The sequence below is a fragment of the Salvia miltiorrhiza genome, chromosome 7 (assembly GCF_028751815.1).
Source record: "Salvia miltiorrhiza cultivar Shanhuang (shh) chromosome 7, IMPLAD_Smil_shh, whole genome shotgun sequence".
NCBI lineage: Eukaryota > Viridiplantae > Streptophyta > Magnoliopsida > Lamiales > Lamiaceae > Salvia > Salvia miltiorrhiza.
In genome coordinates, this window is record NC_080393.1 from 46,127,152 (window position 1) to 46,199,240 (window position 72,089).

General features: G+C 35.3%; 2 protein-coding genes and 1 long non-coding RNA gene across 4 annotated transcripts; 2 read left to right on the forward strand and 1 right to left on the reverse strand.

Moving 5' to 3' along the window:
• The first annotated feature begins 9,120 nt into the window (after positions 1-9,120).
• On the forward strand, positions 9,121-21,609 carry LOC130992782 (regulator of nonsense transcripts 1 homolog). The gene is made up of 29 exons (XM_057917536.1): positions 9,121-9,825; positions 10,024-10,275; positions 10,354-10,524; positions 10,639-10,689; positions 11,538-11,630; positions 11,715-11,810; positions 12,016-12,066; positions 12,149-12,267; positions 13,043-13,151; positions 13,624-13,746; positions 13,843-13,914; positions 14,312-14,383; positions 14,515-14,581; positions 15,491-15,633; positions 15,788-15,859; positions 15,926-16,054; positions 16,503-16,658; positions 17,022-17,135; positions 17,221-17,319; positions 17,392-17,469; positions 17,688-17,822; positions 18,051-18,125; positions 18,240-18,354; positions 18,470-18,843; positions 18,937-18,999; positions 19,084-19,155; positions 19,290-19,421; positions 20,618-20,737; positions 20,925-21,609. Exons 1-29 carry the CDS (start codon positions 9,298-9,300, stop codon positions 21,054-21,056), a joined length of 3,813 nt encoding a protein of 1,270 aa, XP_057773519.1. The 5' UTR covers positions 9,121-9,297; the 3' UTR covers positions 21,057-21,609.
• A 578-nt stretch (positions 21,610-22,187) lies between these two features.
• LOC130992783 (lon protease homolog 2, peroxisomal) lies at positions 22,188-34,518 on the reverse strand. Of its 2 annotated transcripts, XM_057917537.1 has the most exons (17): positions 34,091-34,518; positions 33,868-33,983; positions 33,464-33,572; positions 33,205-33,374; positions 32,090-32,181; positions 31,768-31,947; positions 31,600-31,683; positions 30,411-30,538; positions 28,893-29,094; positions 28,608-28,814; positions 27,746-27,876; positions 26,789-27,002; positions 26,175-26,477; positions 25,814-26,008; positions 25,070-25,315; positions 22,748-22,849; positions 22,188-22,536 (listed from the first exon to the last, which is right to left on the reverse strand). In XM_057917537.1, the coding sequence occupies exons 1-17, from the start codon at positions 34,195-34,197 to the stop codon at positions 22,453-22,455; spliced, it is 2,670 nt and encodes an 889-aa protein (XP_057773520.1). In that variant the 5' UTR covers positions 34,198-34,518; the 3' UTR covers positions 22,188-22,452. The 2 variants fall into 2 exon arrangements, with proteins under 2 accessions (XP_057773520.1, XP_057773521.1); XM_057917538.1 differs by lacking the exons at positions 33,868-33,983; positions 34,091-34,518 and having other exon boundaries at positions 33,205-33,399; positions 33,464-33,575.
• Positions 34,519-37,625: 3,107 nt separating this feature from the next.
• LOC130992785 (uncharacterized) lies at positions 37,626-41,122 on the forward strand. The gene is made up of 3 exons (XR_009091395.1): positions 37,626-38,142; positions 40,242-40,301; positions 40,813-41,122. It is a non-coding gene; the product is annotated as an uncharacterized LOC130992785 (long non-coding RNA).
• The last annotated feature ends 30,967 nt before the right edge of the window (positions 41,123-72,089 follow it).

The window sequence follows — 72,089 nt, forward strand, 5'->3', positions numbered from 1 at the left end:
TGAGAAGTAGGCCTCCCTCTCAAGTACCGTGACTGGCCGACCCGAAGACGGCTCACAGTCACCTCCGTGCACAAAATCCCGCTTGTGGCAGGACCGAATTCGTCTCATCAGTAGAGGGTAACATACAAGCTCAACATCAGAAATTGGCAAGTCAAACAGTTCTTAAACATCATTTATCTCAAATCATTTGATAAACTCATAAATATCATCATCAATCATTTTAGAAAGCTCATACGATAAACGTATACTCAAAATATTGCCCACCTGTAGTCCTTCGCTTAAGCTCGGATAGGAATAGGTGACTTACTTCTTCGTCTCGCTCGGATCTTCATAAATCATCAACATCATCACGAAGGTTCATGTGATAAAACAACCTTAGTTAGTACTCAATACTGAAATCCAAACTCGTCTCATCAATAACTTCTCACTCAACGTCTATTTACCCAGTAAAACTAAATCCCTAGGTATACTTGACTTCTAAGGATTCCCACGTCTTACTCTCGATTTAACTCTCAACTCGGACCATACTCATAGCAGTCAAGCACATAGGTATGCATAATCACATAAGCATACAACTTCACATAACATATCACAACAAACAAACATAAGTTTGACTCGGAGACCAGAGCAGAGAAATGCTCGGTGGTCAAGGTGGAAAAACTCAGCAGAGCGGAGCGGAGCAGCTCGGCAGAACTGCGGAAAATACTTGCCAGGGCAGAGGAATCAACTTGCCAAGGCAACGAAATCATGAACTCTCTGGCATAGCAGCAGAGAAATGCCAGAGGAATGGCGAACTCTCTGTCGCCAGAGGAATCAAATCATCAGAGGACTCGGACATCAGATGAATCAAACCTCAGAGGAATCAGACATCAGAGGAATCGATCGTCAGAGGAATCGATCGTCAGAAGAATCGAACTCAGAGGAATCGAATTCAGAGGAATCGAATTCAGAGGAATCGAACTCAGAGGAATCGAATTCAGAGGAATCGAATTCAGAGGAATCGAACTCACTGGCAGGGCAGCGGGGAAATGAATTCTCTGGCATGCCAGCGGGGAAACGATTTCTCTGGCATACCCGGGGAAACGATTTCTCTGGCATACCCGGGGAAACGATTTCTCGGTTCCGAGAAATCAAACGTCAGAAAAATTCAAACATCAGAGGAAACAAAATGCCAGAGCGGAGGAATGACTTCTCGGCTGAGTAGAGCAAGACTCAAGACAGAACGATGCAGTCAAGAGCAACTCGAAAACTCATCAACTTTTTTATTCTCAAAAAAAAAATCAACAAACACTCTCAACATCAAAACTTATCATGCATCATCATAACTCACTCACGAACTCTTCAACTCTAAAATCATAAAAAACACGTAACTCTTTTCATACGTTCTTACTCCACATCAAAACATCATTCAAGACATAACTACAGATTTTTCCCAAATTCATAAATCAAACTAAGTTTTTCAAAAACTCATATTTCAAGACTCAGTTTTGTAAAGCGCATCTTAATCACTTCAAATCATCACGTATAACGCACAAATCATCACATATAACACATTTCTCATCTCAGTTTAAGAAAAGAAAGATTTTTAAAGGGTATGAGCCCAAGTTTTCGAAAATGAAGAAAATGGGGGAGGGGAAGTTTCTCATGCTTAAAACATCTTTTTACACACATATATCACCACATACATCTCATAACTAGTCTAGATCCAAAAGATCAGAACACTTACTCAAAAGTTTCAAGAAAAAGGACGTCTTTTCTCGATTTCTTCAGGTTATAACTCCACTAAACTTCTGGAAACAAGCGTAGAAAGTGTTTTAGGCTAGTTTTAGCGGAGTATCATCTCATAGTTAGAACTGTAACAGCTTGAGCTTCGTCTCCAATGGAGGAGAGAGAGAATGTAGTGAGGGAGAGAGAAGAAGTTGAAAGGCCGAAAAAAAAATGAGAATGACTGAAAGAGAGAGAAACTCTTCGGTTTTAACAAGATTCTTATTCCTAAAGATAAGAAGCATTAAATGCTCAAATAGTACCTTGTCTCCTCCTTAGCAGCAAGTCTAAAACGCCTATTTCCACATGTGGGAAAAGGATTTTAAAAAATGGTGGTGAGTGTAGGAGTGTGCGGTGGCAATTCAAAACATTAATGCTAATTTTCGAAAATCACCATGACTCAAATAATATAAGTGCGCACGTATCATATAAATCACATAACGTCAAACAAATAACTCACAGAGTTATCACATTAAAAACAGATCATCACTCGTTATTACTCTAATCGTCACTCTAGATTAATCCTCTCTATAGAAATTCTCAAATACTACCTCGACTCTATCTCTAGCACTTCATCTCACTCAAATAACATCTTCGTCTTAGTCTAACATCATTCTCAATTCTCTTAACATCTCTATTTCACTCATCTTACCCTCCATCGATATCTTCCTCTCGACTATAGAAAGCTAGTCCTTAACTCTCAAAGTTCTCAATAGTATTGATGCTACTTCAAGGTATTATCATCAAGGGTTCTCTCTTTCTCTTCCTCGACTCTATGTCAAACTCAATGTTCCTATTTTTCTTAAAAGGACAGTCAAACTCTGATAACTCGGTATCCGGTAATTCTATTCCCGGTAGTCGGAAGTAAAATAAAATCTCGACTCGTTCCTCAAGTCTCATCACTCCAACTTCATCCTTGGTTCGTCTACTCATAACTCTATTTAATAGAAAATCTGTTTTATCAATCATGAAAGAAATTAATCTCGCATCTTAACATCGCAGTATTCTCAATCGTGTTAAAACTCTATCTCTCAACATAAGGAAAAGTATGGGGTGTTACAAATACAGATAATCAAATATCATATATTGACCGCTATCACCCAAGATACAGAGTACTCAAGTTACTATATAACTCTCACCCATAGTAAATCAAAGTGATACATGAATCAACATATATATTTGAAATCTTATTAGTATTAAGATTCTATTAAGTCACCGAGATCTTGATTCTTCACTTGTGTCAGATAGAAGAATACATCTCACTGTGATCTTATCAATACGTTATGATGTACCAGTATAGACAAGTAGTCAAGACAAACTCCTTCCATCTATACTGCAGCCTAAACCAACGACTCGTCCTAGAGTTATCTCGGCTGTGATCAGTTTATATCTCTTAAGGTTATTCCAATTATATGGTCTTCTGTGATCTACAACACACCATATAATCTACTTATATAGAGACAAATGACATACATATGCAATCATGAACACAATCAGATAGGAGATTAAAATAGTGAACTTAGGAAACATTGTATACAAGCATAAAACGTTCTTGCTTTCAGTATACAAATCCAACAAGGAGGAAGATTCAGGCCCCCCTTTTCCCGAGAATCGGACGGCGAGGCCATCGTCCGACGACAAGAAGCAGTAGGTGGCGGCTAGGGTTGAGTCGCTAGGTTTTTCGTCTGCATCTCTCCATTAACCTCCAAAATGTTAAATGTAAGTATTTACATATACTAATCACTTCGTCCATGAAAAATGTAGAATTTGCTTTTTTGGAAACTATAATGTATATTTTATACATCATGTAACACTCAACATTTACAAAAAAATCCAATCATTTAACACATCAATTTTGACGGGTCTTGTGTTCTCTCAATGATCAATTATTAAAACTCATGCTTTCAAACCACACTATAATTTTCATGGATACAGAGAGTATATTATATTTATTTTTTTACATATGTTTATATTTTTTTAGCGAAACATATATTTATATATTGATTATTCGTGTATACAAAATTTTATATATTTATAGATCGTGCATTGCACAAGTATAATAAAATATCGAGAGGAACCAGAGCAAAAAACGAAGGTGTCAGGAATCAATTTTAGCCCCTTACATTGCTACTTAAAAAAATAATTTATTATTGTATTGTAAGTGGAGAAAAATACCCATTTAATCAAATATATGTGGTAGAATAAGTAGAAAATGAATTGATACATTAAGCATAATATGTATTGATTTGTTGTTAGGTGATGTATATAAATGAGAAGGCACTATTTTTTGTGGGCGTACCAAAATGATAAAGGTGGATCATTTTTATGGGACAAACGAAGTATATAACAAGCAAATCAAGTTTTGTGAAACAATTTTTTTAAAAATAGATATAATATATTTATTTAAAAAAAAAACTCAAAATTTGGGAGAAGCTTCAGCCCCCTAGCTCCATGGCTCCGCCCCTGATACTAAGAATGCTTTTCATAGGGAATTTTTTCAGAATGCTAGATGTAAGTATATTAAATATATTGTCCCTAAGGGGACACCAAGCGGCGCGACCTCCTGTGTTTGAACAGTGAGGTCCCGAGTTCAAACCCCACTGCTCCCCAACCCCCCCAAGTAAAAAAACAATAAAAAAAAAGTATATTAAATATATTACTCAATAATATGTCCACGAAAATTGTTGCATTTTTTTAATCTATTGGGTATATTTTATACCTCATTAACACTCCACACTTACAAAAAATCCAACCATTTACATTTAAATATTTTATGTTAAGTATTGAATTAAAAATACAGAGAAGTAAGTAACATTGAATTCTAATATTGAATCAAAGTACATTTTACAAACTTTTGAAAAAAATATATTTTATTATACTAATTTTTATAAGTAAAGTAATGAAAATGAAAATTAAATACAAAGAAAATTTTCATATAATCAAACGAATATATTATGTTCGGGTCAGCCCTATGAGTTTTGGGTTAATTTTAGGTTGATCTATTCAAATTGTAATTTTTATCGGGGGTTGAAATTTTTCAGCTCTAAACTTCTCGGATTGGGGGGTTAATTGGGCCCGGGAATGGCAATGGGTCGGATCGGGATCTGATCCTATAAGTACCAGATCCATATCCGTTTTATTTTCAAAAATCTAGATCGGCCCCAGATCTCACGGGTCTGAATTTTTTTGATTCAGATTCATATCTGTCAGATCCGCGAGTCTACGGTTCTAGATCCGCGGGTCTACTACTATATTGATTTTTAATATTTTTTTATGTTTTACATTGTGTAAAGTATTAGTATCGTGTATTGATTTTTAAAGTATTAGTATTGTGTATTGATTTTTAATATTTATATTACTATTAGATAAGTAAATATAAAATATAAATAATGGAGTATATATTAAGAAAACGGGTCCACGTGCTTGGATCTGGAGCGGATTTGGATCTAAAAATTCATGATGCAAATCTGTTTTATAAATTTAGATCCAGATCCAACCCAGATTCGTCGGGTCCAAAATTTAAAATTTAGACCCTAAAAATCGAATCTGGAATCCAAGGATTTGGGCCGGGTCCAATATCTATTTTTATCCCAATCAGGCCAACTCACGAGTTTCTTGCTGGATTGACATCCCTAAATATAAATATGCATAATGTTACACACAAATATGCATAGTAATATTCAGCTATATGCATAACTATGGCAACGACGAGCAGCAGCGAGAGGTACTAGAGAAGTCGCAAAGCAATACTTTCCCAAGCATATTTCTATCCAACGTTATATATATTTGTGTTTCAATTATATGCATAATTTTTTATGAATATTGTGGGGAAAATGATTTTGGTAAAAAAGATAAATAGATAAAAAAATTAGGGTTAATAGTGTTTTATGTCCCGAACTTTCAGCGTTTTCCACAAAATGTCCCGAACTTTCATTTTCTCCTAAAAAATCCTAAACTTTCAAATTTTTCCATAAAATGTCCCACTATACAAAATCCGGCGGCAAAAAGATGAATTATAAGAAATATTTATTGTTGCAAAACCATACTGAGAACCACCATTGTTGAAAAACAGTGAAAGTTTGGGATTCTTTATCATCTTTCTGTCATTGAATTTTGTGTAGCGAGACATTTTATGGAAAAAAACTGAAAGTTTAGGATTTTTTAGGAGAAAATGAAAGTTCGAGACATTTTGTGGAAAACGCTGAAACTTCGGGACATAAAACGCTATTAACCCAAAAAATTATTACTATTATTTTTTTTGAAATTTTTATGTTTATTTTAACCCTGCGTGTTTTTTTTCCTTGAAAGTCCTTATAAGGCATCTGCAACGTGTCAGAGTCCTAGCGCCACATACACATATTGCGCGATCCATATTTTGGATCTATTTTGAATTTTGAACAAAAAAATTTGAGAGATCGAGATAATGTTATCAACCATCAATTTGTTATAGAAATAAAATCTCAATTCTTTTTGTTACTAGGAGTCGGCATATCAAACATATTACTAACTGAATCCAAAACATCGAAATCATACAACCACAATATGACAACACTAACTTTATTGAAGCAGGTTACGTAAACTTTTTGACGATTGAAAATATTTGTAACTGTTAAGTTTTCAATTACTTAAAAAACGATGACATAATTGCAATATTTCAAGAACAATACTGAAACTGTAAACTAAAATGAATACTCTAAGATAATTCGATAATTATGTACACTTATAGGTGGACTTAAATTGTTTTATTATTAATTCAATTTTAGAAAATAAACCATTATATATATATATAAATAAATATATACATGTATTGTCTTATTATTAATTCTCTTTTTTGAAAAATATATATATCAATTTTAGGGTGCACTCCAGTGAGATTGTTATTTTTCGCGAGACCATGAGTACAATGAAATGAATAAGATAGTATATCTTTCGTGTAGAATTGTTAATATAATGAAATGGTTTTGAAGGTGGAATAAGGGGGGTATTTATAAATAAAATTGGGTGGGATAAATTTGAATTTGAATTTAAAAAAAAAAAAATCGGCCGAAACCGTCGATTAACCGCCCAAAACCGGCAGTTTCTACCTCGGAGCCCACAAAAGGTGCTGGCTAGCCCTGCCACTCTGCCACCTCGCCTGCCGCGCCAAGCCCTCCGATTTTCGGGCCGAACCGCCGGACCGCGGGCCAAGAATTTTGAACCGTAACTGACCCGAGGCTATTGGCGGTTCCAGTTCCAGAACCAGCCCGTGGTCAACGGTTCAGGCCGAAACCGTTGACCTCGAGGCGGTTCTGGGCAGAAACCGCCGGTTCCGATTAGGCCATGGCAACACTATAAGTCAGTACATAGCGTTACATAAGCTGTAAAATAATGCTGCATAAATTTTTTACCTGGATAGCGAAAATTTTATATAATTAATTGAATTTCGTTATGCAGTCATTACAAGCATCTTATGCAACATATATATTGGTGTATACAATTATTCTCCATTCTCACCACATTTGTCCAATCTCATTTGATCTTTTCTCTCTCTCTCTCTCTCTCTCTCTATATATATATATATATATATATATATATATATATATCATGTCCGCGTACAGTACGTACACGAAATTAAATATTTTCACTTAATATTTGTGTTTAATTTTTTGATATATTAGATTTATTAATTATTATATTATCGATGTTCGTTTATATTATATATTTCATTAAATTTTTAATTTGATTTTATTACTCTGTATTTTTTTGTATCACTTAAATACATTTATAAATTTTTATAATATTCCTATTATGTATTATAGATACATGTGAATAATCGGACCGTGCATCGGACGGGTAAAACCATTTCATACATCAATAAATTTTGTAATCTTGAAATAACAAATGGTAGATTCACCATTGTTCATGTCGTACTATGTTATTATATAATTGTATGATATAAATATGTGAGTGTGAGTGTGTGTGTGTGTGTGTGTTTTTTTTTTCTTCGGTTTTCATATTTTGTATTATGTATTGTAAATTTGTATTATACTATGTTCATATTTTGTATTTCACAAAAAAGAAAAATCCTAAACATAAAAAAAATGCAAATGCTGATACAGACGTTGAGGGTCGGGCTGTCTTTGAGTTGTTTCGTAGCGAAGATGAGTCGCTGCAACTTTAGCGTTCACGTTATGTTGTAGGAGGGTGGGAGAGAAATTTTGAGAAAAAGAAGTTGAAAATTTCTTAGAGAGAGAATGAAGATAGATAATATGATATTTATAGGCATGAGTGTGCTACAAATTGGATTCAAAATGGCACAGATTTTAAATTTCAAATGTTGTCTTGGACACCACTTCTTGGAGCCTAAATTAATAGTTCCAGCTGTCAACAGCAAAAAAGAGCAATTTTATTGCATTAGCACATGCAAATTCGACAACTTTTGTATTATACAGTAGATAATTTTTTTTCAAGATATCCAGTGGATTATAAAATGCTGCTCTTGGCGGAATTAGCTGCTACTGAAAGTGTGCATTCATAGTCTTTAAAGAGAGGGAATAAAGTGGTGTCAACAGCTATAAACAATTTTCTCCCTTTAGATTCACTACGTTTTTTTGGCCAAAACTCTTTTGGCTTTGGATAATAAAATATATATAGATTATTCAATAGATAAAATATGGTTGTTGTTGGTGGAAAAAAATGTTGCTAAAAGTGTGTGTTAATAAATATTTCTTTAAATTATATACTACTTAATAAAATTCTATACTATTATTATTATTATTATTATTATTATTAACTACTTATAAATAATTGGACGGTGCATCGGGTAAAATACTATAGTTTATTACTAAAGCCGAAGAGTAGTAGTAATCCACCTTCTTCCTAGCATGTTATATCTAAATTCTGAAATACTAAGAGGGTGTTTGGCTGAGCTTATAAGCTCCTCAAAACAACTTATAAGCTGTTTAAGAGCTTATAAGCTCCTTCAAAGTGTTTGGCAAAATAAGCTCCTCAACAGCTTATAAGCTCTCAAAATAAGCTCTAAGAGCTTATAAGCTCCCCAAAAAATAAGTTCCTCTACCCCAACTTATTTTTTTATAATCTCATATGCAACAATCTTTTTACAAATATTTTTCAACTATAATTTATTATTTTCATCATATATCATTTAAGTTCATTTTTCTTCAATTCTCTCTCTCTAAAAAAATATTTTCTCTCTTTAGCAAAAAAATTCTCTCTCTAGCTTATAAGCTCAATTATCCAAACACTTTGACAACTTATAAGCTCTTAAAAATGACATCTTATAAGCTCTTGAAACATCTTATAAGCTACAAGAGCTTATAAGCTCTTTAAAATAAGCTTAGCCAAACACCCTCTAATTTTCAGCAGAAACACAGCATCATCAAAATTCCCCAATCGCTCCCCACTCGCCGCGCTTAACCCCTTTCTCCCTCCCTGCGACCAAACCCTAACCCTAATCCCCCCTCAGATTTTTCCCCAATCCACCACAATTTCGTGATCTCCGCTCCCACCTCGTCGATTTCTCGGGCAAGAGGCATGGATTCGCAGCCCAGCAATCTGTACGAGACGGCGTCGCAGCCGGACACCGGCAACGACGCCTACACATTCCTCGAGTTCAACACTCAAGGCGAGGAGGACTTCGATTACCCCGAATTCCAAGAGCTATCGCAGCCTATTCGATCATCCACCGCCGTCTGGCCCACGCCGTCCGATTCTATCTCCGCCGCGGAGCTTCCCTCCTCTTCTGAAGCCTCCCACTCCACAGTCAAGCCCCGCGCTGCAAGTGCTGGCGCTCCCAACAATAATAGCACTAGTAACAGTAACAGCAAGGAGACCGGCGTGGTGGAGGCGTTGGCCGCGGGGATGAGCGGTCTAAATTTTGAAGACACTGGTGGTGACGACGAGTTGTTTGAGTATGGAAAGGGAGACTTTACTGAGCATGCTTGCAGGTATTGCGGGGTCACCAATCCGGCTTGCGTTGTGCGCTGCAATGTTCCGTCCTGTAGGAAATGGTTTTGTAATTCGCGAGGGAATACTTCTGGTTCGCACATTGTCAATCATTTGGTGAGTCATTCTGAAGATAAGTTGTCTGCTTGCGGATTCTGCATAAGTAAAATAATGGGCTTTTGCTTAGTGTTTTTTCCTAGTTGGCGGATGAGTTGGAAGTGCCTGTTAAACTCTTCTTCAATCTAATTTTTTTGAATCATGCTGTTTGAGAAGTAAATTGGACCAAGCTAATCGCTACTCTCTGATCCATTATAGGTCAGAGCAAAACATAAAGAAGTGTGTCTTCACAAAGACAGCCCGCTGGGGGAAACAATCCTAGAATGTTATAACTGTGGTTGTCGAAATGTGTTTCTTCTTGGATTCATATCTGCAAAGACAGAAAGTGTTGTTGTTCTGCTTTGTAGGGAGCCCTGTCTTAGTGTTAATGCGTTAAAGGACATGAACTGGGACTTGAGTCAATGGTGCCCACTTATTGATGATAGATGTTTCTTGCAATGGTTACTAAAGGTTAGGCATCCTCACATTCATTGTTCTTTACAGACTTTTTGTTCATATGGTTGGCTCCTTAAATTTGCTCCAAAATAGGTACCATCTGAACAAGAACAACTGAGGGCTCGACAAATTAGTGCCCAGCAGATAAATAAGATAGAAGAGCTTTGGAAGACAAATCCTGATGCTTCCTTGGAAGATCTTGAGAAGCCTGGTGTAGATGATGAGCCTCAACCTGTGGTTCCGAAGTATGAAGATGCTTATCAGGTTCTTGTTGTGAAATTTGGCGTTGTCTTAGTTAAATCGATTTGTGCGTCAGTGAAGTGAAATTTGTTTTCAGTAACCTTATCTAATTATATTGCTATAATATTTTCTCTCCAGTATCAAAATGTTTTCGCACCACTCATTAAGCTAGAAGCAGATTATGATAAGGTATGACTACCCTCTACTTTATGCTTTTACACTGCATCCAGAAACTCCATTAAAATAGTTACCCCTTAACGAATATATTTGAATTTTTTGTTCTTTTTGTGATCACACTTATCTATTACATTTGTATTGTTTTGGGTATTTAACATTTCTTAACTGACGGAGAGTTACTTGTTGGTATGTATCATCATTGCATTATGGGCGGGTTAGTAAGATTATCATTTTAGTAATTAAATCATTGTTTCTGAATTGTCCTAGATAGGAAGTATGGGCATTTAGATGTGGACTGGAAAAGTAATATCTAGAAAAACATGAGTCGGTGTGGGTGGCACGGGTTTTAAGAAATGTTAGATGAGTGTATTGTGAGTGGAGAAGGGGTTCCACTTTATATTGTTTTATGTCACTTTAACAAAAAGTAATGGTGGATCATTATGGTTTTTTTGTGAATAAGTGTGAAAAGTAGGGATAAAAAATAAAGGGATTGGGGTGGGTAGTGTTCAAAAATGGAAAGTGCATTTTTTTGGGAGACGGCCAAAAATGGCAAGATGTGCATGTTTTTCGGAGACAGGGGGAGTATTAGCTAATTGGTTTATGAGATTTTTGGTCACTTCACTATGTAGTTTGTTTTTTTTTTCTTTCTACAAAACTTGTTGCACTAGAGAATTTTAGCTAGAGTTCCTGCTAAATAGAAACAAAATAAACAAAACCATTGAGTTTTGAATGAATAATCAAACAAGCTTTGAACACGAAATAGAGGAAAACTTTATATTTAGGTTTGCCCTAGTTGGAATTCTAGATTAGCTGGTGCATACATGTTAAGAAGAGTTCTAACTGCCTCTCATGTTTGGCAGATGATGAAGGAGTCTCAAAGCAAAGACAATATAACAATTCGTTGGGATATTGGTCTTAATAAGAAGCGCATTGCTTATTTTGTGTTTCCTAAGGTAGCCTCTCATGCTGTTTATTGTGTACAATTTTCATGATAATTTTTGTAAGATGAAAAATGCATCTTTTTTTTTTTTTTGCAGGAAGATAATGAAATACGCCTTGTACCTGGTGATGAACTTCGACTCCGTTATTCAGGTGATGCAGCTCACCCCTCATGGCAATCTGTGGGTCATGTGGTATGGCATCTCATTCTGAACTACTCTAGCTTTCACATCTAGCAACGAGCTTTTGTGTTTGAGCTCACTAGTGTGTTTCCAAATTGTCATAGCCTGACATGAGGCACACTGAGTTCTAATTTTCGTTTGCTTTTGTTTAGTCTTTGATTTTATTGGAAGATTTGCCTATCCTTTGAATGAAAGTTGAAGTTTGTTTGTATCTCAGATAAAATTGACTGCACAAGAGGAAGTTGCTCTTGAACTTGGTGCTAGTCAGGTACGTTATAGCTCAATTGCTTTAGTTTATATATTATTATTATAACTATAAAATATGGAGATCTGAATCCATGTTCTAGCAGGGTGTTCCTGTTGATGTCAACCATGGTTTTAGTGTTGACTTTGTTTGGAAAAGCACAAGTTTTGATCGGATGCAGGGAGCTATGAAAACTTTTGCTGTTGATGAAACCAGTGTCAGTGGGTAAGTGGTAGCTTTCTTCTTGTGAGTGTATTTCAGTTGGTAGGAAACTGCATTCAATTGTCTATACCTTTCTAAGCACTACTCTAGGCAAAACTGTTATTATCATGCTAGAGGAAAGAAATACACCAGGTCCTCTTTTCTTGGAGATGGATGATTCATGTATACTGGAGATTGTTTTCCTACACCTTGGAAAATAAGCAGAGGTCTATAAATCAAATTAAGAGGGCTCTAACTTAATCTTATTCACCTTCTTTTATGTGTCTGGCACTGGGAAAATAAATTTTGATGCCCCCTGGATTTGATGCTTTCTGATATAAGGGGTTACCCAGAAAGCTCTCATAATGTGGCTGTCTTCACCAAATCATTTGTTGGATTTTTGGGTGTCAGATGATGCTATTTATTATGCCTCTGGTGTCTAATACAAGAATATCTCTGATAATTTGAAATCCACAGAAAAGAATTACTCACAAGTATGCAACCTTGACAGTGTAAAGAGCTAGGCCTAAAGTTCAGGCCCCATTATCTCCCTTCGGTTCCTAAGATAGAAAAATTTCCTTCAGGTCTTTCCTTACAGCACCCCTTAAGAATCTGTCCATGAGAAGCTAACAAATTCCACTGGATACATGCATTTACAAATTAGAATGGTAGTTCTGTAACAATGTCATACCTTACGGGAGTCATCTTAGTTTACTCTCTTAGGCATACAGTGAACGCACTTTCTTGATCTTTGGTTATACTTTTTTCATCTTTAACCGATATTGCTGCATGCATGCAGATATATCTATCATCATCTGCTTGGCCATGAAGTTGAAATGCAGATGGTTCGTAATACGTTGCCTCGAAGATTTGGTGCGCCTGGACTTCCAGAACTTAATGCATCTCAAGTATGGTCTTGTGCTCTTCCATGTTATTTTTAATCAGGATTGGCTCTTGTTTTAGATATTTTTCCTCATGCTTATTGAAGGTCTGAAACTGCAGTACCTATTAAGTTTCTGCTTTAAATAAAGGGATACCTGAATCACAATGTTGAGCGATTGAAGGTCTCCAAGTTATTATAATAATAATAATAATAATAATAATAATAATAATAATAATATGGTTCCTCTTATAAGCTATGTTAGGTAAATAGTGTTTGCTATCTTTACAAATTTAACTATCTCACATAAGCAATGTTATAGCTATACATGGAAAAGTTGGCACCATAAAAATTGAATGTCATTGTGTTTGAAGTGGTGGCATGATCAAACTATGTGGAGGTTTTCCTAAATTGATGTTTTAGTGGTGCAGATTGAGCTGTGCTTATTTTCCCTCTTTTTTTTTTTCCAGTAAATGTAATACACTTGCCAATTGTTGTAGGTTTTCGCTGTCAAAAGTGTCCTACAGAAGCCTATAAGTCTCATCCAAGGTCCACCTGGAACGGGTAAAACTGTGACATCTGCTGCAATTGTGTATCATATGGCCAAACAAGGCCAGGGACAGGTTATGCTACTTTGCAGCTTGTGCTTTTTGGAGAAGATACATCTGCTTTCTTTATAGTGTTTTTTCATGTTTGCTATTGTTTTGTTTCCCATGTAGGTTTTGGTCTGTGCTCCTAGTAACGTTGCTGTTGATCAGCTAGCTGAAAAGATAAGCGCAACTGGTTTAAAGGTTTGAATTGCTAGTCTAAATTGTTATTTCAGTCAAATGTCTGTGTGTGGGTATGATGTATCACCTTAAATTACTTATTTACTCCTCAAATTCTGATCCCAAGAAACGTAATGTGGAGGTTAGGTGAAATCTGATTGATGCATGGTACTCATGGTACCTCGTATCGTTCTTGTTAACTGGTTAGCATGTTTGCTGGCTGATGTATCCTTGTTGCAGTGTCCCCCTGCCTTCGCATGATCCTCGGACATGCTAAAAGAGGGCAAAAAGGGAATAAAGAGAGAGATTGGGAGTGTTAAAATAGATCTAATGGCTTCCTTTACCTTGCAATTTTGAGATTTATGTCCTTCTCTTGGCACATTATTTAGTAATCTGGCTTTATTTTTCTTTTAATGATAAGGTTGTCAGACTTTGTGCAAAGTCAAGGGAAGCTGTTAGTTCTCCTGTTGAGCATTTGACCTTGCACTATCAGGTTTGTTTCATTTTGGAATTGTATTTTATATTTTTGCTGTTTTCAAGATGAAGTTTTTATTATGTTTTTGCCAATGCCATGTCCTGCGCATATGAAGGTGTTTGGGCTTATCCATTTCTTTCGACACACAGGTTAGACATCTGGATACATCTGAAAAAAGTGAACTTCACAAGTTACAACAACTGAAAGATGAACAAGGTGTGTTACTTTTGTTGTCCTTATTTGTCCCTTTCCATTTTTCTTTGTTTTGAGTGTGTTTGGGTGATGGAAATTGGATTCTATAAGGTATGTTTCTGTGTTCAGTTAGGCATTAGCCTTCTTGATTGGTTTTTATATTAAGTACAAATGAGGGAATGTCTGATATGTTTGAGATCAATTGGATTAAGTTTGGTTACTGATGCAGTTAGTGAGGTTTCTGTCACAAGGTTCCGGATGGAAAAAATTGCTAATACATTCTCCTTTCACGATCAACTAAAGGTGTAGGCTGGCTCATATTTGTGCATGCTTAGCTATTACATCCATAGATTTTGACTCTGAATTATTTTGCAATTTTTTCTTTGTGTTTTATATGCTCTTTCTTTGGGAGGAAGATGGAATGGATGGAGGTTCTGAATTTTCAAGTGACTGCTGCATTATTCTTAATGTGTTCCCTGATATAGTTGCCTAACACACTTAGCAAATTTTCCAAGTTTTTGGCTGGAAGTGGTTAATAAATATGGATGAAACTGTGAGGCGAATATGGTACCGTGCTCACCATCTGTGCTGTATGGAACCATCAAAGGAAATTGTTTTTAATTTGGACGAACATATTCACATATTCTTATATTTGTCTTTTTTAAAGAACAAATAATTATAGTGGGCATGACAAAATGAGATCAAGCCAAATAGATTACTCAGTTCAAAGATGCCTCCTTAGTTCCTTTTCCCTGCACTCTTTTAGAAGATAACTATGTTTCCTCTGAAACGGCCACTGCATGGATCATTGGTTTACTGAACTCTTTGTTTCCATAATCAGTTTTGTACAAAAATGCTTGCTTTAAAGTTCTCCCTTTTATCATTATGAATGTTTTAAATTAGTTTTGTTCATGTAAATTTCATACTTTGCAGGAGAATTATCCAGCAGTGATGAGAAAAAATATAAAGCCCTCAAACGATCAACTGAGAGGGAGATATCTCAGAGTGCTGATGTTATCTGCTGTACATGTGTGGGGGCTGGGGATCCTCGCTTAGCAAATTTTAGATTCCGCCAGGTACTGCACTGTTACAAAGTCGAATGTTTCTCTTGATATCTATTGGTGGAGTTTTTTCTTTTCCTTTTCTTAATTTGGGGGGGGGGGTATCTGTTATTCAGTTTATTATCTTCACGTTGGGTTTTGCAATGCTAATTTTGAAAACCCCTTTTAGGTTCTTATTGATGAATCCACTCAAGCAACAGAACCTGAGTGTCTTATTCCGTTGGTTCTTGGAGCAAAACAGGTAAATGGAGTTCACTTTACTTTATACTTGGCTATATGGCTTTATTTTGTAACAAGATTGTTGCAGGTTGTTCTTGTGGGAGATCACTGCCAGCTTGGTCCTGTTATTATGTGCAAGAAAGCTGCACGGGCTGGTCTGGCCCAATCTCTGTTTGAACGGCTTGTGATGCTTGGTGTGAAACCAATTAGATTGCAGGTGATTTTATGATCCTGATTTTCTTTGCAACTGTCAAGAAGCATGTTTCTGCTTGATTACCAAGTTTCTCCTGTTAATTGGGGGAAGACATTAGCTTGTCTGCTCGCTGTAATTTTAATCTTCTTTATCCATATTCCTTCTCTGTTCCTTCCTTATGCACTCCTCACTCAGTATATTGGATGTGGATGTACCTGCTCTGTGTTTATGTTGATGTTGTTTTCTTTGCTGTATAAACTTTGGTACATACTCATGTTCTGAATTGAGGAGGTGGGTTGTGGGGTGCACACATCAAGTAGCGGCTATGTCTGCATTTGCATTGTTGATGCTTGATAAGCATTGGATGAAGTATTTCCCTTTAAGATAACATTCTCTGATTTCAGTTGTGATGTGCTTATATTTGTATTTTCATATTGCTCCTTTCTGCTAAATATACGATTTTCCTTTCCAGGTTCAATATAGGATGCACCCTGCTCTTTCCGAGTTTCCATCTAACAGCTTTTATGAAGGTACCCTTCAAAATGGAGTTACAATAAATGAAAGGCAATCACCTGGCATTGATTTCCCTTGGCCAGTACCAAACCGTCCCATGTTCTTTTATGTCCAGGTATAGCAGATTGGTATTTGTGATGTGTTTTTGTCTCACTTAAGGCATATACATCTCGTGAATGTTTTGGAAGGTTTCGAGTGAGAGTGCTCGTTTTTGCCAAAAGAATCTTGTTGGATCTTGATATTGTTATTGCTGGAACAAAGGGAATACAGTTTTACCTGCCTTAATTTTTGAAAGATCTTTTGCATGCTATATGACATACCTTTTTATTTTTATGAAGCATTACCAAGATAGATTGAATCAGAGATACCCTTTTATATATTATCTATTTTGGGGTGTTGGGTTGATATACATCCCTGTTTGCATTTCACTTGCATCTTAGTTTCTGAAAGAATGTTCCTTTAATGTTTACTTGTATAGATGGGACAAGAGGAGATCAGTGCTAGTGGTACATCATATCTTAATAGGACTGAGGCTGCAAATGTTGAGAAAATTGTAACCACATTTTTGAAGAGCGGTGTTGTTCCTAGTCAGGTGTGCTGAAGCTTATCTATTTCTTGGATGTGCTGCTCAGACTGTTCAGTTTGTAAAATGATTGTTACGTGTTGGCCTTTGGCAGATTGGTGTTATAACACCCTATGAAGGCCAAAGAGCATATATTGTCAATTACATGTCGCGAAATGGTGCTCTGCGTCAGCAACTATACAAAGAAATTGAGGTAAAATGTGATATCAAATAACTGTATTCTGGAACCTACCCAAGATCGACGCTGATGATATTTTGCTATCAGGTAGCAAGCGTAGACTCATTCCAGGGTAGGGAAAAAGACTACATTATTTTGTCGTGCGTGAGGAGTAATGAGCATCAGGTGGGTTTTAACTGTGGATTTTATTAATATGCATTATTATCAGGGTTATTTCAATGGGCTATATGGATGGGATTGTTTAATTACATTGATTTTTTTGGCTGGGTTAGATTTTAGGGTGGCTGAAGGCCTGTGTATGATTGTTAAGTTGTTTCTCTGTATGTGAATAGTTTCATGATGATTTATCTCAGCCAGTTTAATCTCATTCTATGTATGTTCAGGGCATTGGTTTCCTCAATGATCCGCGGCGGCTTAATGTTGCCCTTACACGTGCTCGTTATGGTATTGTCATATTGGGAAATCCTAAAGTTCTAAGCAAGCAGCCACTGTGGAATGGCTTGTTAACACACTATAAGGTAACTGCTTGCATTGTATTTTACTCTTTGTTATCCTATAGAAACTTGTTTTAGTCGAATGAAGTCATTGATTGACAAGACATGAACACCCCTTCAGACTGGCTTTTATTTGATTAGTTTTCTGGGCTTTTCAATGTTTGCAACTGTTATCCTTTGTAAAAAATATTTTTAGGCTCATTTCTGTGGCAATACTTCATATATGTAACTTCTGGAATTTTGATTCATCAGGAACATGAGTGCTTGGTTGAAGGACCTTTGAATAATTTGAAGCAGAGTATGGTTCAATTTCAGAAACCGAAAAAGGTATCTATTGGATGTGTCATGGATGATGTTTCAAAAATCAACGCTTTTCCCTATCTTTTGTTGTTTGTTTCTTTTGAGGCACTTTGACATGGATAATGTGGTTAATCTGCGCAGATATACAATGAACGAAGACTTTTCTATGGTGGTGGAGCAGGTCTTGTTCCCAATGATACTTTTGGATCTGTTGCCTCCAGCCAAAATACTGATAGGAGGGGTCCTCGCTCTAGGGGTATGTTACTTACTTTAGGGGTTAGAGGCCAACTCTTTATTTTTGCCTTTTATAATTATAACTCCTGAAAATAGTTGTTCCAACCTGGAGAGTAAGTGATGTTTTCTTCAAGCAGGTCCTTACATGCCTCCTGCCCCACCCAACGGTACCCATAAACCCGGTGTTCACCCTTCTGGTTATGCAATGCCTCGGGTACCCATGCCTCCATACCATGGAGGACCTCCATCACAACCATATGCCATCCCTACTCGTAGTGCTGTACATGGACCTGTTGGAGCTGTTCCTCAAATTCCACAGCCAGGCAGCCGAGGATTTGGTGTTGGCCGTGGGAATTCCAGTGCTCCCATTGGTAGTCATCTTTCACACCAGCAAGGTGGACAAGCTCCTATTGGAAGCCTTGCATCAAACTTCAATTTTCCGCCTATGGATAATGCTAGTAGCCAGCCAACTGTAGCTGGACCATTGTCCCAGCCGGGTTATGTTTCTAATGTATGTATCTTTAGATGTTCAATGATTTTTTCTCTAGTTGTAATCTCTGCTTGTTCTATTTAGAGCCTGAGATATTCTGTTTGTGGAATTCAGGTGACAGGTCAAGGACCAAACCAAACATACAGGGATGGATTTTCCATGGGTGGCATGTCTCAAGTAATTTATTCAGCATCAACATTGTTGATTGATTTCTACATGTCCAGGCAATTTCTTTGTGCTTATCATTTATGTATTCTGCAGGACTTCTTGAGTGACGATTTTAAAAGTCAGGGATCACATATCCCTTACAATGTTGCTGAGTTCTCCACTCAGGTACTTAAATATCTTTATGTTTTTCTTGATCAGTATATATGTCTTGTAATCTTCCGTTTTACTATAAGATGGAATTTCCTAGCGATCTGTATGACTATTTAACCGTAATTCACTCATTCTATTTAACTTTGTAGGCTTCTCAGAGTGGGTATGCTGTTGACTATGTTACACAGGGGGGCCAAGGTGGATTTCCTGGGAGCTTTCTAAACCAGAATTCTCAAGCTGGATATGCTCGTTTTGCCCCAGGGAATGATTACATGTCTCAGGTTTGAATATGATTCTTTTTCCCTTTTGGCCTACTAGCGTAGTTGTGTTGAAGGTTGCTCTCCGTTTTCTTCTCCATAACTAGATTGGTGCATTGTCATAACTGAAGATTTATTCTTCCTTGTGGATAATTTAAGATAATAGTTTAGAGTTGCTTGGTGGGACTCAAATCACAGAGAATCTTACAAGGCCTTTTTTGTTTAAGATGTTGCTAGAGAATGGCTTTGTGTGCTTGCTTTTCTTGGGAAGTGGGAACTTTTCATCCCTTTGTATTACATCTCATCTATTTTCTTATAGAAAAGGATATTGAGGAAATTGGCTAATTCAGGAGAAATAAAATTGAGATTCTTTTGGTTTGTTTGGATTCCTCTTAGATGATTGTTGAATGAGAAGAATATCTAACTTTTTGAATGAGACTAATCACTAATGGTGTTACTGAAGATTTTGAGTTGACTACAGTCCTTTGTCTCTTTCCTTTATACCATTTTTCAAGGCCAAGAGGCATTAATATTTTAGTCTTTGACCATTGAACGAAGGCTAGGAAATTAATCTGATTGATTGGTAGCTGATAATTTAATGGGACTGATATTCGGAATGGTAAAACTTGGATGATATGAATCATATGAAAAAGTTTATTTGCATTCAGAACCTGTGGGTGAAAGGGGCTCTTTTCTTATTGGCCATTGTGTCAGTTTTAAGTAACCTAATTATTACCAATATGTACTGTTTGGAGATTTGGCTCACATTCATATATTAAGACATGTTTTGGAAGGGGCTCTTTTCTTATTGGCCATTGTGTCAGTTTTGTTTGTTTTATTTTTTTATTTTCTCACCCCTTTTCCTGTCAATAGTTTAAAAAGCATATAAAACTAAGTTTTCATTTTAAATAAATTCCATTGGGTAAAAGTTGTTCATTGTTCACTTTTATGCCAATAGACATTGTAGACAAGTGACAAGTATTGGACTGAAATCATAGTTGCTTTGGGTGTTAATGGCCTTTTACCTTCATGATATGGTTGTGACTGTTCACAGTGTAATTTTGTTTACAATTTATATTCTCAAGGTCTGAAACTTACCTCAAACTTTAATCCAATCATCCACTTGATGAATTTTTCCTTAGACCACTTGGTTGTCCATCAAGTAATCAAATAGTTGTACGTTTTCTTTCATTTGACATCGAACGCCTTGATTTGTTCAGGAGTACATGGCCCATGGTTCACAAGGATTATTTACGCAGGCACAATTCAGTGATCAATCTCAAGAGGATGCCTCTCAAAACCATTTTGGCGTGGCCAATGCCAACCCTCTTCAGTCACAGGTATTTTCATTTCTTCTTGAGTTATATTGGAATTTATGGGACGAACCTTAATTCTCACCGTTAATAATTTTAGCCTTATTTTCTCTTTGATTGCTTAAAGCTCTTAATCAGACCTCTTTCCTGTGCTGACCCTTCATATACACCTGGAGTTGGCTTGTTAATAATAGTCTTGCTTGTTTGTTTGCAGCTGAATCCCCTTTATTCACAACCATTTGCACACTACAATTCACAGCCACTAAATGTACAGAACTCTCAGCCGCAGCCATCGTCCCAACAGGGTCAAGGATCCCAGAATCACAAGCTTCACTACAATGGTTGATGGCTGTTTGGATGTTGGAATCTTTTGTTTTCGCATTCAGATATCTGGTTTGCGGTGTCGTGTGTGGCTATATTATGTGCCTTAAAGATGCTTTTAGTGTTTGACGAAGATGTCAGGTAGATTGATGACACAATCCTTGGAGGATGATTCTGAAACAACTGGATCAGATTTAGTTTTGACCATGACCGACTCGAGGTAACCACTGGCCTTCACAACTGGAGCTTAGAAGAAAGGTAACCCCAATGACCTAGGCAGTATGGACGCCAGCAGATAGTCCGGGAAGCAGAATCAGTGACTTCCAGTAAGTCGCCTCATCGCACTAAAGCAGCTCCTGCTATGATTTTTACAGCACGGCTGATAATTAATTCTCATCTCAATCTCTCCCGACATGTAATTAGCTATTAGATACATATATAAATGTTGATGAATATTTAATATCCTAAGTTTGGGTGGGTGCTGTCCTATTTGTAGACTTACGTGGTAGATGAATTTTACCATTCAGATTGGTACCGTGTTCACCAGAAAGTTCCAAAAGTCAGCAAAATTTAAGATTTTTGGTGTGCTGGATAGTATTTTTGTTTTCTTGTTTAGTATGTGGCATGGTTGGGAAGATGTAATGCTTTATGCTTTTATTATGATAAAGTGTTCAATCAAATGCTTCAATATGGAAATGGGTAAAATATTATAACAAAATTGTCATGATTAATGTTGTTGGTTGATGATATTCAAGCGTTGGAATTTTTTATATCTATAACGAAATGATAAAATGATGTTTTGCACTAGATTTTCAAGAAAAATTATGCCAACACACGTCTGGCTGATTACTTTTAATTTTAAATTTCAAATCATGTAGATATCAATGGGTGATTAGAATGGATTGTTGATTTTTGAAGATTTTGCTATTATGATTTGAGATTTGTTTATTCTTGATTAGGATATGATGCCAATTCTTAAACTTCGATTAATTTGGACTTTATACATGTTGGCTAGCTCCGTTTCATCGTATTTCTCGAAACCAACCAACACTGAAATGTATTAAAAATCCCATCATATATTGATGTGAGTTCACTTTATTCAACAACACTATTATTATAACTCACATATGTAGCGTGAGTTGAAGTTAATCTGGAGTTGCAGAATGATGTAAGTTAATAACATATTATCCATAGCATTAAGTATAATACATTGACCACTATTGAGTAAGTGATGCACTTGTATAGAGAAAAGGAAAGCCCTCAACGTTTTCGTAAACACAACTTGCTAAATACAAGATGGATTTCCAGTGGTAAACGTTATCATCATCTCCTAAAAATCCTTTTAACTTACCAACACGTCCAGTCATACACACGGCCTTCGTGGTCAGAGGAGAATCGAGGCTTTCGAAATGCAAGGAATGTCATAATTTGGAATATTTTTTCAACGGACAACCACCCTCAAAAGCATGGTCCAACACGTCCTCCATCCGCTTTGCAAGTAATATCTATTTCAAAAAATATCAAACATCAAACTTCAGATGTTACTCTGAATCTAACAATGGTAAGAACATTAACCAATATATTCCATGTAGATCTTACTCTTTAACTTTGACCTCATCATGATGCTAATAAATATATAATATGTGAGGACTTTCGGATAAGTGGAGTCTGCAAAGCGAATAAGAAATAAACAAACATGACAGTGGTCAAATTTACCTCCAGACCCGATAGCACAGCTGCTGGCACCTCCGCTAAGTCTTTCAAGTTCCTCTCTGGAAGAATAACTCTCTTGATTCCGTACCGATGTGCTGCTAGAACCTGCATATATTTCCAATGAAGGAAATGAAATAAAATATCGTACAAGCTAAAGATAGTGTTGCAGCCTCAAATAATTCGAAAAGAAAAATAAGAAAGCTCATATGTTACTACATTGTTTGCACCCTTTTGTGTAATACATACAACATTTAGATCTTGCATTTTGATATAAATCATAGCTGACTTGATACGAAGTCAACAGTTGCGCTGTAAGTTGACTTAATTTCAATTCTAATTATCTGATTTCTTATGACTCTGTTGAGTAAATTTTAAATTCTACAATTTAGTTAAGGCTAAATTATTCAAAATAACCGAAACTATTGACTTACCTCAAAACAATTCCTATAGTACTATCAATAATATCCCACTACTACCTAAAACTTCAAATTTTTATCCTAATCTAACCTTTGCCTATTTTTCACTAAAGGAACCTTTAATTTCTACACATTGCAAAGACCGTTGACGTGGCATCTACGTGCAAAAGGAAACCTTTGCATGGTCAAAAGAAATTAAAAGTTCCGTTAGTGAACAATAGACCAGAGGTTGGATTAGGGTAAAACTTTGAAAGAATGGGTGTTATTGAGATATTATTGATAGTATAGGATATTGTTCTCACAAAAATATAATTGATAGTATAGTATACTTTTTTGGTTATTTTGGATAACATAGCCTTTATCTAAATTAGGTTATTCCCATTTTACCCAGTAGTTAAATCCAATTTTGTAGCATAATCTGTTACGAGTAACTACTTCCTATAAATCTCGAGCGCATTCTTTAAGAAGACACACCGAATCACTTTTCTAAAATTAAGTGAATTGTTTTCTGTCATCTCAACTATAGCAATTTTTAACTTCAGTATTCAAGTTTTTTGCAGTTGCCATCTCGAGCCACTGCCTGTGTACGATATTAAGGGAAAATTCTGTGCAAATGAGGGGATATTCTTCGAATAGTCATCCAGAAGTGGCTATAGATGCAACTTACAGAAACCAAAATACTTAATGTAGCAATCAATGAAAGAAAAATGTAAAGTTTGCATAGTTCAGGTGGAACAATTTATCCTAAACAAGTTATACTAAAAAATGTTATTAAGTCGCCAATTTAATTCACCAGCGTGCTTTCTAAAATATGATTTCCATCTCTCATTATCTAAGGAACAGGGTAGAAAGAAAGATGATTGGTATGGGGAAAGAGATAGTTCACCATCTTGACGAAAAGAACAATAAAAGAGTGGGGAATAACTATCCTTCACTGTTCATTTACTAATTAAGAGAATCTAGTTTCATCATCTTCTTGGCCATTCAAAATTTACCTTTCTCAGAATGGTTTGTTACTTTTCAATAAGGTTATAGTTAAAGTTCCCACCATGATGTCAGCAGACCCGCAAGCACATGTATGTTTTTTTTCAGTAAACAAGGGGATCTAGCTTCACTGTTCATCTCTGAGTCAATTAACATAATTAAGACAATCTACCTTCATCACCTTCTTGGCATTCAAAAATTTTACTTTACTTATAATTGTCTGCCATTTTTCAATAAAGTTAGAATTGAAAGTTCCAATTATGATGTCAGTGGACTGGCAAAGCACATATATATATTTTTTAATACAAATCACTCCACATTAAGAATGACATAATGGGACTGTCACCAACCACCATCAAAAGTAAGAAAGAATAGTTCTCTATTGAGGGAAGCACAGCTCAAAACCTTGGACTTTCTTCAAGTTTGACAAATCAAAATCCTCCATATTGGTGCAAAAATGAAGAATCAAGATTCACAACGAAGTTCATAATATACACATGTCCATGTGAACGTGCTCTTTATAACTGCTTAAATGGATACACAGACCCCCTTGCCCCAGGTTGTTTAGATTAAGAAATATGCTCCCCTGCTCTATTTCCATGTTGGTGCAGGAATGAAGAATCAAGAATCATAATGAAGATCTCAAATATACTAGGTCAATCCAATGCAAACATGCTCTTTATAGATGAGCTTTATCTGGGGTTAATGGATACGCTAGGTTTCACTAACATAATCCTACCCAACTGAAATGGATAAAGGTTCCTTACTGCCCCAAGTCATTCAGATTATGAAAAATTAGGTCATTCATTGCCATTGTGACTATAATTGAGTCCAAGAATTGCTTCAGTTGATAATACTATTATGCAAAATAGTTCCACAAAAAGAGAACTAGGAAATGACCTTGCCAGAAAAGTAGCAAACGTACCTTATCCTTGACACCACCAACAGGTAAGACTAAACCTCTCAAAGTCATCTCCCCAGTCATTGCTGTATCAGCCCTAACTCTTCTATGACTGAAAAGTGAAACCAGTGATGTAACAAGAGTTACACCAGCTGATGGACCATCCTTTGGTACAGCTCCAGCAGGAAAGTGTATATGAATATCTCTGCCTTCAAGGAGATTGCTTTCTTCAGCGGTAACCAATTTAAGCTCCGTTGCTCTTGCTCTAACCTATATATGACGAGAGAAGCACAATAATTGCCAAATAAGACTTGACCTGAAGAATACAACCTTATTTCCACAGAAAATGAAAATGTACAATGCATCAACTACACATTGTCATTTGGTTATAATCAGATCCAAGGGTAATTCATTTTGATTCTATATTAAAAGTTCTCTACAGCTATAATTATAAGCAAGTGCTTGTTTATTGTAACATCTCTAGCTTCGACAGACACTATTATTTTAGGTTAGTGGCATGGATGTTCATGATCATACATAAAAGTTTGACCATCAACAAACTCCTGAAGGTGGCCATTAGAGAACTTTGCACTTGGTTCTGAAGATTGAATAGGAAGAAATGAGACCAGAGTTTTTTGGTGGAAGTTATAAATCTTGCAGGTACCAGGGAAATCATTACCATTTTAAATAAATATATTCAAGGCAGATAAGATACTTTCACAGGTCCATGATATTGCATGTGCAATTGAAGAGAGTAGAGATGATTACCCATGTCATTGCAATTTGTGCTGATTCCTTAATAACATCCCCAAGTTGGCCTGTGAGATGCAATTCGCCTTTCCCAACCATTGCAGTAGCCTCGACAAACTGAACCTCTCCTCCAAAGGCTGTCCATACTAGTCCAACAGATACTCCAGGGGTTGCAACTCGATCAGCAGTTTCTCTATCATCATATCTTGGGGGCTTCATGAATAGAGAATCATATCACTTCTTTAGTAATAGTATATTACAAAGAAAAGACAAGACCAAGAATACTGCGAATGAAATCAAGCTGAACGAACAACGTTTGACTAAGTAATTTTCCAACTTACTAACTCAAACAAATGATTGAGAAAAAATTACTACTTACTCCAAGAACTTTCTCCAACATAGCTTCATCCACAATGAAGGGTGAGGTCACCCTGAATGTATTTGATATTTCATGCTTGTTTACACCCATTGGAATCACTTCCATTTCCACTTCAGCCTCACCAACTAGTCTACCATCTAGCAACGGTGAAGCTAGTCGCTGGACATCTTTGCTAAGTGGCACGGCATGATCTTGTTCAGCGACTCTGACAGCTGCAGCACGAGCTAAAGCAGCCAAGTTTCTCTCTAGGTTACGCACACCAGCTTCTCTTGTATACCGCTGAATAACAAGTTGTACCATCGCCTATAATAAAACCAAGAAAGCCAGTGTGACTTAAGATCCATGAATTTCTGGGTGACATTTAGTTAATTGACCAGAGATGGCTAAGAACTTATGCATAACAGCTATAGCCCCGTCGAACTAGAAAAGGAGACCATCACCTTAGCATGAGAGGATTTATAATCTTTAAAGTTCCAACTTCAAGTAAACCCGGATGCTAGTCCAATCATCTCCCCACAAATCAACTTAATACCATCTAAAACATGATATTGATGCCTATAGCTAGTTGCATTTGTGTAAAGTTCATGAAAAGGAATTGCATAGAACTTCCATACCTCAGGGACTTGAAGGAAATCAAAACTCAAGCCGTGCTGATCGAGAACTCGTGGAATTAAATGCTGCATTGCAATCTTAAGTTTCTCTTCAGGTGTATATCCTGGCAGCTCAATGACTTCCATCCTGTCCAGAAGTGGTGGAGGAATAGGCTGTATTCTATTCGCAGTAGCCACAAAAACTACCTTCGACAGGTCAAATGGTACATTCAAATAGCTAAAAACTTTGATCAAGGATAACAAAAGTACTAAGATCTTCATAAGATTCTCAGAAAATAAACATATATATATACATATATATATATAGGGAAGGGCTACGGTATAAACACTTCTTAACATATAAAATACGAACTATCTAAAATGTATGAATTCTGTGTAGAACGCGTATGAATTTGCTGTGTAAATGTATGAATTGAGAAAAATTAATTTTTTGCTACCTATGGGATTCGAACTCGGAACCATGAATTCATCCAACATGGTGATGAATCAACCGTAGATCTTGATGATCTAACGGCTGAAAATAGTTCCTATTTTATATTCTAAAATGTTTTTTTATTTTAGCCCACGACTAAAATAAGTACACTTCTTAAGATATAAATAAGAACTATTTTCAGCCCTTAGATCATCAAGATCTACGGTTGATTCATCATCCGTTGATTCATCATCCTGTTGGATGAACAATTGGAGATAGCTTTTTTTCATCTCCAGGAGACCAACAAATCACTATATGGCAAAGATTCTGCTCAATATCTGTTTACTTCACTTCCTCACCACAAACCTTCCTCAATAGTTATAAATAAAAAATAAAAATAAAAAAACAAGAAACCTAGACGATGTGTTGTGCTATGCAATGATAAGATCACACACTTGCCCATGTCGTATTTATGGGAATATAAGTGCAGGTGCTTATTGGCTCTACATTGTCGCAGATTTGACCAAAAATTGACAGTGGCAGGATACTGATCATTAAAACTTTTGTTCTGTTCAGGATCAAGGACCTCAAGCAGCGCCGAAGCTGGATCACCCCGGACATCAGAGCCTGTTTTGTCAATCTCATCCAGCAACATAACTGGATTGCACACGCCTACCCTCTAGAAAATTCAAAGAAATCTTCAGTTCACCTCTGGGAAAAACATTAACACTCAATAATATCCAAATGTAATTCATGAATGTCTAGAACCACAAGCTTTAATTCATAACGTGGTCAGGGAATGAAGATTTTCTGTTTTGAAGCAAGCATAGGGAGTCCTATCATATCATATGTAGAATATGTCAAGAAAAGAATATTAAATGTATTCAATATATTCAAGAAACTAAATTGAGGATTCATGCCAAACCACAACTGTAGATTCATTATATGGGGAATGGTATGGAACAAGTAAGGTGTCAACTGATCTTGTAGTTGTCTATTATAGAGAAAGTTGAGGCCAAGAAGAAAATGTTGGTTCTGGTCTTGTCCAAGTTTGCTAGGAAACTATTAATGTTTCATTGGAAGGTGGATTCAACATTCTTTAAGAAGATAAAGTCATTCCCTGCAAAAAGGATCCCCGTTCTTTCACTTATGACTTATCATTGAATAGTAGAAAAAAGAGGGGGGAAGAGCATTCAGAAATAGTTACATCTTTTACTTATATTGTTCACTGATTCATTTTTTTATCTTTTCATCACTAATATGTCGTGGGGGGCAAAGAAGTATGCAACCACTAATCTACTAAAATGATTCATAAATATGCAGTCAAACTACAGTTAAAGCCAATAGATCAATAATAGAAAGGAACTTTTCTCAACAAACATATGCAACTTTTCTGAGAGATCATCACACCTTTAGTCCATCAATAAGACGACCAGGCATGCTCCCTATATATGTACGCCTATGCCCTCTAATGTCAGCCTCATCTTTAACACCACCTAGGGATATGCGGACAAATTTTCTGCCCAAGGCCGCTGCAATTGATGAAGCTAAAGATGTCTTTCCAACACCTGGTGGACCAACAAAACACAATACCGGACCTCTCGCGTCTGGTTTAAGCTGCACGACAATTTGCAGCATGATCATTTTGATAACAAATTCTAAGGAAATTACAAAAATGGGTAATTAGGGGCCAACCTTGCGAACAGCTAAATATTCAATTATCCGCTGTTTCACCTTCTCTAGACCATAGTGTTCAATGTCAAGACACTCCTTTGCAGCCTTTAAGTCCAATTCCCGCTCTTCACTGGCTTTCTGCCAAGGTAGGTCTGCAAGAAGTTCCAGGTATACACGGGAGCTATTATACCCAGGTTGCTGAGGCTGCATTTTTTTCAGTCTCCTGATATAAGAATATAATTTGAAATGAAAATGAAACTCTTTCTTAAAATTCAGAACAATGTAATCATGAGAAAAATCTATTTATTTTTATGATGACGATCATGATTAACATAACACTACATAATAATATTATGGTTAACATTCACTTATGGCCCAACCTTTTCCCGTATAGTGACATTTTGGCCTGATCTTCGAAAAATTACAAATATGGCCCGATCTTTACTCTGTTATTACACTTATGGCCAGTTAGTGTAACGTCGTTGACAGAAACTTGACGACAACTGACAGAAGTCGTGTTGGGTCTACTTGAAAAAAGGATTAATTATCACTTATAGCCCGACCTTTAATACACTATACACTTATGGCCCGTCAGTGAGATTGAAGATGATATTATAGTTTTTTACATTGTAGTATTGTTAAAAATTAATTCTGTTGATTAGCTATGCATGCGAAATTTGTTTGATCCATTAGCAATACAATAAAATATTGTTTGTATAGAGGTAACTAACTGCAAACTATACAGGGACTTATGCTGTAATATGGCTGTATAATATTTAAGTATTTATTTTTTTCATTTGTATCAAAGTAGTATTTCTCATAGTGTAATTCTTTCAATCAATTTATGTAAATAAAATAAATGGAAATATATACTTAAGAAAGTATGACAATATGATCACCAGTGGCTGTAATAGATATAAATATTATTGTGTCATTAAAAATTATAAGCAAAATTAATTTTAATGACCTCAATTAACAATTGCGAATATATTCTTTTACTAATATTTACTCTTCTAGAAAATATATGGTTACTATATCAAGAGTAAAATTGTTAGTGTTTCAATAAATGGAAACATAATTAACAATTGAAGACATCTTATATTTACTCATGCCATATTTGTAATTTTTCGAAGGTCATGCCAAAATGTTACTATACAGGCGAAGGTCGGGCCATGATTGTATATTTAACCCATAATATTATGTGAGTAAAGCAAATCACAGTCTGAATTAAAAGGCCAGACTAGAATCAGAAGGAAATATGTCAGGTATATTACCAACAAGGAATCTATGATATCGCACATAAAGCTAGACCCACTAGCTCAAACCCAATATAAGGCAATACTTGATAGTGAATTTGTCTCAGACAGCTGTCAGGTGAGAAAGATTCAAAAACTCCCTTTCAAGGGACTCAACAATAATGTAACTACCACTCAGGATTCATCCAAAGTGGACAAATCATGCACACGAAGATAAGTCACAGTCTTATAAGCATATAAACAATAGAAATCCCTCAATTAAGTATTCTACCTAATGTTATACCTTAGTTCTCTCTGAGCATGTTTCCAGATATTTGCAGGCATTGAAGCATCTTGCATCTTCCTCTCCAGAGCAGCCACATCATCCTCCTCATCATCATTATCACCAAGTTCTTCCTTTATAGCCCTCATCTGGCACATGTTCCAAAAAGCATCAAGCATATACATGACATATAAGGTAGTGAAAATTAAAAACAACTTTCCCTAAGATCCAGAAATCAAATAAGTGGCTTTATCCCATACAAATATTGAAAAAGACAACAGTTCATATAAAGATGAGGGCTTTAGCCCTTTAACTCTTATCCAAGTTGGAAAAAGACAACAGTTCATATACAGAATTATTCTTTTTATGATATAAAGAAATTTTAAAAATGAAGCAATGAGTGAGATGATGATTGCACCCATTTTTCTTTATTAATTGCAACAAATTGGTAATACACATACTCCTTGTCTTTTTGGGTTGGGAGGTGGAGGGAAGAAGCCAAAAAGTTCATATTATACATCATAAGCTAAACGCAAACAGGAAGTGTGGATGAGTCATGAAAAGATTACAAGAAAAGTAGGATACTTTATTAAATTAATTTTTATTAAAAAGAGAAAAAAAATTTCCGAGCAGAACAAAAAAGAGTAAATTATATTTTATGGCCTGATCTTTGGATTGAGTTGCAAAAATTGCTTGACCTTTAAATATGCAAAAAATATCCTGATCTTTTAGCAAAGTTGCAAATACGGCACAGATTAAAAAACTGGGAACCGGAAATATGAGCTAGGCAAAGTCCTGCATGAATTTTCACTTTTATTTTATTAAATAAGGCATATTCCACCTATCAAAATGGCTTTTTTTTTTTTTTTTTATCATTGATTGAAAATATTAAATGAAATATACGAAAAGATTAATTCTCTCCATCTTCTTCTTCCTCCCCAATCCCCAACCCTAATTTTACATAAAACCCCTTCTTCCGAAAATCTCAAAGTCCTTTAGAAAGGCAAAATTCATATTTTCACAAGAATCCTCAATCCACAATTCACCACCCAAACCACCCATTTCTCTGCAATATTTTCTGAATCCAAAATGCAAACAATTTTCAGAAAGCCAAATTCATTTCTCCACAATCAATTTTGAGGCCATCTACTCATTCGCAAGGTACTTAACCTTTACCCCCCAACACACAAACACAAATGAAATTGCGAACCTGCTGACGGAGGAGAAACTCTTTCTGTGACTTTGACAATTGTCCCTCAACCTTTTGTGTAATCTTCTCTGCTACACGAATCGACTGCTTATAGCAAGCCAAAGAAAAAGAATGGCTCATATTTGCAGGTTCGTCAAATTTTTAAAACCCATTAGAGAATCCACATACCTGTAAATGCCTATCAACCAATTCTGTTGCTTTAGAAAGCCTCACTTTCACATCAACAGAATCTAGCATGGATAGCTGCTCTTCAAAGCTAATTTCAAAACTTGCGACAAAAATATCAGCCAGTTTGTGCACAGGAACTGTCTCAAGGAGAACTTTAGTCCTCCCTCCTGTTTTTTGTTTCTAGATATAGAAATTAATCAAATTAGAGAACTGGTAATTCTTTTTGGAACTGAGAGTCATTGAAATGTACGTCTAGTTTCAGGTAGTTCATGATTTCCTTGGAATCAAATAACCAGACTGTAAAATCAAAGTCAAATGATACCTGCTCAAGCACAGAAATAAGCTCCATAGCTGTGGCCTTAAATTGTCTGGACAATGCTATGAAATCTGGCTCTTGTTCCACTTGATCCATCTCTAGTAATGTGATAAGGATATTTTGAATCAGCACCTTTATAAAACTAGATCTATACAGGTGATGTCTATTTTTCAACCTTGATGACACCAATAAAAGTTTAAGTTGGCTTTCCAAGATCACATATGTAGTATATGAGAAAAATCGCTTTTTAAGGCAAGATGATGCATCACACATAATTCTATGAATGGATTGTTACAGCTTCTCTATGAAAACGCCATATTAATGGGTTGGCTTAGCATTTAGAATTTTTTTTTTTCCATTTAATCCTCTGCATATGAATCCTCATTGGTTGTTTAAGGAAAGTTGGTTGAATTCTGTTTGAAATGTTCGACGAATCATTTTCTTGATTCCCTCTTCTATGCAAATGATCCAGTGATGTTATATTAGGGCTTTCTTTCAGAGGCTAGGGAACTGATCAAACTTAAAAATAGGTTAAGACTTTGGAGAAGAATATCAGGGGATCATTCAGTTCAACATTCAATAGGGTACTAATGCTACGAGTTTGTGGTGCCAAAGGTTAGCAAAACAACAAGTTAGAGGGATAATCTGGTTACTCATTTCAGCACATCCAAAAAACAAAGCCTAATGTAGCATAGTTAACCAGATGATGTTTACAATTTCTTTCCCCTCTCTGCCTGCAGTTGTTAATAGAGAAATCAGGTCTCTCAACTCTTCTGGGAAAGCACAACACAATAGATTAATTCGGGGGGCTTGTACATTTTTGTGAATGGAAGAATGCAAGACCTCCCATTTGCGAACAGATTAACCTAAGACACAGCAAAAAGAAGCTAAAGTAATTCATACAACTTTGCTTCTTCTACGTTCATTTCAATGAGAAACTACAAATTGCCGGTTTCTGTGCACAATTACACAAAAGTCAGGAGAGCACGGATGCTGTAGTTTAAGGTTAGCTTTACCTTGAGGATTAAACACTCCTTTGTGCAGGCCACACGCTCATCATGTATAAAGTAAGAATGCAGATTTTCTTGTCATCAATATTTGTGCCTTTGAGTTATGCTTACCGAGTTTAGTCATATCCAGGGAAGTGATCCGGGCAGTGTAATATGTTCCTCTTGTACTCAGCTCCTGAACACTGAATCTACACAACCCTTCAAGAACAACAATGTAGGTGACCCTTCCACTAGGTTTCTCTACTCCTCTTGACAGATGTAAAGCTCGAGCAGCAACTCCCCTGGAAATCAAAAACAGAAATACCACTGACCAACAAAATTTAGCAATTTTAAAATGCAACAAGCTTCAGCTTCAGCAATATCGATATACCTGTTATGCCAGTGGATAACTTCTTGTTGATTCTTAGCTCCATGCTTGTGGGATTCAGATATTTCATCTTGGGTTTTCGAGCCTCGTTCTCCTAAATTAGTTCCTATGCCTGAAAATACAGTTCCACAATAGCTCAAATCATATCATCAAAATCATGACACTGCTAGTACTGCCACTAAGATTACTTCTTAGCACGTTTTCATCCCGTCTAAAGATTTCCATTAAAACCCAATTGGGAACAAACTCGATTACAGATGAGACTTTATCTGCTGGACCAGGTATAACAATCACTCTCTATCAAACAGAAAGGTGGTGGACTTCACACACAGACATCACCTAAGTGAAGAAAATCCAATCAAGCTCAAAAAACAAGCTTTTTCCGACTCAGAAAGCGCAATAATCACCTGGAGACGGCAGGGAGCCGGCTGTTGAAGACTCGGCCGCAACATCACGGACCGGCAGGATTCCGATCAGTCCTTTCTCCTCCCTCTGCCACAATTCCTGTTCCACCAACTTCACACTAGCACCAAAACAACCATCCACAACAACATAAATATCTCAACCAAATTCCAGAAACAGATAAACAGCTCATCAACAATAAATTCAACATAAACTAATTGCAAGAACCTGCTGGATGAAGTGCATCGAATACGAATAATCGCACCAGGCAGCAGCACTTTGTTCCGGAACGGAAGTATAGCGAGGCGGCCGGGCAGCTCCACCGATTCCGCCATATTTCCAACTATCAAACGTAATTTATATAATTTCTATGAATAATTAATCAGAAAAAAACACGTCAGGAACAATGAATTTGTTGTGAAGTGTGTATGTAGTGTGATTCGAGGATAGAAAGAGGAAAAAACCAGGAGGCTGAAAGATGAGAAAACGAAAAAATCTGAAAAACGGAGATAAAGAAGAGAAAATTGGTGGATTTATGAGGTTAGGCAATAATGATCATAGCAATAGACATAGACCCGAACTATAAAGTCACGACAGACAATGAATATATATAGAGACATATACTCTCTCTCTACATTTTCTCTCTCATTGTGAACAATGTTTTTATAATTTATTTTAGGCTGAATTGATTTTCTACTTTCTAATTCTTTGTTTTTTTTACAGAAGTTCTACTTTTTGATTCTTAGTGGCTACTTATCCAACTTACGAAAATAGTACTCCCTCCGTCCCGCGAAGCGTGACTCACTTTCTTTTTTGGGTTGTCCCACGAAGCTTGACCTATTTCTAAAAATAACAAAAAAATTATTCTTTATTCATCTTTTCACTTTTTCACCTACTACACTTAACACACAAAATACCAATTTCTTAATTCTCATGCCTAAAAGAAATGGGTCACGCTTCATGGGACGGAGGGAGTAGTAATTTATATTTCAGCCTAATCATAGAAAGTATAATAAAAATATTCAAACTTTTGATTTAAAATAGTGTTAAATATCAAATACTTCATTTGTCCCGTTATTTTTTAAAATTGTAAGGATGATAGTTAATAGAATTATTTTTAAAAATAAATTAAAAATATTTGATTTATTTTTTGAGACGAAAGGTAAATCACTTTTTTAATATGTGTGAACAAGAAGCCAGGCCGAAAATCCCGACTTCCAACCCGAATCAATACCAGACTCAACACAAAAATTAGCCAAAGCGTGAGCCTCTCCGTTGGCACATCTATGAACGTGGCGGAACTCTAACACCACAGTCTCTCTAGCACGTTGGAAAGCTTCCCAAAGCTCATCACTCAATGATTCAGAGCCTTTATAGTGTCATGAATAACGTGGATAACGAGCAAAGAATCAGTAAACATCACCACCGGTCCAAAATCCTCCTCATAGCATAAACCAATAGTAATGAGGAGGGCATGAAGTTCACCCATAAGAATCGTTTATGCGCGGGTAATCAGCTTACACCCAGTAGCAACTATATATAGTCCCCGGATGATCTCTCCCGCGCCTGGTCTATTTTCAGGAACGGAGACGTCCACGTCCACCCTTAATAGGCCCGGCTTCGGAGGGATCCAACGAGAACTCCCCTAAGGTGGAAGCAGGTGTTGGTTAATAAGCAGCTTCGCTTTAGCATCTTGAAATTTGGACAGCATCAATTCACTTGCCACAAAATCAAACTAAAAATATTTTTAGCAGGAAGATGTTTCATAGACGAGGGAGTATATACTTACATACATTCAAACTTCAAGTCATCAATCATAAGGTGTCAAAATAGCTTTATGCAAACACGTCATTTAAATATTTTTATAAAATGATTATAGATAAGTAGTTTTTCATAGTCATTATGAATTAGACGAGTCATTTGGAAAATAAACTTTAAATAATGTTTATAATTTTAAAAATTATGATGTTTTTATTAATCTTCTATTTTAAAATTGTAAAAGTATTGCTTAGTCTTATTGTCACTTCATGGATAGTGTAACACCCCAATTTTCATAAAACTTTTCCATTTAAAATCTTGAAAAATTAATAGTTAAAATAAAATTTCTTGGCTAACAAAATTTAAACTAATTAAAATCAACTTGCCAAAACTAAAGTAGTAACATAAAATAAAGTGATAAACTAAAAAGTAACATGTTCAACTTAAATTCCTATACAAATACTAAATCTCTAGTCATTCTCGACTTCCATGGCCACCTCGACTCCAGAACTGCAAAACTGAAAAGATAAGGGGTGATCATATTGAAAATATACTCAGTGAGGAACATGCACATATTCACATACGCTTAAACATGCAAATAATTCACATTGTCATACACATAAACTGAAAATCTGATGGGCGAACTGAGAGCCCCTGAACATGTATTTCAACATGGCTGATATTCTGAACATGTATTTCAACATGGCTGATATTCTGAACATGTATTTCTACATGGCTGAACATGTATTTTAACATGGCTAATATTCTGAACATGTATTTCTACATGGCTGAGCAAGTATAATCAAATATGAAATAAGAGCATATAAAAACATACATGAATATAACCACAAGCATATAATCCCTCACCTTAAAGTCGAGACTAAATAAATCAAATCCGGAATGATGATTTTAATTGCGTCGCACCTAATCACATAAATATGATTACTAACTTTAATCTAAATTCTATAAATAAAAACCAGACTAATATAATTGCTTCAAAAAAACTCTTACAATAACTTAAACTAAAAATTCTATAAATAAATCTAATATATATATATATATATATATATATATATATATATATACACGTTCTTTAAGAATCAAAATATATATACATTCTAAAAAAAATCTGATTAAACTACAGAATGGGATTCCAAAATAAAATAAAATATCACTTCATATACAAATATGTCTTGTCCATTCTTTGTTGCAAATTAATCGGTAATTAAGAAAAAAAATAAATATATTTATTAACAATTGAAAAGCTTAAGTATATAGAGATTTGCAAAAATGATGACGTAATTTAATCTATATTATATATAAAGCAGCAGTTCCAACGGTCAAAAATTCCCGGCAAAAATTGTCAGTTTTTTCATTCCAAAATTATAGCATGTTTAAATGAATGTGTATACACAGCATCCACGCCACATTCTCAATCTTTGTTCGAGAGTTTAGCATAAACAATTTTCACTTATATCTAAGATCCGCACCCATATATTACACAAAAAGTCAAAATTTTTATTAAAAGACAAAGGAAAAAGAAGTATAAACAACACCTAAAATTTAACGGATCAAAATTAGGATGAAAACAGAAAGGAGAAACAGATTTCAGCAAAATCATTGAAAATTTCTCAATTCAATCGGGATGAACTATTCCATCACCCACCTTAATTCAATCAAGACGAACTATTCCAACAAGAAATCCTCATCACGCGCTTACTGAACTTCGGCGGCCAACAATGCATCTTCTCGCCCTTCCTGAAAAGCACTGCATCACCATAACGTTGAAAGAGAGTGAGAGGCAATGTAGTGACCCGCTCTTTTATATATTTTAAATCTAGTAATGAGTGTTTATTTTTGTTCATCAGTGAATGAAAACGGTTTTTATCCTAATATGAATTCAGCTTATGATCCTGAATTTATATTGTTAAAGCAGTAAATGATATTATTTCAGAGTTATAACTGACTTAGCAAAGTCACGTTATTTATTTAAGCAAGATGAAATTAGATTTTATCTTTATTCAAGTCGTGATTTATTTCTGACTCGTGAGTTAATTAAATCTGCGGATTTAATTTAAATATTAGAACAACAAACGAATTAAATCTACGGATTTAATTTAGATTCATTTTATAATTTATCGATTTAAGCGAGAAATCACATGTCGAAATACGAGATTTATTTAAATAAACAGTATCAAGCATATACGAGCACACGATCCATCTTACAGTTACAGAATCACCGAGACAGAGAAAATACATCAATAATTCTCCTCTACATTTTTTTTTCCTTTCTTTTTCTTCTCTTTTTCTTTCCATTAATTTTGTTCCCCACTCCATTTTACCACTAAATCTACTTTTTGACTTTCACCACCATTTTCCCCACCACTTTCACCACCAACTCAATTATGCAACAACACATATTGTTCCAGCCATCAAGTCTTTTCTTCCCTCACCAAAACGTGTAGAAGAAGTTGAGAAAGGGAGAGAGAGTTTCCTCCAACTCCAAATTGTAACTTGAAGAGGTATATACTAAGCTTCTTTATTTTGAATTCAGTTGCATATCATCCAAACGGTTCCCAAAAATTCTCAAATTAATTGTGTATCATCTTTCATACATTTTCTATATTTTGGTAAAATTTCAGAATATTTAGAGCTCGCATGATTTATTTATGAATTTGTAAACATCACTGCCCATCTGGAATACATTTTTGGTAAACAATCTTTGGGAGATCATAAGTAAAGTTTCAATCGGTGAAAACCTTTGAAACTTGAATATGTCACTCTAGACTCCCGTATCTTTCTTTTGACATCGGCCTCACCATTTTTGAGTAAGGGAAACAACCGGTATAAATTCTTGAAATCTAGTTCTTATTCCATGTACCATCCAGTAGATTTTACAAACCTACGACTTTGAGGTGGAAAAGGCCGACTTAAATATTTGATTCTCAAGCCTATCTTTCTACTGAATATTCACTGACATGTTGGGAACTTACTTGTTCAGTTTTAGAATTTTTGGTGAAGCTTAAAGTGGTTTTTCCGATTTATGTTCTGAATCTGCCAAACTTGAACTCTTTTTGTGCACTGAACTTTAGATAGTCATATCTTCTAAACCATGAAGGTTCTTAGAGTAAATCCAACTGGAGAGTGTTATGATCTCTCCCTAGTTTCCAGATTGACCTTTGGGGTTCCCAGTGGAGTTTTGTAAAGGGAGATATGAATTTTTAAAGAAAGCCCACTGACTTGGTTGTAATCTGGAAATATGAAATTTACAGATTTTTGCTTGTTAAATAACCATCTTTGAGAGGGCATATCTTGCTCGTTTGAATTGTTTTTCATTCGATTCAAATTGGAGAATGATCCTTGAAATGTCTAGTTTCCAGAATGTCTTTTGGAGCCTCATTTGGAGATCCGAGGTAGATTTGGTGTCTGTTGTAAAACAACCCCTTAAGAGCTCAAGTTGTTGAATTATTTTCTATGTATCAAAGTTTATTTTAAAGGATGTTTCGTGAAAGATTTAGTATATGTGCGTAACAAGTTTGGGACTATTTATTTTAAATGAGGTCCGTTCTTTATTTAAATTAGGATGGACTTTTAATGAATATTTTTGGGATTAAACTATTATTTCTTGATTTATATAAATTATTTTTAAGGACTTATAAATATGAATTTCGTAGGCCTACTGACCTACTGTGATCGACGGTTTGTCGATGTCTAACAGCTTTGAAAATTTTATAGCAAGTCCCTACATGAGTCTTGAGTACCCTGGTAAAATTTCAAGCCATTCCAACTTCGTATGATACTTCTTTAAAATGCAAAACCTAAACTGCACATTACTACTGAGAATTTCAGAGAACAGAGAAAAGAGTCATTTATTTCAGTAGCTTCCTGGGTGATCTAGCTTTCCAAATTTTTATGGTATTAACCTTATTGTGTTATTTAGATATCCACCAAAGTTGAGCCCAGTTTGACAACGTTTACTATTTTTCAAAAATACAAGTTTTCGATTGTTCAAAACTGCCGAACATGGTAGATCGTGGTAAAAACGTCATATCTCTCAAACCACTTGGAGTTTTCGACTCTATTTTTTTTATATGAAACTAGACTCGAAGATCTTTCTTTCGGTATGAGTCTCGAGTCCAGGAGATGTCGGAGTCAGAACAGATTAAATTTTGAAGTTGAGTCAGTGTAAAAGCAGAGCATGTTTTGATGATGTTTGATTGTGATTCTTATGTGCCTTATGTTGAGCCTTTTTATTTTATTTATTTTTTTTTATTTTATAACATTACTTGTTCTTATTTATTAAGCCCGATTAATTATGAGATTATAAAGCGAATAAGTTGAAGTATTTATTTTCTATTGACTACGAGGAACGGGGTTTATTTAATTGACGGATTAGAACACCCGATGAGAACGGATTGATTATGATAATCTATCCAACCTCATGTGATGAGCCTTATTTAAATTATTTTATTTCGACAATTAGGATTTATAATAGAATTTCCCAGATTATTATCTCAGAATAATAATTATCGGAATATGAGTCATGCATAGTTAAATTACGCATTCTCATTAATTGAGGATTTTATTCGAGCAGTATCTTATTTATATTCTCGTAATAAAGGTCAAACACGAGATTAATAATCAGTCAAGGAGCTACTGTACCACAGAAAATTTCTATCAGGTGGGCATTACTTTCATATATATCAAATGAGTTTAAATGTTACGTTCAAGCAAGTTATTTCATGATAAAATCTTTGAGTTAAAGTTATTTCAAGTATTGTCTTGCCATAAAATGTTTAAATTTTAGTATGATATCTATCTGCTTTGGCTTTGCCAATGATGCAATCGAATTCGGGTCCTGAGCAGTTGATAGCTATCCTGCCAGGGCTAGTGTACACCAGTGACCGTGAGTCATCTAGCGGGTTGGCCGGTCAAGTGACCGTGAGAGGTGGCCACCTCCCCGGCACACAGTTCCAGATATGATAGATTACAAGAGAACTTAGTCTGCAGACGAACTTTAAGAATCACAAATGAATTTAGTAAGCTTGGGCCTTTTAGCGAAAAACTCCCTTGCTGTACTGTTTATTATGGCATGACAATTTACAGTTTTGAAACATGTATTTTTATACTTAGGCATACGTGCCCACTGAGTACTTTTGTACTCAGCCCTGCATATATTTCTAAATGTGCAGGTTGAGCAGCTGCCGATGGTGATGAAGTGACGAACGAGACTCTTTTGTCTTATTATGTATTAATGAACTCTAGGGTTACATGTCTTCATACATGTAATCAGAACCTTATTCCGCTGCGTACTCAGAAGTTTTATGTTATTTTGGATAAGTCGAAGTTATCCGAACTTACTAGTTATTTGAGTCTATACGACTAAAACTCCGTTATATTATAAATATCCCTGTTGTTAACAATGATACTGCGATCCTTTCTTGTTTGATTATTCCCCTTTCTACCCCGCTTCTAATCTCCCTCCATTAGTCACGGTTTCCCCGGCTTAATTATCCTTAATTAGGGCCGGTCGTGACAGAGTGGTATCAGAGCAGTTTATTTGCTCTGAACCCTAGAGTTAACCAATTTTTCTAGTATGATCACTAGTATGAAAGAGTCAGTCGACAAAAGCTCAGCACTTCATCACATCGTCATGCTCAGCAAGAAAGAATGTGGTAATGATTTTAAAACATTGAGAAGTTCACGTTTTATATGAATGTACTGATGCTTACATTCAAGTTTATGCATTATTGATTGATTAGATATCTCAATGAACTTAGATGCGTTAAGAATGCATGATCACTGTTACGAGAAGAACAATAGAAGCTAGAAACTCAGTTATATTTCACTATAGCCATGGTGAAGAGCTAAGAAAGAGGAAGAGAATCCAATGAAAGCAGTGCAAGCAGAGTGCCACGCACGAATCACTGAAGCAGGCATAGTTCTTCATTCAGGTTGTTCACGCAAGACGGAGCACCTAATCGACTATTGCCTTCAATGATAGTTTAAGTACAATATTGCTTATAAGTGATGAGTGCAACTGATGTAATCAGTTAGCTAATCCCTAATAAGCTGAGACTCGCTTCTAGCCTCGATTATCACTAGCTATGGCTTGAGGATAACCTTCATGATTCATGTATGAACTTCAGAGTTAGACTTACGAGGGGTCAAAATGCTTTGTATATGATGTTATAATATTACGATTAAAGCTATCAGCTTATAGTTTCAGATATTCGGAACCATTCTACTTACAGTACCTATCGCAATAGATAAGGACATGACTGAGAATCCCTATTGATTACGATCACCTACTACGAATTGGAAAGACGAGATGTGATATGGGTACTAGCAGTTATCAACCATTATGACTGATCATAAAAGTTTACGCAAGTGTATAAGACGAGAGAAGTTCTCGAAGATGGTTTAGAGTTGAATAATAGCTAGAAGCGTGGATCAATGCTGGAACAAATGAATTAAGATTCTAATGAGACCCTAAGGATATACTCCAGATAAGTATATATACCTTAACCTATCGAGGACATCATCTCAGTTAGAACGTCATGGATTATGCATTTAGTCTGGTAGCCGTAATGAGAGCATTGACTAAGGTCATTCCATGACTTAGTATTACACATGGAGACACATACCCTATAAGGTGCTCAGATGAGCAAAAGCTATTTCCTTATTGAATGCGTGATGATTCAGAAGGTCTTTTGCAATAACACGGAAGAGTGCTTCAAATTATATGGTTGCATTTCAAGAGCTATGTGAAGGAACACTAAGTACTAGAAGTACTACAGTAAGATCATATAGAGGAACATTGTTGAGTAAGGTCGAGCCTACCTTATTTCACCTATAGAATATGTTTAAGGATTGCACTAAACTAGGAGGCAGACTCCAAGTTTGAGAAGCTCTAGAATATTCTCAAGGACATGTTCAAGATATTAAGAAGAAAGTAGTGATTTTAGACCAAATATACCTTTTGCAGCCAAGGAATAAGAGTTTCCAAGTTCGGAAAAGTATTTCCGAGTGACAGAGAAGTAGTTATGTCGGACCTGGCCAGTCCACATGGCCAAAATCTCAGTAGTCGTCATATATAGGTCTTTAAACCTATATATTTTAAACCTTCATCTGAAAAGCCAAACGGGTTCAGACTATTAGGTCATTTCGTTTCGACCTTTCAGTCAATTCATTTCTACCCTATGGTTATTCATTTTCAATTGTTTGGCAAATTATTGAAACACTTTGTCTAATTGCCATTTGTGATTTGAATCATTGCGATCTACTAGCTGTTGGTAGATTTTCTGTGACCCAAGGACAAACAGATACTCATCAGATTAAATCAGTCAAACATGTATGCTTCAACCCAAGGGTCAAGCACGTAATGCATACAGACAATCTCTTGTGCATTTAGTAGGATGTTATTTGTGTATTTCGAAAACGATGATCATTTCGATGCTTTTGTATGCCCCTATGTTGGCTTAGTTATTTTGACTAGTATTAGTACGGAAACGCTGGTTAATAGGGCATTTTGGAACTGAGATCTTTCATGATGAATTTGCAAGATAGCCAGTTCATCATGTATAATGCTTGAATAGATCACCATATTTAGATTCAAATGTTGATGAAATAGTCCTCATTGATACTAATTTCCCATGTCTATGTAGCGACCCTATCAGTCTTTTGCGGCAAGTTACTTCCGCTATGTTATTTATATACTTTCATGAGGAAGAGTATGAGCGAGATTTGAGAATCAAGAAAACAATTTACAGAATCGATGATATGCATCTGTGTATTACATTGGTGACTATATGTCGACTCATCGGAATGCCAACAAAGCAAAGGCGTCCGAGAGAAGTTGGATAGAACAATAGTATGCCTTGTGATGTTGCATTAACAACTTGTGTTTTGACCTAATAGAATGCCGTCAAAACGAGGACGACCAAGAGGAGGGGGCAGGATTCCCCGTAATGATGAGAGAGGCCCAGAAGCAGGGCCAGAACCTGAATTAGTTCAACCACCTGTTCAGCCAGAACGACGGATTGAAGAATTATTCTTGCGACAGAACCCACCTACCTTCAACGGGACAGGAGACCCGGCAGAAGCTGAAACTTGGGTTCGCGCTATTGAGCGCATTTTCAACTTCCTGCGTTGCACCGACCAAGAACGCCTGACTTGTATGTCCTTTCAGTTGACTGGGTCAGCTGATTTCTGGTGGGAAGCAAGGATGAAAACGATGACAGCAGAGCAGTTAGAAAACCTGACTTGGGAACAATTCAAAGCCGGTATATATGACAAGTATATACCCAAGAGCTACCGCAAGAAAAAGGAGGCTGAATTTTACAATCTGAAACAAGGAAAGATGTCGGTAACTCAATACGACAGGATGTTCTGCGATATGTCTAGATATGCGCCGGAACAAGTTGACACAGATGAGAAGATGGCTGAAAAGTTTTGTGCCGGTCTGAGGCACGAGATTAGGATGGCTTTGGCAAGCCACGGAGGATTGTCTTACACTGAGTCGCTCAGCCGAGCGTTAGACATTGAGGCAGCCATGCCTGGAGAAAGACTTGCAATTGTACCTGCGCCAGCACCTCCACAGGATCAAAATCATAATCAGAATTTTAACGGAAAAAGGAGATGGGACAACAGTAAACCGAACCAAGGCGAGAAGAGGCCATGGCAGGGACGGGTCTTCCAGTCACAGGGCTATGGAGGCCAGAGTGCACCGAAACAGATGGGAAATAACCAACAGAGAGCCCCACATTGCCCCAAATGTAACAAAAGTCATGTGGGAATCTGTAAGGCCGGCAGTGATAGTTGCTGTATCTGCAACCAGAAGGGGCACTATGCAAACCGGTGCCCGAATAAGCAACACGGGACGGGTTCAAGGCCGAACCTACCTATCCAGGCTCCGCATCTGCGAGCAATCCAAGCTCTGTCCCAACCATACCCAGGGCAGCAACCACAGTATCAGCAGCCACAGCAGCACCAACAGCTACCGTACCAACCACAACCTCAACAACCGTATCAGCAACAGGCCCGCCAACAACAGCAGCGACAACAGAAACAACATGAAAAGCCTCGTCATGCTAGAGCCTATGCTATGAGGCAGAAGCAGCCCGAGAACAACCAGGGAAACTTGGCAGGTATGGGCATGCTACTCAATACTCCTGTTGTACTTTTATTTGATACGGGCGCATCGCATACTTTCATTTCAAGTACATGTGTTGACACTTTAAAATTTAAAATGGAAAGAGCTGACCAGAAGTTGAGTATATCATCACCTATAGGAGGGATGACGACAGTAGATCATGTGTGCTTGAACCTAGAACTGAACATAGGGTCACTCAAGATTGTAGTGAACAACTCCTATGTTATACCGATGGGAGATGTGGACATAATCCTAGGAATGGACTGGCTAGTCGAGAACTATGCCACCATCCTTTGTAACGAAAGACGGATATCGTTTCGACCCCCAGGAAGGGAGCCGTCACATTTCCACAGAATTAGTATGGGAAGAAGAAAAATGATCATCTCCGCCCTGCAAGCAACGAAAATGATGAAGAAGGGATACCCAGCTTACCTCGTATACTTGCACGGAGAATTGGGTACTGAAAAGAGTATAGAAGATGTAGAAATTGTACGGGACTTTTCAGATGTATTTCCAGAGATTCTGCCAGGACCACCACCGGACAGACCAATTGAGTTTACCATTGATTTGGAGCCGGGGCAGCTCCCATTTCGAAGGCACCATACCGAATGGCTCCTAAAGAGTTGGAAGAACTCAAGATACAACTGCAAGAACTTTTAGAACTTGGATTCATTAGGCCAAGTGTATCACCTTGGGGTGCACCCGTACTTTTTGTGAAGAAAAAGGATGGCACATTGCGAATGTGTATAGACTATAGAGAACTGAACAAAGTGACACTGAAGAACAAATATCCTTTACCAAGGATAGATGACCTCTTCGACCAGCTCAAGGGAGCAAGCGTGTTCTCGAAGATTGATTTGCGATCTGGTTATCACCAGCTGAAGATTCGACCAGAAGACGTACCTAAGACGGCATTTCGAACTAGGTATGGCCACTACGAATTTGTAGTTGTGCCATTCGGGCTAACCAATGCGCCAGCTGTGTTCATGGACCTCATGAATCGAGTGTTTCATCCGTACTTAGACAAATTTGTCTTGGTGTTTATAGATGACATCCTGATCTACTCGAAGAACGAGAAAGACCATGAGGAACATCTGAGAATTGTCCTAGAAATGTTGAGGATGGAGCGCCTTTATGCCAAATTCAGCAAGTGTGAGTTTTGGCTCAGCGAAGTCACGTTTTTAGGACATATTGTATCATCAGAAGGGATTAAAGTGGACCCTGAAAAAGTGCAAGCGGTGCGTGAATGGAGATCGCCTACTAACCCTAATGAGATAAGAAGTTTCTTAGGATTGGCAGGTTACTATCGGAGGTTTATGGAAGGATTTTCCAAAATTGCAAGGCCAATGACGCAACTACTCAGGAAGGGAATAAAATTTTCTTGGACAGAGGAGTGCGAGAAGAGCTTCCAAGAACTCAAGGAAAAGTTGACTACGGCACCAGTGTTAGCCGTCCCAACAGTTGATAAGGAATACGTGATCTACACAGACGAGTCCAAAAATGGACTTGGTTGCGTGCTGATGCAAGAAGGAAGAGTGATAGCATATGCGTCACGATAGCTTAGGCCACATGAACTGAATTACCCGACTCATGATCTGGAGTTAGCTGCAGTGGTGCATGCGCTGAAGATTTGGAGACACCACCTATATGGAGTTAGGTGTGAAATATTCACAGACCACAAAAGTCTGAAATACTTTTTCGAGCAAAAGGACCTTAATATGAGACAAAGGAGATGGCTCGAACTAGTGAAAGATTATGACTGTGGTATTAACTACCACCCAGGCAAGGCCAACGTAGTGGCTGATGCATTGAGTCGTAAGACTCAATCTAAATTGGGAGCTCTCATCACTCGAGAGACGGTGCTCATAAGGAAATTTAGCAAAATGAGCATAGAAGTGGTTAAACCACCAGGGACGATAACAAGCGTTGTGGCAACGGTACCTAACTTGAGGAAGACGATCGTAGAAGCACAAAGAAAAGACGGGAAGATGGAAAAACTACGGGAAACAGTAAGGAAAGGAGGCGTCAAGAATTATCAAGAAGCATCAGATAATGCTATCCTCTTTGAGGGAAGGATATGCATCCCCCACGATGATGAGCTTAAGGATAAAATCATGAGTGAGGCTCACGATACCCTTATACTGCCCACCCAGGGAGTACTAAGATGTATCAGGACCTAAAGAAACACTTTTAGTGGGAAGGCATGAAGAGAGACATAGCGTCATTTGTGGAGAAATGCCTGGCATGCCAACAGGTGAAGGCCTTACACCAAAGGCCATATGGAAAACTACAATCGTTGGAAATTCCAGAATGGAAGTGGGAGCACATCGCAATGGATTTTGTGACCAGTTTGCCCAAAACAAAGAGAGGAAACACTGCCATTTGGGTAATAGTGGATCGACTCACAAAATGTGCTCATTTTATACCAATACCGATCACACACGGGTCAGACAAGCTAGCTCAGTTGTATGTTCGAGAGATTGTACGCTTACACGGTGTACCCGTGTCAATCACATCAGATCGAGACTCGAAGTTCACATCTAGATTTTGGATGAGCTTACAAAAGGAGTTAGGCACGAGGCTAAATTTCAGCACCGCCTTCCACCCGCAGACAGATGGGCAGTCTGAAAGGACAATTCAGACCCTTGAAGATATGTTGAGAACAGTGGTGTTAGACAGAGGTGGAAGTTGGGAAGCAGTGCTGCCGTTGATTGAATTTGCCTATAATAACAGTTACCAGGCAACTATCGATATGGCACCATATGAGGCATTATATGGAAGAAAATGTAGATCACCGCTTTATTGGGATGAAGTGGGTGAGAGAAAAGTTTTAGGACCAGACATGGTCAATGAGATGGTTGAGATAGTCCGCCAGATCAGAGGGCGAATAAAAGAGGCACAAGATAGACAGAAATCTTACGCTGATGCACGTCGAACTGAGTTATGTTTTGAAATAGGAGACAAGGTCTTCCTAAAGGTATCTCCTACCAAGGGGATAACTAGGTTTGGTGTCAAGGGAAAACTTAGGCCCCGATTCGTAGGACCTTATGAGATTTTGGAGAGAATAGGCCCAGTAGCCTATAGGTTGGCGTTACCGCCAAGCTTTGGAAACGTTCACAATGTTTTCCACGTATCACAACTCAGGAAATACGTTTTCGATCCAAAGCACATAATCCACCAAGAAGAGATGATCCTTTGTCCAGACTTGAGCTATGAAGAAAGACCAGAGGCCATTCTAGATCGAAAAGTACAACAACTCAGGAATAAGGCAATCACATCAGTGAAAGTCTTATGGAGACACCACGGACAAGAGGAAGCCACGTGGGAGCTTGAAGACAAAATGAAGGAGAAATACCCCGAACTGTTTTAGAAGAAATATGCAAATTTCGGGACGAAATTTTTGTTAAGAGGGGTAGTATGTAGTGACCCGCTCTTTTATATATTTTAAATCTAGTAATGAGTGTTTATTTTTGTTCATCAGTGAATGAAAACGGTTTTTATCCTAATATGAATTCAGCTTATGATCCTGAATTTATATTGTTAAAGCAGTAAATGATATTATTTCAGAGTTATAACTGACTTAGCAAAGTCACGTTATTTATTTAAGCAAGATGAAATTAGATTTTATCTTTATTCAAGTCGTGATTTATTTCTGACTCGTGAGTTAATTAAATCTGCGGATTTAATTTAAATATTAGAACAACAAACGAATTAAATCTACGGATTTAATTTAGATTCATTTTATAATTTATCGATTTAAGCGAGAAATCACATGTCGAAATACGAGATTTATTTAAATAAACAGTATCAAGCATATACGAGCACACGATCCATCTTACAGTTACAGAATCACCGAGACAGAGAAAATACATCAATAATTCTCCTCTACATTTTTTTTTTCCTTTCTTTTTCTTCTCTTTTTCTTTCCATTAATTTTGTTCCCCACTCCATTTTACCACTAAATCTACTTTTTGACTTTCACCACCATTTTCCCCACCACTTTCACCACCAACTCAATTATGCAACAACACATATTGTTCCAGCCATCAAGTCTTTTCTTCCCTCACCAAAACGTGTAGAAGAAGTTGAGAAAGGGAGAGAGAGTTTCCTCCAACTCCAAATTGTAACTTGAAGAGGTATATACTAAGCTTCTTTATTTTGAATTCAGTTGCATATCATCCAAACGGTTCCCAAAAATTCTCAAATTAATTGTGTATCATCTTTCATACATTTTCTATATTTTGGTAAAATTTCAGAATATTTAGAGCTCGCATGATTTATTTATGAATTTGTAAACATCACTGCCCATCTGGAATACATTTTTGGTAAACAATCTTTGGGAGATCATAAGTAAAGTTTCAATCGGTGAAAACCTTTGAAACTTGAATATGTCACTCTAGACTCCCGTATCTTTCTTTTGACATCGGCCTCACCATTTTTGAGTAAGGGAAACAACCGGTATAAATTCTTGAAATCTAGTTCTTATTCCATGTACCATCCAGTAGATTTTACAAACCTACGACTTTGAGGTGGAAAAGGCCGACTTAAATATTTGATTCTCAAGCCTATCTTTCTACTGAATATTCACTGACATGTTGGGAACTTACTTGTTCAGTTTTAGAATTTTTGGTGAAGCTTAAAGTGGTTTTTCCGATTTATGTTCTGAATCTGCCAAACTTGAACTCTTTTTGTGCACTGAACTTTAGATAGTCATATCTTCTAAACCATGAAGGTTCTTAGAGTAAATCCAACTGGAGAGTGTTATGATCTCTCCCTAGTTTCCAGATTGACCTTTGGGGTTCCCAGTGGAGTTTTGTAAAGGGAGATATGAATTTTTAAAGAAAGCCCACTGACTTGGTTGTAATCTGGAAATATGAAATTTACAGATTTTTGCTTGTTAAATAACCATCTTTGAGAGGGCATATCTTGCTCGTTTGAATTGTTTTTCATTCGATTCAAATTGGAGAATGATCCTTGAAATGTCTAGTTTCCAGAATGTCTTTTGGAGCCTCATTTGGAGATCCGAGGTAGATTTGGTGTCTGTTGTAAAACAACCCCTTAAGAGCTCAAGTTGTTGAATTATTTTCTATGTATCAAAGTTTATTTTAAAGGATGTTTCGTGAAAGATTTAGTATATGTGCGTAACAAGTTTGGGACTATTTATTTTAAATGAGGTCAGTTCTTTATTTAAATTAGGATAGACTTTTAATGAATATTTTTGGGATTAAACTATTATTTCTTGATTTATATAAATTATTTTAAAGGACTTATAAATATGAATTTCGTAGGCCTACTGACCTACTGTGATCGACGGTTTGTCGATGTCTAACAGCTTTGAAAATTTTATAGCAAGTCCCTACATGAGTCTTGAGTACCCTGGTAAAATTTCAAGCCATTCCAACTTCGTATGATACTTCTTTAAAATGCAAAACCTAAACTGCACATTACTACTGAGAATTTCAGAGAACAGAGAAAAGAGTCATTTATTTAAGTAGCTTCCTGGGTGATCTAGCTTTCCAAATTTTTATGGTATTAACCTTATTGTGTTATTTAGATATCCACCAAAGTTGAGCCCAGTTTGACAACGTTTACTATTTTTCAAAAATACAAGTTTTCGATTGTTCAAAACTGCCGAACATGGTAGATCGTGGTAAAAACGTCATATCTCTCAAACCACTTGGAGTTTTCGACTCTATTTTTTTTATATGAAACTAGACTCGAAGATCTTTCTTTCGGTATGAGTCTCGAGTCCAGGAGATGTCGGAGTCAGAACAGATTAAATTTTGAAGTTGAGTCAGTGTAAAAGCAGAGCATGTTTTGATGATGTTTGATTGTGATTCTTATGTGCCTTATGTTGAGCCTTTTTATTTATTATTATTTTTTTTTATAACATTACTTGTTCTTATTTATTAAGCCCGATTAATTATGAGATTATAAAGCGAATAAGTTGAAGTATTTATTTTCTATTGACTACGAGGAACGGGGTTTATTTAATTGACGGATTAGAACACCCGATGAGAACGGATTGATTATGATAATCTATCCGACCTCATGTGACGAGCCTTATTTAAATTATTTTATTTCGACAATTAGGATTTATAATAGAATTTCCCAGATTATTATCTCAGAATAATAATTATCGGAATATGAGTCATGCATAGTTAAATTACGCATTCTCATTAATTGAGGATTTTATTCGAGCAGTATCTTATTTATATTCTCGTAATAAAGGTCAAACACGAGATTAATAATCAGTCAAGGAGCTACTGTACCACAGAAAATTTCTATCAGGTGGGCATTACTTTCATATATATCAAATGAGTTTAAATGTTACGTTCAAGCAAGTTATTTCATGATAAAATCTTTGAGTTAAAGTTATTTCAAGTATTGTCTTGCCATAAAATGTTTAAATTTTAGTATGATATCTATCTGCTTTGGCTTTGCCAATGATGCAATCGAATTCGGGTCCTGAGCAGTTGATAGCTATCCTGCCAGGGCTAGTGTACACCAGTGACCGTGAGTCATCTAGCGGGTTGGCCGGTCAAGTGACCGTGAGAGGTGGCCACCTCCCCGGCACACAGTTCCAGATATGATAGATTACAAGAGAACTTAGTCTGCAGACGAACTTTAAGAATCACAAATGAATTTAGTAAGCTTGGGCCTTTTAGCGAAAAACTCCCTTGCTGTACTGTTTATTATGGCATGACAATTTACAGTTTTGAAACATGTATTTTTATACTTAGGCATACGTGCCCACTGAGTACTTTTGTACTCAGCCCTGCATATATTTCTAAATGTGCAGGTTGAGCAGCTGCCGATGGTGATGAAGTGACGAACGAGACTCTTTTGTCTTATTATGTATTAATGAACTCTAGGGTTACATGTCTTCATACATGTAATCAGAACCTTATTCCGCTGCGTACTCAGAAGTTTTATGTTATTTTGGATAAGTCGAAGTTATCCGAACTTACTAGTTATTTGAGTCTATACGACTAAAACTCCGTTATATTATAAATATCCCTGTTGTTAACAATGATACTGCGATCCTTTCTTGTTTGATTATTCCCCTTTCTACCCCGCTTCTAATCTCCCTCCATTAGTCACGGTTTCCCCGGCTTAATTATCCTTAATTAGGGCCGGTCGTGACAGGCAAGCGGTGGGGCAGCGGACTGTGGTGTGGGGATGGGATCGGTGCGGTTGTCGGTCACCGAAATTTGAAAGATGAAAGGGAGGAGGCAAGGCCGCAAGGGGGATTGACGGTGGGGAGACGGCGCATCAATTAGATTTAGGCGTAGGGCAAAATAAAAAATAAGCATTATTAGTTTAAGAAATACGAAAACATTCTTCTCAAAAAAAAAAAAGAAATACGAAAACGTCCAAAGTAAATCTTTTCATAAAATAATCAAAATAAGTAAATGGGTCCAAGACATAGAGGGTGTTTGGCTGAGCTTATAAATTGTTTTGAGCAGCTTATAAGCTGTTTAAGAGCTTATAAACTCTTTCAAAGTGTTTGGCAAAATAAGCTCCTAAACAGCTTATTTTTTTATAATCTCATATGCAACAATCTTTTTACAAATATTTTTCAACTATATTTTATTATTTTCATCGTATATCATTTAAGTTCATTTTTCTTCGATTTTCTCTCTCTAAAAAAATATTTTCTCTTTCTAGCAAAAAAATTCTCCCTCTAGCTTATAAGTTCAATTATTCAAACACTTTGACAACTTACAAGCTCTTAAAAATAACATCTTATAAGCTCTTAAAACATCTTATAAGCTACAAGAGCTTATAAGCTCTTTAAAATAAGCTTAGCCAAACACCCTCATAATCGTTGGCCCAATGTTAAGTTTATCAATTATTGTATACATTTTATTTTGAGGCGTTAATTATTGTATACATTAGTTTGAAATGTCACTATTACTCTTAAAATGTGCATATACTCTATATATATATGTGTGTATATATATATATATATATATGAAGTATTTGTTATAGAAATAAAATTATTTTTATTATTTGAGTTACAATAATAAATCTATATAATATACTCCTCAATTTTTATTATTTGAGTTATTAAAGAGAAGTTTTCTTCCTCAATTTTTCCATCATTTTCTCTCTCTCTTCTCCCATAATTTTTTTTCACTATTTTTTTTCTTCTATTTTCTATAATTTTTTTTTTTTTTCTTTCTAAATATCATCAAATTCATCTATAAAGAAATATTCAATATGCATTTTAAATTTAAGTTCGTAACAAGATCTTTAATATGGTACTCCATAAAACTAATAAAAAATGAATAGGTTATTAAAATTTTAAATTTTTTTTTTCTCTTTGTTAAAATTTTACAACCTTTTGATGTATGTCCGTGTATGAAATATTTATTTATTATTATGTGAAATACTCTATAATAATAATGTGTATATTAATTTTCATTATCAAATAATTTAAAATTATTTAATAATTAGAATTATCATTACATTTTATACATAATTGAAAATTATGTTTTTAAATTCAGAATTTTATTGAGTAATTGATATTTTATTTTTAAACATTTTGTTTGAAACTTATTTTATTTTTAAACATATTTTACATTTATTTATATTTTGATTTTATTTAATATTTATATTTATTTACTGAAAATGATATTTAATTTCGATTTCGCCGTGCATCTCACGGATGGGCATACTAGTTCTTGTATAAACTGCAAAATTTGAAGCCATTATTACAGACTAATCAAGCTATATAATAATGGAAGAAAGAACTTACGAGAAATTCAATTATCCTATCAAACCAAATGAATAATCAATGTGAACATATAATGAAGGGTTAGAGTGAATTCTTTTGTTTTCTATTTGCATGGCACAAATCAACGAAAAAGAAATCGTGAATAAATAGATGTTACCTCGATCTAGGTGGAGGGAGGGAGAGAGAAAATAAGGGAGGAAGACGAAGCAAATTTCACCAGGGTTTTGAAAATTGATCTCATATTTATACTAGTCTTTAAAGAGTTCTAGTTCTAATAGGAAACAAAATAATACTAATAATAATAATAATAATAATAATAATAATAATAATAATAATAGTCTAGCTAAAATTAATGGTGCATATCTATATGTATCATGTAATTATTAAAAAAATAAGTTATAAAAGAAAATACTATTAATTAAACTTATAAAATAAATCTAAATTATCGGGGTGTTACAACCTACCCCACTTAAAATAATTTCGTCCTCGAAATTCTAATCATGCTTCATTCTTGTCACCTAAACAATTTCACAATTCCAACTATTTCTAATGGATCTCAACGTAGTACTACTTGATAATAAAAGCATCATAAAAGAAATATATAACATGACATGTAAAACATCATAACAGCCATATACTTAAAGAATTAAAACACATACCTTAGAGTCGATGCAGCCCATGAGTTTCGAATGACTAGGCTTACTTAATCCTTTGAAAGCATTTTTTTTACACGAGTCTACAGGAACGTAGACCCGCTCTGATACCACTATGTAACACCCCAATTTTCATAAAACTTTTCCATTTAAAATCTTGAAAAATTATTAGTTAAAATAAAATTTCTTGGCTAACAAAATTTAAACCAATTAAAATCAACTTGCCAAAACTAAAGTAGTAACATAAAATAAAGTGATAAACTAAAAAGTAACATGTTCAACTTAAATTCCTATAGAAATACTAAATCTCTAGTCATTCTCGACTTCCATGGCCACCTCGACTCCAAAACTGCAAAACTGAAAAGATAAGGGGTGAACATATTGAAAATATACTCAGTGAGGAACATGCACATATTCACATACGCTTAAACATGCAAATAATTCACATTGTCATACACATAAACTGAAAATCTGATGGGCGAACTGAGAGCCCCTGAACATGTATTTCAACATGGCTGATATTCTGAACATGTATTTCTACATGGCTGAACATGTATTTCAACATGGCTGATATTCTGAACATGTATTTCTACATGGCTGAACATGTATTTCAACATGGCTAATATTCTGAACATGTATTTCTACATGGCTGAGCAAGTATAATCAAATATGAAATAAGAGCATATAAAAACATACATGAATATAACCACAAGCATATAATCCCTCACCTTAAAGTCGAGACTAAATAAATCAAATCCGGAATGATGATTTTAATTGCGTCGCACCTAATCACAAAAATATGATTACTAACTTTAATCTAAATTCTATAAATAAAAACCAGACTAATATAATTGCTTCAAAAAAACTCTTACAATAACTTAAACTAAAAATTCTATAAATAAATCTAATATATATATACGTTCTTTAAGAATCAAAATATATATACATTCTAAAAAAAATCTGATTAAACTACAGAATGGGATTCAAAATAAAATAAAATATCACTTCATATACAAATATGTCTTGTCCATTCTTTGTTGCAAATTAATCGGTAATTAAGAAAAAAAAATATATATTTATTAACAATTGTAAAGCTTAAGTATATAGAGATTTGCAAAAATGATGACGTAATTTAATCCTTGTATAAACTGCAAAATTTGAAGCCATTATTATAGACTAATCAAGCTATATAATAATGGAAGAAAGAACTTACGAGAAATTCAATTATCCTATCAAACCAAATGAATAATCAATGTAAACATATAATGAAGGGTTAGAGTGAATTCTTTTGTTTTCTATTTGCATGGCACAAATCAACGAAAAAGAAATCGTGAATAAATAGATGTTACCTCGATCTAGGTGGAGGGAGGGAGAGAGAAAATAAGGGAGGAAGACGAAGCAAATTTCACCAGGGTTTTGAAAATTGATCTCATATTTATACTAGTCTTTAAAGAGTTCTAGTTCTAATAGGAAACAAAATAATACTAATAATAATAATAATAATAATAATAGTCTAGCTAAAATTAATGGTGCATATCTATATGTATCATGTAATTATCAAAAAAATAAGTTATAAAAGAAAATACTATTAATTAAACTTATAAAATAAATCTAAATTATCGGGGTGTTACAACCTACCCCACTTAAAATAATTTCGTCCTCGAAATTCTAATCATGCTTCATTCTTGTCACCTAAACAATTTCACAATTCCAACTATTTCTAATGGATCTCAACGTAGTACTACTTGATAATAAAAGCATCATAAAAGAAATATATAACATGACATGTAAAACATCATAACAGCCATATACTTAAAGAATTAAAACACATACCTTAGAGTCGATGCAGCCCATGAGTTTCGAATGACTAGGCTTACTTAATCCTTTGAAAGCATTTTTTTTACACGAGTCTACAGGAACGTAGACCCGCTCTGATACCACTATGTAACACCCCAATTTTCATAAAACTTTTCCATTTAAAATCTTGAAAAATTATTAGTTAAAATAAAATTTCTTGGCTAACAAAATTTAAACTAATTAAAATCAACTTGCCAAAACTAAAGTAGTAACATAAAATAAAGTGATAAACTAAAAAGTAACATGTTCAACTTAAATTCCTATAGAAATACTAAATCTCTAGTCATTCTCGACTTCCATGGCCACCTCGACTCCAAAACTGCAAAACTGAAAAGATAAGGGGTGAACATATTGAAAATATACTCAGTGAGGAACATGCACATATTCACATACGCTTTAAACATGCAAATAATTCACATTGTCATACACATAAACTGAAAATCTGATGGGCGAACTGAGAGCCCCTGAACATGTATTTCAACATGGCTGATATTCTGAACATGTATTTCTACATGACTGAACATGTATTTCAACATGGCTGATATTCTGAACATGTATTTCTACATGGCTGAACATGTATTTCAACATGGCTAATATTCTGAACATGTATTTCTACATGGCTGAGCAAGTATAATCAAATATGAAATAAGAGCATATAAAAACATACATGAATATAACCACAAACATATAATCCCTCACCTTAAAGTCGAGACTAAATAAATCAAATCCGAAATGATGATTTTAATTGCGTCGCACCTAATCACAAAAATATGATTACTAACTTTAATCTAAATTCTATAAATAAAAACCAGACTAATATAATTGCTTCAAAAAAACTCTTACAATAACTTAAACTAAAAATTCTATAAATAAATCTAATATATATATACGTTCTTTAAGAATCAAAATATATATACATTCTAAAAAAAATCTGATTAAACTACAGAATGGGATTCCAAAATAAAATAAAATATCACTTCATATACAAATATGTCTTGTCCATTCTTTGTTGCAAATTAATCGGTAATTAAGAAAAAAAAATATATTTATTAACAATTGTAAAGCTTAAGTATATAGAGATTTGCAAAAATGATGACGTAATTTAATCCTTGTATAAACTGCAAAATTTGAAGCCATTATTATAGACTAATCAAGCTATATAATAATGGAAGAAAGAACTTACGAGAAATTCAATTATCCTATCAAACCAAATGAATAATCAATGTAAACATATAATGAAGGGTTAGAGTGAATTCTTTTGTTTTCTATTTGCATGGCACAAATCAACGAAAAAGAAATCGTGAATAAATAGATGTTACCTCGATCTAGGTGGAGGGAGGGAGAGAGAAAATAAGGGAGGAAGACGAAGCAAATTTCACCAGGGTTTTGAAAATTGATCTCATATTTATACTAGTCTTTAAAGAGTTCTAGTTCTAATAGGAAACAAAATAATACTAATAATAATAATAATAATAGTCTAGCTAAAATTAATGGTGCATATCTATATGTATCATGTAATTATTAAAAAAATAAGTTATACAAGAAAATACTATTAATTAAACTTATAAAATAAATCTAAATTATCGGGGTGTTACAGATAGTTTCGTAGTTAAAAACCACTATCCATTTAGTTCGCGGGTATGGGTATGGATAGTCACTATCCGTACCCGTTATACCCAATTGTCATCCCTAGCAATAGACATAGACCCGAACTATAAAGTCACAACAGACAATGAATATATATATATATATATATATAGACATATACTCTCTCTCTCTCTCCACTTTCTCTCTCATCGTGAGCAATGTTTTTATAATTTATTTTAGGGTGAATTGGTTTTCTACTTTCTGATTCTTTGTCTTTTTTTAGGAATTCTACTTTCTGATTCTTAGTGTCTAGTTATCCAACTTACGAAAGTAGTAATTTATATTTCAGCCTAATCTTTCAATAGAGAGTATAATAGAAATGTTCAAACTTTTGATTTAAAATAGGGTTATATATCAAATACTCCCCTCTGTCCCGTTATTTTTTAAAATTGTACGGATGATAGTTAATGGAATTATTTTAAAAATAAATTAAAAATGTTTTATTTATTTTTTTGAGGCGAAAGGTTAATTAATATGTGTGAACAATCTCAAGAAGCCAGGCCAAAAATCCCGACTTCTAAACCGAATCAATACCAGACTCAACACAAAAATTAGCCAAAGCGTGAGCCTCTCCGTTGGCACATTTATGAACGTGGCGGAACTCTAACACCACAGTCTCTCTAGCACATTGAAAAGCTTCCCAAAGCTCACCATTCAACGATTCAGAGCCTTTATAGTGTCATGAATAACGTGGATAGCGAGCAAAGAATCAGTAAACATCACCACCGGTCCAAAATCCTCCTCATAGCATAAACCAATAGCAATGAGGAGGGCATGAAGTTCACCCATAAGAATCGTTTATGCGCGGGTAATCAGCTTACACCCAGTAGCAACTATATATAGTCCCCGCATGATCTCTCAGAATGAAGCCGACCCCGCGCCTGGTCTATTTTCATGAATGGAGACATCCACATCCACCCTTAATAGGCCCGGCTTCGAAGGGATCTAATGAGAACTCCCCTAAGGTGGAAGCAGGTGTTGGTTAATAAGCAGCTTCGCTTTGGCCTCTTGAAATTCGGACAACATCAATTCACTTACCACAAAATCAAACTAAAATATTTTTAGTAGGAAGATGTTTCATAAACGGAGGGAGTCTATACTTACATACATTCAAACTTCAAGTCATCAATCATAAGGTGTCAAAATAACTTTAAGAGAACACGTCATTTTAATATTTTTATAAAATAAATTTTATAGATAAGTAGTTTTTTTATAGTCATTATGAATTAGACTAGTCATTTGAAAAATAAATTTTAAATAATGTTTATAATTCTAAAAATTATGATGTTTTTTATTAATCTTCTATTTTAAAATTGTAAAACTATTGCGTCACTCTGAAAATGTCACTTTATGGTCAAAGAGGGTTTAGTCTTATGGCATGTGATCTCAGAGCGATGAATCAATGTGGATAAGGTTAAAGTCGACATCATATCCAATTTGCTCTTCCCCACGTCGGTGAAACAACTTAGATGATTCCTTGGACACGGTGGATTCTATGACACTTCGTCAAAGACTTCGCGAATATCGCTCAGCCTATGTCGCAGTTGCTACAGAATGATGTGCCTTAGCACTTTCACCAAGAATGCCAAGAAGCCTTCCACATCCTAAAAAAACATCATGTCACATCGCCCATCATACGTCCGCTATAGGCGGAATGCCATTTGAACTCATGTGCAATACAAGTGGATTCGTCGTGGGAGTAGTCCTTGGGAAAAAGATCGAAAAGAAGAGCTATATAATCTATTATGCCTCAAAGACACTTAATGCTCCAGAGCATTTAAACTACAACTGAAAATGAGCTTTTGACCATGGTCTTTGCAAACGAAAAGTTCAGGTCATACCTATTTGAGAGCAAGACATAGTGTACACATACCATTTTGCCATAAAGTACCTCATGGCAAAGAAGGAGACTAAACCCAGATTGATTCGGTGGAAATTCATACTTTAGGAGTTTGACGTTGAGATTAAAGATAAGAGCGGTGCCCAGAATCAAGTAGTTGACCATCTTTCCATAATCATACATGAAGAAGAAGGAGACGTCAGAAGAACAAAGTCAAAGAGCCATGATATGCTGCCCTAGTCAACTACTTGGTCGCAGGAGTCACCCATTTGGGCAAAACAACGTACCAAATGAACAAGCTCAAAACAGATAGCAAGCCATTCATCTGGGATGACTCTTACTTATGGAAAAAGTACTCTGACCAAGTCTTTAGGGGGTGTGTGCCAGAGTGAAAGTAAGAAAACATCCTTGAACATTGCCACGCTAAGGAGTGTGGTGGACACTTTAGGTATAAAAGAACAACAAGGAAGATTTTGGATTGTGGCTTTTATTGGCCTTCTATATTCAAGGACAACTATGAGATATGTTGAATGTGTAAACAATGTCAGAGGAAAGGAACTTAATGAGATGCCCATGATGCATGTTTTGCCCGTAGAGTCTTTGATATTTGGGCTATGGATTTCATGGGACCTTTACTCAGCTCGAGAGAGAACCAATATATCTTTCTTGTGGTGGTTTATGTCTCATAATGGATGGAAGCCAAAGCTACCTAGACCAGTGATGCAAAAGTGATTTTGAGCTTCTTGGAATCCAACATTTTCAGCCGATTCGGTATGCCCAAAGAACTTATCATCGGCCAAGGTATGCACTTTTGTAATGCCATGATCAAAACTTTGCTTAAGAAATATAGAGTGTGTCATAGATTCTCTGCAGCTATCATTCTCAAGCCAATGGGCAAGCTGAGGTGTCCAACCGTATTATCAAGACCATTTTTAGGAAGGTTGTTTGGCCAAGCGAGAAAAATTGGAGTGCTTAACTTGATGATACCTTTTGGGCATATTGAACTGCCTATAAAACACCATTCATAATATCCTCATATAGAATGGTGTTCGGGAAGATATGCCATTTGCCTGCAGAGTTGGAGCATAAAGTATTTTGGGCAGTGAGCAAGATGAAATTTGACTGGGACATGATCACTAATTTCTTAGCAACAAAAACTGCAACTAACACAAGCAATTGTAGCAAATAATAAGCAATCGAGTATCGTATCCACAGAGACTGTAAAACCGAAATTACTTTAGCTATTCCCTAAACAGACACTCACAGTAGACAGGCAAAGCAAATAAGACAGTGAATCAAATACTAAACTTAATAAAAAAATCTAAACAACAGAAAAACAATGATAAATAAATCAAATATTAAAAGACTCTGACCTTAGGGATGTACTTTTACTAATTAATTATATGCATTTAATCTATTGATTTAATTACCAATTTAATCCAACCCTGATGAGAGATCACAGAACTATTCACAAGCTTCTCTAACGAACACATATGAAAGTAGATTAATTTACCCCCCTTCACATTCAAGACTCCAAGGAATAAATTAACTCTCAAGCGTACACAAAGAATAGCTCCGTATAGTTTCACCTATCCCATTCAAGTGTCAAGGCTACAACTATAACATGCATTCCTGAATCGGCTGAACAATTATCGCATTCAAGTCTTCAAATCGAACAACTAGACATATAAATTATTGGCCAAATAATTCACAAGAAATTAAGCACCAGGAATCATGAATCACAAGTTGGAGGGCAAATTGATATCAATAAATCATACACACATAATTAATCAGCTATGTACAAACCCTAGGTTCAGATTAACGAACTAGCTAGACATACTAAAATAAATCAAAAGCATAAATAAAAAGAAAGCAATTAAAATAAATGAAATAGATAAAACTCGGAAAGAATGTTGAATGACAGCTTGAATCTTGTAGGAAAATAAAGCTAATCTAAGAAAACAATAAAATTCTAAGTCTAAAACTGAAAAGATGGTGAAAAGAGGTAAAGAGATGTGTTAATAGGTCAGGGAAAAGACCTATATATAAGCACATGAGATAAATACAATACAGAATTCGAAAATACTGATAAAATCTGAAAATTCTGAAAATTCCCGAAAATTCGGAAATTCTCGTCGGACACTATTCACTACTGCACGCGACTTTCTTATTTTGGCTATATCTTTCTCGTCCGAACTCAGATTTACAAACCGTTTGCGCCTACGAACTCCTCTCGAGACGAACTACAACTTCTATTTAGACAAGTTTTCCAATTTCGAACTCAATAAACCTAACATTTCCTTTAAAGTTCGAGTAAGAATCATGTTAGGTCCGGGGGGTCTCGAATAGGTGTATGGGGGGGGGGGGAAATACACATATAGGCTATTTTTACAACAATCTACTGACTTCAATCAGAGGGATCTCAGTCAGAGATTAAAGCGAAACTTTACAAGCAAACAAGACACCTGTTTTACCGAAATTAGTTTTGACCAACAGGGTTGACGACTGATACTGAAAGCTCTTCAGTAAAGAGTTATCAGTTAAGTCATTGGAACTTAACTGATCCACGTAAGGGCTTCAGTCGTGTTTGCAAAGATAGAGATGATATCACTCTTCCTTACTATCAGAGGATAGTTCAGTCAGATTGATATCATACGCAGCGGAAATTAAACTTAGTTTCGAATAGCCTCGGTGGAGCAGATAGTTGGATTAAGGTTTCTCTTTCCTGTTAGTCAGTGTTCAGTTTTATCAATTGAAATCGCACAAGTATTGAATGTAAAACTGAAAGCTGTAAATAACACAGAGACTTTTACGTGGTTCGGAAAAACCCTTTCTTACATCCACGGCTGGTTGATCAGACCAACAATCCACTCCGCAAGTGCTTGCCTGGTGCACTGCAAACCGTACCCGTGTGCTTGCCTGGTGCACACAACCGTAAACTGAAGATAAACTCTCTTCAGCACCCACACACCTCGCGTAGGATTTCCCTGCTAAGCACACCTCGTGCTCAGACTTCCCACTCAGAGTTCAGAGTACCTTCCTGAACTCCGAATCACTCAAACACTCTTATGGAGGAGAGGTTTAAACGAGTGCCAACTATACTTACAAAGAACAAGTTCTTTGAAGCAAGTTTGACCTTTGGCTTCTGGGTAAACAGATATATGCTTAGGGTCTAAGAGAATGTATGTAATCAGTAGAGACTGATTTTGGCTTTGGAATTCTCTTCTTCGATTCAAGCTTTGGGCGGTTAAGCTTTAGGCTGAGTAGCAATTTCGGCAGCTTCAGCTTATGTCGTTGAATCGGTGAAGATTGAAGTGATCCTCGAGCGCTATTTGTAGGAGAACTCTTGAATAGATCCGTTGGCGTAAATCGTCCTCAAGATTTCTTCCGTTGGAGAGCAATTCGAATTTGGGCTGAGGCTTCAATCTTCGAGGTTCCTTGTCTGTGTGGAAACGGCTCTCTTTGATGGACAGGAGAAGTGACATCTCTGAAAAGTAACCACCAGATAGGAATGACCTCTGCAGAGATAAGATATTGTGATATCTCTGCATTTAATGCGGCTGTACTTGTGCGTACGTGGCTTCCTCTGAACGTTGGAAGATCAGTCATAGGAGGAATGTTCAACTGATACTTGACTTTAGTATCAGTCCATTGCGCGCATTAAATAATCAGTCTTCAACTGATACTTCAGTTGGTAACTTCAGTCTTCAGTCTTCAGTCTTCATTCTTCAGTCTTCAGTCTTCGACACCGCAACTAAACTAGAAACGAACTCTAACACTTGAGTTCAAAACAATTCTAGTCTATTACAACTAAGTCCTATGATTTTTGGTATCATCAAAACAAGGGTTAGGATATTCCACAAGGTTCCCAACAAATCATGTTTCACAAGATAAAGCAAATTAAACACAAAACAATCATCCAACACTCAATTCCCTATACAATTGACATCAAAAGAACATTAAAAACCATGGAAATATGAGTGTTATCAGGACACTGCTGGGCAAAGTCGGAAACTGAGTATCAAAGAGTTGGAAAAGATTAGGCTCGAAGCATGTAACCATATACAAGGAAAAGATGAAGTTGACTCATGATCTGTTAATAAATTAAATTTTCAAGTTAGGGCAGCTGGTACTTTTATACCAAACTCATTTCAGGTTCGCTTCGGAAAAATTGTCAACAAAATGGGCAGGACCATATGAAGTCTATGCTCAATTCCCTACTAGAAAGCAGTGGGGACTAAAGATCTAAAGTCAGGTAATGTCTTCAAAGTGAATGGTCAACAATTGAAGGATTACCATGGGCATGATGCAAAGTACTCAGGGCCAGATCCTCAGGCCTTTCCTAACCATGTCTAGCCAACGACGTTTACCAAAGCGCTGGCCAGAAGGCAACTAAGCATATGAACATACTTTTGGTGATTAGGCAGAATGGAGCATAAGGGAGCAATTGACTTTGGGGCCTAAGCTGATATGCACATCAAGAGCAATTGTCCTTTGCCCAGCTAATGGGCATCATGGACGATGGAGTTGACTACTCCCTCTTCTCAACGAGAGATTTGATATGCCATGCCTTTAGTGGATGTTTCCGCTGAGGGCAACATGAGGATGATAGAGATTGTGGAGAAGTCGTCGCCCCTACCAACATTGATGCACATTCAAACCAAGATCAGTTCAATCAGAAGCACTACATTAGAATCCCATGATGTGGCGACAGCCAGAACTTTGGCCAGAGTCCTTAAGGTCTGTAATGCCCAGAATGCCTTTGTCCATGTTCTTATCCAGGTATCCATTTAGATCTATCAAATTTATGTCCTCCCATTTTATTTGTTTTGTTTCATATCTTTTGTTTTTTGAATCTGTTGGTCACCCTCTTTGCCCTAACACTTTGCCTAAGGCAAAGTATGTGAGTGGGGAAGGTCGTTCATTCGTTTTTTTTTGTTAAGTTAGTGCTTGTCTCCCTCTTCACGCCCTTTGCCTACATTTGCATAAGGCAAACTGTGTGACTAGGGATGCACTTTTGTTATGTTCTTGATGTCTTTGGTTCGGGACCTCCACATTGAGGCATTTTACTTTGAGCAAAGTGTGTGAGTGTGGAGGCCTCTACGCTATGCTTTTTTCATTCTATGTTGTTTCGAGTCTTGACCAGCATGTTTAGGACGATGAGGTGTTTGGGCATGTTGGATTAATTGTGGCGTTGTAAGTAGTTGAATCGTTTGTTTGAGCATGCCTTAGGATAGCAAGTATGACGAAAATTGAACTTTGAGCATACCCAGTGAGATTTTGAGCTTTATATGTTAATTATGCCCACAATAGCATATGATTCCTTCTTGTGGACATTCTTGATTTGGTTCATGCTAGAACTTGCATGCACTATTGTCAAAGTCCATTGAATTAATCTAGGTGCTTAGATTAATTAGGTATTTTCTTTCACTTAGCCCACGAACCTAAAATGCCAAACCCTATGTCTATCATTTGTTTAACCCCTTTGAGCGTGAACGTTTCTTTCATTTAAGATGCATAGTAAAGTAAAATTTTTGTTTTTAGTGTTGAAAATGAGAAAAAGACAATTGATATTTAGAAATTAGAATAGACAGTGTATAGAAAATGGTGCTAAAAACTATTTTGGTAGTTTTCGACTATTCTGTTAATTGTTGGTTATTTATTTGAATAATGTAATTTATAATTTTAACCTTACGATTTAATTTATTTACAAAATTTAATTGACAACTTTAACCTTTTAATTGAATTTATTTACAAATACTTCTCTAAGCATTTGCACAGCATGCAATGCACGGGAAACGTTTTAATATTTCTATATTTATATTGAATTGATATCGACTCAATTATCATATTTATAAATATAATAAAAAATTACTTTTAACTCAATATATTTGAGCTAAATATTGTATAAATAAAAAAACTAAAAAAGAATCCGCAATAATAAAAATTGATATTATGAAAATGCAAAAGAATAAGTTAACAAATAAAAATAAAAATAATTAAAAATTAGAGAGGGAGAGAGAAGAGAGAAAAATATTTTAAAATTTTAATCTCTAAATATATACTAACTTTTATATTTTAAATCAAATATTTACATAAAAATATATTAAAATAAAGCTCTTATCATGATCTTTAATTTGATATGCATATTAAATACTTTAAGATTAGTGAATTTCACAATTTAGACAAATAGACCTTCCATTTTACTATAACTATAAAATTTTCACTCTATTTTAAAATTAATTAAAAATTAAAAATTATCTTTTTAATACTATTAGATATAGATACCGAGTGATTTAGAAGGTTCTCAAAATGTAAACAAGTAAATTAAACCTAAATTAAAAATTATCTTTTTAATGAAATTAATTACGATGAGGGTTGAAGCTCTCTACACCATTTTACATTATTGTGTAAAAGAGTCAACTACTCATTATTCCATCTTTTTTCTAAATCCTTTTTGTTTATATCTTTAGATGTAGTTCAGTTTGAAATCAGCTTAAAAGATCAAAATTGGGAACGTTCACTACTTTATAAGTATTGAAAAGTCAATAGCCACCAAAATGACATCTTAACAAATACGTAATCATATTACGTACACTAAAATGACTTCTTAAAATACGTAATCACGTAATCATGTTATATAGTTTAGAATTCCAAATGAAATGATTGAAGTAACAATAGTTTAGTATTATAGAGAGAAAAACAATGCAAGTCGTAAGTTGTTAGTCTTGAGTGAATTCCAAATCCATATATATATATATATATATATATATATATATATATATATATATATAAATCCATATATAAAAAGATGAGGTTTTTACCTTTAAATTTTATATCTTCTCTCAATTTTTCCTACCAAATTTTCACTCATTTCATTTTCTTTTTTCTATTTTAATTATTTTCGGAAATGAAAAAATTTAATATGAATGTTAAAATCAATGGTTATGGAAATATAATTAATTCAGTGTAAAAATTAAAACTTTTTTTGAAATAAATAAGTTATGAACCACCCCACCCCCACACCCCTGAACCCCACCCCACCCCTGAACCACCCCACTCCCCACCCACCCACCCACCCCAATTTTTTTTTTTTAATTTGTTTAAAAACTGATTTTCTGACCACTGACCCATCCCCACCCCCACCCCACCCACCCCCTCCCAATTTTTTTTTTATTTTTTTTAAAAACTGATTTTCTGACCACTTATCCATCCCCACCCACGCACCACCCACCCCTCCCCCCCCTTAATTTTTTTTTAAATTTTTTCAAAAATTGATTTTCAGACCACTAACCCACCCCCACCCCCCAATTTTTTTTTATTTATTCAAAAAACTGATTTTCTGACCACTGACCCACCCCCTCCCCCCCAAAATTTTTAATTTTCAATTTTTTTTTTAATTCTTGGGGATGCATAATTTCATACACTGATATGTATATATTATCACATGAAAATGCATAAAACATTAACTACAAATAATTAGTTTTGCAAATACATTTTTTTAAAAAAAAAACCCTAAACACTAAACCCTAAATACTAAAACACTAAACTCTAAACATCATTAAACCCTAAACACTAAAACCAAAACCTAAAATAAATACTAAACACTAAAACCTATATACACTAAAACATTACAAACTAAAACCTAAAAACTAAACCCTAAATACTAAAACACTAAACTCTAAACATCATTAAACCCTAAACACTAAAACCAAAACCCTAAAATAAACCCTAAACACTAAAACCTATATACACCAAAACATTACACACTAAAACCTAAAAACTAAACCCTAGACACTAAAACTACACTAAAATCTAAACATCATTAAACCCTAAATACTAAAACCCAAACCCTAAAATAAATACTAAACACTAAAACCTATACACTAAAACACTACACACTAAACCCTAAAAACTAAACCCTAAACACTAAACCCTAAACACTAAATCCTAAACACTAAAAACCTAAACACTAAACCCTAAACCTTATACCCTAAAATAAAATATTATAAAACGTGTGTATATAAAAAAGAAGAATGCATAATCAAGAACAATAAAATGCATATATATTATTACATGAAAATGCATAAAACATTAACTACAAATAATTATTTTGCAAATACGTTTTTTTTTAAAAAAAACCCTAAACACTAAACCCTAAATATTAAAACACTAAACTCTAAACATCATTAAACCCTAAACACTGAAACCAAAACTCTAAAATAAATACTAAACACTAAAACCTACATACACTAAAACCTAAAAACTAAACCCTAGGGGGGAGTGGAGGGGTGGGTGGGTCAGCGACTCAGCGGTCAGAAAATCAGTTTTTGAAAAGAAAAAAAAAATTGGCTGGGGGATGGGTCAGCAATCAGAAAATCAGTTTTTGAAAAAAAAAAATAAAATTTTGGGGGGTGGGTGGGTGGGGGTGGGCCAGGGGTGGGGTAGCGAAAATACTAGATTTATTAAAATGAAATGCATTTTTTTGTATAATTTAATGCATTTTTGTGTGAAAACTTTATGCATTTTTGTTTGATTTAATATGCATGTGAAACATGCCTATTTTTTTTTTTTGGGGGGGGGGTAATGGGGAGGGTTGGGGGGGTGGTGTGGGGTGGGTTGGGGGGTGGTATGGGGTGGGGTGGTGAAAATACCAAAACTGTAAAAATCAAATGCATTTTTCTGTTCAAAGTTATGCATTTCATGTGAAAACTTTATGCATCTTCGTGTGAGACTTTATGCATCTAAAAGTATATATTTTGAGAAAATTTAAAAAAAAAATATATTTTTTAAATTTTTAATTCCGAAAATTATATTCCAATTTTACCTCTCTCCAGATTTTGCCTTGGAATGCCTTGCCACGTGTCATTATCTTGATGCACCACATGTCATAAATGTATGGTCAATAATTGATCCTACGGTACTACCATAAGCTTGGATACTATATGATCTTATTCATATATATATAAATATAAATCCATATATAAAAAGATGAGGTTTTAACCTTTAAATTTTGTATCTTCTCTCAATTTTTCCTACCAAATTTTCACTCAATTTATTTTCTTTTTTCTATTTTAATTATTTTCGGAAATGAAAAAAAATTAATATGAATGTTAAAATCAATGGTTATAGAAAGATAATTAATTCAGTGTAAAAATTAAAACTTTTTTTGAAATAAATAAGTTATGATTATTTAAAATGTCAAAATTACTTTTTATTTTCTCACCTTTATTTATAATGTTGAACATCATACTCTTTTCTCATTTTATTTTTGTTTGTTGGTGAAAAAATGAGTAGATGTCAATTTTTTTTTTTGAAAAAAGTTTACATGATTGTTTAATTATAATTATTTTAAATTTAAATATTTTAAAATTATACTAGTAGTTTTTAAATTAATTAAGGAGCAAAAAACTTATATTAGTTTTAATATGAATTTGTAAATAAAAGGTGAGAATGTATCTTTTTGTACTAAAGCATAAAATATAGAATTTTTATACACCCATCCATAATAGTATAAATTTTTCATACCAAAATCAATAAAAAGACTAAAACACCCCTAAATAAAAGGTATATCTTTTTGGCTCAAGACACGGTCGTGTAGCCACTGTGTACGTAGCCATCGTGTGCACGTATATATACCCCTAATTGTATATAGGATAGCTCAAGACACGATCGTGTAGCCACCATGTACAACCATCGTATGCACAATTACGTACCCCAATTGTGCATACGTTGCTACACGACCGTGTCTTGCCATGATGTGCAAGCCGTAACTTATACTCTTTTATTTCTTTTAACTTATTAATATATAGTAAGGGTAATGTAGTAATTTACATATTCTGATATAAAAAACTTATACTCTTATAAATGGGTGTAAAAATTTTGTACCTTTTATTATGTGGTATTTAAAAAGATTTCCCCCAATCAAAATTAGTTATATATTTTAAAATAAGAATTTAAAATATTATATAATTTTATTTAATTAGGTGTACAAATTATTTATTTATTTATATAAACATATTTGTTGTTATATTTTTTTTATACTCCCCCCGTCCGCCAAAAGTGGACCACATTGGCTGGGCATGTGATTTAATAAAATTGATGATAATTTTGATGTAATGAAAAAAATGTCCCACCACTCTATGAGATGTGTGGTTGAGATTGAATTTGAGGTGGTTTTTTCGTAAATAAAGAGTGTTTGTAAGGATAAAAGATTAAAGTGGATGGTGGGACCATTTCTATAAAAGGAAAGTGGTATACTTTTTGCGGACGCCCGATATAGTAAAAGTGATCCACTTTTGGCGGATAGAGGGAGTATATATTATTCATATTTTTTTTTCTTTCTGATTTGCAATTAATTTTTCCTTTTATTTTCTTATTATTAATTTATGTCAATATCAAAGAGATAGTTTATCCATTTACTTCAAAATGATTAATTATATTATAGTTTTATGTATATGGCTTTATAAGCTTTAATACTTATCTTTTCTGTTTGACTACCTATATATATTACTACTTACATTATTTATATATTTTTAGAATTTACTACTTACATTATTAGATGAAGGTATATGTAGTGGTGGGACGGTGATAAACATGCATTTTGCCTCTTGGTGTGTCATTTTTTATGTTTAGTTATGAAGATTTTGTGTGTTTGATGGTTTATTGGAGCCTATATTGATTTATTGTCAAGAACTTGTCATTGTTTGAACGAATTTTCAGAAATAATAAAGCAAAATTTAGAAGAATTGGCTGAAATATAAGTTGTATTTCGTCTCGATAGGAGTTCATGAGTACAAACGGATCGAAAATCGGACATCGGACGAGGGAGAACGAACCAAAAAACAATTGCTGCGCAAAACTGTCAAGATCATGCGGGCCAGCATGCGGCAGCATGGTCTCCGCGTTTTTTTCGCCCAAAATCAGTCTTTAAGTAAAAAACGTGAGTTTTAGAGTGGAAAAAAAGAGCCAAAATACCTAGGACACATAAAAGAACCCCAAGACATCTTGGACGACGATCACTTTTCATATTTTATTTTCTAGAGACAGCAGAGACAGACGGAGAAGAACGCAAGAGCAAGACTGAAGATTCACATATTTCTCTACGGTTTTAATTGTTGGATGTTGATTTCTTTTGTTCATATTTTTGTTCTAGTTCATATGTCTATGTGTGGCTAGAACACCTTTTATCCTAGGATTAGGGAGTAAATAGATTTGGATTCTTAACAATATTTAATTAATTTATCGAGATTAATTTTCTTTTTTATGTTCTTGTGTATCTTGTTTGCTTTATTGATTGGCCACCAATTTAGCATAATAATAGGTTTTAATTTGAGATCGGGAGATGATAATTATTACCTGAACTAAGAACATAGAACATATTTATTAAATTCGAAAGATAGTTTATAAGTGAGGACATTAATCTTAGGAACCTTTGGGAGTTGCATGTTTAAGAATGATCCGGGAACGGTAGCCTAGCATGTAATCAACTGTTTGTATGCAACGAGAGTGGGTATAGATAGATTAGCTCTGAGGTTGTCCTAGGAGAATTTATCTTGATTGTTGAATTGAATTTGTTGAGATTTCCAGTCTGTTGAAACCTTTACCTTAGGATAATCTTTTTCCATTTGATTCTTCCCTGCAGCTTGATTTAATTTATTTCTAGTTATTTATTTACTTTGCTTTAAACCAAAATTCATCTTTTATTTGTTTTCCAGATAGAGAATAATAATCTAGGATATGAATTAATATTAATTGGTCTATGTGGATTCGACCTTGCTTGCCTATACACAATTGCATACTTGCGGCGTGTAAAGAAATAAGCGAACAGAAGGTACGGTATACCTTAATAGATTGTTCATACCTTATACCTTACCTTTACCCTCAGTATGGAGAAGTTTCATACCCTTAACCCCAGTTTGATAGGTAAGTTAAGGGCTTATTAGCTGCTTAGCTGGGTATTTTTTTATGTTTGATAAGCATGTACAATTAAGTGGAAGGCTTGTAGTTGGACGCTGGCCCGAGGCTAAATCACTGTTCCTCAAAGGAATTACAACTGGGGGTCACCCTCGGTTTGTGAAGCTCGGAGCTACAGTAATCCTTGTTAATTTTTTTGTTCACACAATTGCCCTCAATTCCCATCACGACCACCACCACCCTGCCCTAGCTGCTGGTCCTCACAGACGTTCACCGACGTTCAGTTACAGCGGCCGTAGTATTAAATCTGAGCAAGGGAACTAGGGCTTGTTAGGTCCCTTGGGGTCTCGAATAGGTATATGGGGGGGGAATACACCTATAGGCTATTTTTCAAACGAAAACAAACTGACACAACATTTTTCAGTTAAAAGAGTTTAGCAAGACTTAGGTTGGCGACTGATACTGAATACTCTTCAGTAAGGAATTATCAGTTAAGTGAAAGACTTTAACTCATACACGTTAGGCTTCAGTCGAGTTTGTAAAACAGAGGAGTAATATGAATCTCACTGACTATCCGAAGATTTATTAGTTCGACTAATATTACTGGCAGCGGAAAACTTTTCTTTCGAAATAGCCATTGTGATTAAACAAGTTGTCAG

Bases quoted from the DNA above. Each gene is read 5' to 3' on its own strand.
- LOC130992782 (XM_057917536.1), top strand. From the start codon at position 9,298: ATGGATTCGCAGCCCAGCAATCTGTACGAGACGGCGTCGCAGCCGGAC. The intron at 17,823-18,050 runs GTAACTGCTTGC...TTGATTCATCAG, and splicing joins GCTTGTTAACACACTATAAG to GAACATGAGTGCTTGGTTGA. The intron at 19,000-19,083 runs GTAATTTATTCA...TGTATTCTGCAG, and splicing joins CCATGGGTGGCATGTCTCAA to GACTTCTTGAGTGACGATTT.
- LOC130992783 (XM_057917537.1), bottom strand. From the start codon at position 34,197: ATGGCGGAATCGGTGGAGCTGCCCGGCCGCCTCGCTATACTTCCGTTC. The intron at 33,375-33,463 runs GTATATCGATAT...TTTGATTTCCAG, and splicing joins GTTATCCACTGGCATAACAG to GGGAGTTGCTGCTCGAGCTT. The intron at 29,095-30,410 runs GTATAACATTAG...TTCTTATATCAG, and splicing joins CATGCTCAGAGAGAACTAAG to GAGACTGAAAAAAATGCAGC.